Below are 72,089 nucleotides of genomic sequence, written 5' to 3' on the forward strand. Positions count from 1 at the left end.
ATTGAGAGTCCTCAGCTTTCCACCCCGCAGGATTTCCCTCCTGAATATCCAGACCTGGCTCCAGCCAAGGTTTTACCCCCTCATCACAAATGGGATTGTGCAATAGACCTCCTGTTGGGCATCTCTCCAATGCTTGTGGAAAAATTAGCTGTATGTGAAAGGAGAAAAATGCAAATTCCACTGCCAGCATATTACCTTCCTGGGATACATCATAGATGCCAATGGTGTGCACATGAACCCATACAAGGTTAAAGCCTTCACTGAATGGCCCCAATTGCAGACAGTGAAGGCATTACAGAGATTTCTAGACTTCTACCATTGTTTTATTTGGAACTTTAGCTCAGCGGCTTCCTATTTAGCCTGTTTGCTCAGAGGTTCCACTCACACTCTGTCCTGGACTGACACAGCCACAGCATCCTTTGCTGGACTGAAGACTCTTTTCACTACCATTCCTATACTAAAACATCTTGACCCATTTATCCCTTTTGTTTTGGAGGTCGATGCCTTGGTAAAGTGGCATCAGTGCAGTTCTTTCCCAATGACTCTCTGTCACAACTCTATCCCTGTGTCTTTTTCTCTAAGAAACTTACTACCTGTGAATGCAATTATGATACTGGGAACCGGGAGCTTCTAGCAGTTACACTTGTGGCATTGGTTAGAGGGGTCCCAACATCCTTTCCTGGTTCTGACAGATCATAGAAACCTGGAACTTCAATCAGCGAAATGGCTAAATCCACGTCAGGCTCGCTGGGCATTATTTTTTACTCCTTTTGACTTTACACTAACCTACCACCCCAGCTCAAAGAACATTAACGCAGATGCACTCTCCCGGCAATTTGACTCTCATCCTCTCCCTGTCAGCAGTGAAGCTATTCTCCCCTCTTCCTGTATTGCAGCTCCTATTCGATGGGACATTGTGGACCACATCCAGCGAGTGCAAGCTACTGACCCACCACCAATTAAATGCCTGGTTTCTCATGTATATGTTCCTTCTTCCATTCATCCCCAGGTCCTGCATTGGCTCCACTCTTCCACTGCCTCTAGACATCCTAAAGTCCGCCGTACACTCTCCCTGGTTCAACAGAGGTTTTGGTGGTCCACTTTACACCATAATGTCTACTAGAACCTCTCCCCATCTCAAACAGACCCTGGTCTCACATATCAATTGATTTCATTATGGATCTTCCTAATTCAGTTGGCTATAGTAGACATATTTTCTAAAGCCTGCAGACTCACGCCCATGAAAGGTCTTCCCACTGCTCTCAGTACTGCCGAATTATTCTTTTCCCATGTTTTCATATTTTATGGCTTACCTGAGGATATTTTTTCAGACAATTGTTTACTTCCTGGACAAGACTTCTTCCGAACTCTAAACCCTCTCTACAGGGTACCACCCGCAGACCAACAGACAGACCAGAAGGATGAATCAAGAGATTGGACAATTTCTCAAAACTTACTGCAGTGAACACCAGTTGGAGTGGAGCAAGTTTCTTCCATGGGCTGAATACACCCAGAATTATTTCATTCATTCCTCAACAGGACTCATACCATTTCAATGTATTTTAGGTTATCAGCCCACTCTGTTTCCAGGGAATATGGAGAACACCAATGTCCCAGCAGTGAAGGTTTGGGAGACTGCAATCTGTCGTCGGAAGTTGTATGCTGATCGCCACCGTAAACCAGCACCCCAGTTTCAACCAGGACAGAAGGTATGGTTATCCACCTGGGACATACGCTTTGGCTCCCATCTAAGAAGTTAAGCCCAAGTGAATCCTGTGTCCTACTGGTTACAGTTGCCTTCTTACTTTCGTATTGCACCTACATTTCATGTCTCCCTTCTTAAACCTGATATTTCAGATCCCGTTACCCAGTTCACCGGTCCTGACATTTCTCCTCCTATCGACATGGATGATGGCTCAGCCTACAAGGTCAAACTCAGATCTCAACAACAGTGGGGTTGCATCCAGTACCTGGTGGACTGGGAGAGTTATGGTCCAGAGGAACAGTCCTGGATACCATCCTCTGACATTCTTGACCCCTTTTAATTAATGGATTTTCAAAGAGACCACCCACACAATCCTGCACCTCACCCCCCTGGATGTCCCCATTTTTAAGCCATGATGTCTCTGATTTACACCAAACCTTTTAGAGTTTGTAAACCTTAGAGTTATTTCAGCCAACCAAGGCAGAATATACATTTTTTATACTGGTCACCTAATTAATTGTTTCAAATTAATAGTCTTTAGCAGGTACATTGTAATGGTAAAACAAATTACCTTTATAAAGAAATACAGGTCTGCTATTGTCTGAATTGAAAAAAATCACACAACATGGGTCTCACTGTAATTTGAATGTCAAAATCCCAGAATGTGATTCATGCAAATGAGTGAAGAGCAGGAAGTGGCTGTGTACATGCTTTCTGTTCCTTATTAAATTTTTTTCAATATTTTGGCAAAAAATTGTGCAGACATGGAATAGTTATGTAGAGACCCTCAAACACAAATATCCAATGAGCCCTTTAATGTTTGCTGGTCCCGATGTGTGTTGGCCAGTTCTCGATTCAAGAATGCAGGGAAGGCTGACTTTGGGAATCACTGTGTTAGTTTACACAACATTTTATAGGAAACCTTACATCATGCAGTACTGAACTTGTTATTCTGCCTAGCAACAGCACAGAATTGCTGTTGTAATGGGAAAGTACTGATAATTAGATATAAGGTCTTCACACAAGAGTTTCAAGGCTGCAGTAAAGCAGCTCCCTCTGACAGAACTTGTGTGTTTATCATGAGCTGCAGACAAGATATTCCGAAACAGTTCCCCAAGGGAATGTGGGATATTGTGTACCCTCACCGTCGTGAGGGAGGACCGTGCCCAGAGACCTCTAGCATAAGACAGAAAGTGCAGGGAGAGAACTCAGAGCTACTCTGATGGCACAGCAGCTACTCAGAGGATAAGGACCTCTGCTAGGAAATAAAAAATACCCAAATTATTCAGCAAGGCCTTGCTATAAGGCTTTTCATCACATGTTAAAGTTGATGACCCAACTCACATACTCCCTTGGGGAACTGTTTCAGAATTGAAAGATACCCAAGGCTGCAACTCAACATTATATGCTTGTACTTTTGTAATGGATATGATCAAAAATTACTGATTTATAATCAATTGAAAACACCACAAATCCCATTGACAACAACATTCAGTTGATAGCCAATCAAAACTGAGCCATACGTCTGCACAGATGGTCAATCACACTCCATCTCCCTGTCAGTGATGCAGATTTTTGCTGCATTGCTCTGGTTAAGAAGTTTGGTGCCTTCGATACCTCCAATTGAAAATTTTTATAAAATCTAAAATTAATATAATCAATAACAATTTACAACCACCTCCTGTAATGTACCGCGGGGCATGGGAACAGGGGACCCAGTCGCAGTGCATGGTAGAGGTGTTCAGACAGGCGTGGGTCGTATACCAGCAGAACAGGGCAATCAAGGGCAAGGCAAAGACGTTGTCGTGGTCACAGGCAAGGGTCAGGCGATCAGGCAAACCAGCAATCAGGGGTGGATCAAGGTCGTGGTCGGGAAGTCAAGCGGGAGGTCAAGGATTCAATGCAATAACTAGGCACAGATAGACTGCTTGGAGATGTAGTAAATACTGACAAAACGTCACAGTGACTGGGAGTGAGTGAAGGGTTTAAATGTGGAGCAGAGAAACAAGATGAGAGGTACAGGGCGAACGGGAACAAGGGGAAGTGCACAAGGGTTCCAGGAATGTTCATTGAATACACCCTACACCCAGCACATCACCACACTGACACGCACCTGCAGATTCTTTCTGAGCAACATACACCGGATCCGTCCCTTCATCACCGACGACTCGACTCAGCTGCTCGTCCAGTCACTGGTCCTCTCCCACCTGGACTACTGCAACTCCCTCCTGGCCGGCCTGCCTGCAACTACTACCCGCCCGCTCCAGCTCATCCAGAACTGTGCAGCTCATCTGGTATTCTCTCTGCCAGGATTCGCACACGCTACTCCACTGCTCCGCTCCCTCCACTGGCTCCTGATACCGGCATGCATTCAGTCCAAGACATTGACCCTCACCTACCACTATCTTGACCACACTGCACCAAGTTACCTTCAGACACTCGTCTCTCCATACATCCCCTCCAGACCACTGTGCTCCTCCAGTGCCAGAAGACTAACTCTACCTCCTTTCCACTATCCTTCCTCCAGAGCCCGCTCCTTCTCATCCCTGGCCCCTAAATGGTGGAACGACCTGCCCACCGAAGTCAAAACAGCAGAGTCCTTGACCTCCTTCCGGCGCTTACTCCAGACGCATCTTTTCCGACAGTACTTGTAATATTAGTCCTTTATCCCTGTGTGAATGCCGGACACAAAGGGGAGAGAGTGAGTCTCAAATTATGGTAGTGTCTGGGCTTTATTAACGGTCAGGTCTGTTCAGGGGCAGGGGCCGGGGCGGTGACGGACTCGGAAGTTGAAATCCTGCAGGGCGAGCTACCAGCGGGCGATGCGGTTGGAGTCTCTCATGCGGTGCAGCCACTGCAGGGGGGCGTGGTCCGTCTCCAGGTTGATGGGGCAGTAGCGGAATGTCTCCACAGCTATATTTACGCTCCTGGGGCAATAATTTTTTGCTCAGATTGGGTGTTTCTGACCTCCAACACTCTGGGACAGGACCGCGCCCACTCCAACCTCCGAGGTGTCGGTCTGTAGAATGAAAGGGAGAGAGAAGTCAAGACATAATAATACAGGGTATTGGCAGAGGTGGTCCTTAATCACCTGGAAAGCCACCTGGCACTGCTCCATCCACTGGACTGTATCTGGAGTACCTTTTCGTGTCAGTTCGGTCAGGGGGTAAGCCAGGGTGGCAAAGTCTGGTAGAAACCAACGATAATACCCAGCAAACCCCAAGAACTGCCGAACTTCCTTTTTGGACTTAGGAGGCGGACAGGAGGTAATAGCGGTTACTTTGTCAATGACAGGCCGTACCTGCCCCACTCCTAAGAGGTACCCCAGATACTTGGTCTCCCTCCTCCCAACTGCGCACTTGGCCGGGATTGCCATGAGCCCCGCCTGCTGAAGGGACCGGAGCACAGCTGCTACATGGATAAGGTGGCTATTCCAGTCTTGACTGAAAATCACCACATCGACCAGGTAAGCAGAGGCATATTGCTGGTGGGGTTGGAGCACACACACATCAGCCGTTGGAAAGTGGCCGGGGCCCCATGCAGCCCAAAAGGCATAGTGCGGAACTGGTATAAACCCCGAGGACTGGAGAAAGCGGTTTTCTCTCGGGACACTGGACTGAGGGGGATTTGCCAATATCCCTTGGTTAAGTCCAGTGTCGTAAAAAAGTGAGCAGCACCCAGCCGTTCCAGCAACTCGTCCACACGGGTCATCGGATAGGCATCAAACCTAGACACTGGCTCCCTATAATCAACGCAGAATCTAGTGCTGCCTTCAGGCTTTGGCACTAAAACTATAGGGCTACACCATTCTGATTGTGATTTCTCAATGACTCCCAGCTCCAACATCTTCTGCACTTCTTCGTTGACAGCCTGCTTTTTGTAATAGGGGGTGCAATAGGGTTTGATGCGCATGCAGGTGTCTGGTGCTGTGTGGATGTGGTGTTCAATAAGAAGTGTGAGCCCGGGTCGGTGAGAAAAGACAGCGCAATAAACCTGCTGTTTCTGTGTGTTTGTTAAATTGGGTTCAATGCGAACCTCAGAAACAGCGGCTTCAGACTCTTTATTGTGGGAGGAACTAGAAGCACACAATGCTTCCTCCTCTCGCCACTTCTTCAGCATGTTCAGATGGTAGATCTGCTTTTCTCTCCAACGGTCCAGGCGGCACACCTCATAATCGACATCCCCTAAGTGGCGTGTGACCACAAAGGGTCCCTGCCACTTAGCCAGCAGTTTAGATGTTGAAGTTGGGAGTAACACCAGTACCTTGTCCCCCAGGGTGAACAATCGTAACCGGGCTCCCCTGTTGTACAAGCGCTGTTGTCGCTCCTGGGCCTGTAAGAGATGCGACTTCCCCAGTGCCGATAGCTGATTTCTCAGGTCCAGGACGTGTGTACCATAGAGGTCTGGGAGGGGGTGGTAGCCTCCCAGTCCTCCTTTATTAAGTCGAGGATGTCCCTCAGCCGCCTCCCGTATAGCAGCTTGAAGGGAGAGAAGCCGGTGGACGGCTGGGGCACCGCACGTACAGCGAACAGCAGGGGCGGCAATAATTTGTCCCAGTCCCGAGCGTCTGTGCTCACAAACTTACAGATCATGTTTTTGAGCGTTTTATTAAAGCGCTCCACTAGGCCATCTGACAGCGGCCTGTCACACCCCGCTAGATAGCACTTCACAGTTTTATTATGCTTCTTGCGTTCTTAATTGTTTTCCTCCTTTCTCCCTTTCCTGTAGCCCTTGACTGTGACTCTATATCTTGACAGCACTTAGCTTTTACCGTCCAGGATGTAGTACCTCACTTACTGTACATGCCTGTTTTAAATAGTAAATTGGAATTGGTATAATGTATTATTTTGAATTGCTATGTTTTAGTTTAATTGAATTTGTAATGATTGATGCCTTTTACTTAACTGTATTTTTGCACTTTGTTTTACACTTATGTTGTAAGTCGCCCTGGATAAGTGCGTCTGCCAAGAAATAAAAATAATAATAATAATAATAATAATAATAATAATAATAATAATAATAATTATAGGATGAAAGGAGCTGGGAGAAGTGACTCATAAGGAAGGGTGATGGCAACATCTAGTGGGAATAGAGTGTAAGCACTAGATGGTGGCCGTGACACCTCCTTTATTGGAAAGAATCGACAAAATATCCCTCTATAAGAAACCTAATCAAAATTATATAATCTCTTATCCACAAATGATTCAGCAGTATCCTTTCCAATCGGAGAATGGGAAAAAGATCTGGCAATCCACACCGATACCAGCTTCTAGATACAAATCTGCAGGAACACATTCACAATGACTAATACCTCCAAAACATAATACAATACAACGTAATTCACAAGACACACATTACCCAGCACAAATTGTTTAGAATGAGCTTCATAGAATATTATACATGCACACACTGCACTCTGGACACCCCTGATAACTACTTCCATGTATTTTGGCTCTGCCATCATCAACATTTCTGGCAAGAAATCATAAACAAAACATCCTCTTTTTTGGGCTGCACCATCCCACTCTTTCCATCCACATGTCTAATTAACAGAATCCAACTTAAATTCTCATAGCGTTACCTATGGCCAAGAAAACTATACTCTTGAACTAGAAAAGCTAGAGACAAACTTAACATCACACAAGGGCTAAATCTACTAATAGATCACATCACATTGGAAAAAAACACAACCTCTAAAACAAAGCAAGAAAACAGATTTACTGAGACTTGTGCACAAATTCTTAATACTTTGCATTTATCTTGTTAATGAATGCCTCATGCACACACACTCTCACACACATGCACACACACAATTCAAAACACTAGTCTGTAGTACACACAATACTCAATGCCTCACTTTTTATTGCTGAAGAACCCAGTCTTGATGCACAGAGGATAAAGTATTTATTTAACATGCCAGGCCTGAGAGGCTCTGACATGGAAGCTCTCCACCAGAGCAGAGTCTCACTGAACAGCAGAAAAGAACAGCTTTTATACAATCCATGGCATGTGGGTCTGTGGGCAGGGTCAGTCACAGGTTTCCCAAAGAGTTGTCTTGAGGTCAGGTCTCTCGCCCTTGTAATGGTTGTGGTTGTCTTCCAGGGGGGAGGTGTGGGATGTGGAAAGCAAATTGGCTTCCTTTGATGTATTTGCAAAAGGCCCGATATCACGGTCGTCTTTTACAACCGTCCCTCAATCATTATAAAAGACAGTTCCTGCCAATCTGGGAAGTTAAGTAAACAAACAAACTTTTAACAAACAGCTGTGGGCCCTCTCTCTCTCTCCTGTTTGATCCTTTTATTATTGACAGGAATGCCTAGAGTGTATGCCCTGAACAACTGCCTTAGTGGCTGTTGCTAGCTTAATAAATCTACTTTGCTCAGTCTGCATACTATTATTAATATAAAACATTATACAGTTCATATAAAACATTAATACTGGCTCTTCAATTGCCTTGATCCTTTTTTCTTTCTTTAAATGTTCTGCTCCTTTCTTTATATCTTCATACATGAATATGATTATGACATTTCTACTTGAATCATAAAAGTATAAAAATGCAACTTAGGTGTCTGTCTTTTGGTATGTCCAATATGTTCCTTGGTTTTTCTGATTGTCTGTCGGTCTATCTGTCTGCCTGATTGTCTGTCGATTGATATATCGACTTGTCTGTCTGTCTATAAATGATTGTAAGAAGACATATGGAAATATGATGGTGCGGGGTGGGGAGGGAAGAGTTGTTGGGTGAAGGGGTGAACAACTGAAAACAAACAAAAACAATGGTAAGTCACTCTCCAGCAGTTCAGGGGCCCACAGCATTGGTACTTGAGACCCCCATGGATGACCTGGCAGGTGGCGGGTGAGCCGGGGCCCTTGTACCGCATTGTGACCTCCTGGCCCAGGCAGAAGATACCGCCCACAGTGTTGACCCCGGCCATAAACTGGTCACAATCTGCTTCAGCTGCACTGAGAGAGGTCCTGAGGGAGGAGGAGGCAGGGGGAGGGGAAGTGCACAGGGCAGAAGCAGAGAGGGATGTTAAGTAGTAAGCACAAGTAGTGAATACAAAGATTGGTATTCTTTCATCTTCCCCCCCTCTGCCATGCCCCCCCTCCCTCCCACCCCCTACCCCTCTCTCTTTTCCACCCCCTCTCCCAGTACCTCCTTTTCCCTCTCTCTGCTCTCACCTGTCACCTGTACCCAGTTGGCGGCCACAAGCTTCAAGATGGTCCTGGCACTGTTGATGACCCAGACGCCCGAGGCCCGACAGTGCCTCAGGCAGGTGGTTCCAATGATCCCTGTATAGTGTGAAGATCAAGTTTAGAGTCTACATTGGTGCCGAACACCTGCCCCACACTGGCATCTATCTACTGCAGTTGCCCCGCAATCTGTGACTGGATAAATCTGTGATTGATATAGTATTGTTTCATCTTTCAATATAATATTCATTATGTTTTTAATACTGCCGTTAAATGTACAGCTTTTGGTCATTGTAGGTATGCCTAAAACTCAGTTTTAGTGTTAAAGAAGGGTTTTTAAGCCTTGACACAATTGACACATGGATTGTGTATTTGTGCCATTCAGAGGGTAAATGAGCAAGATAAAACATTTAAGTGCCTTTGAATGTTGTATGGTAGTAGGTGCCAGGCGCACTGGTTTGAGTGTTTCATGAACTGTAACGCTGCCTGGTTTTTCACATTGAAGTTTCCCCATCAAGGATGGTCCACCACCCAAAGGACATCCAGACAATGGCAGGCCAGTGGTCGAAAACACCTCATTCATGAAAGAGGCCAAAGGAGGCTGACACAAATTGTTCAGAGCAAAAGACGGGCTACAGTTAATCAACTAACACTGAACACTGGAGGATTGGAAAAACATTGTCTGGTCTGATAAATCCTGTTTCCAGCTATCCACCTGCTAATGGATGTTTTCAACATGATAATGCCCCATGCCAAGTACTGGAGTCAACATGGGCCAGCATCCCTGTGAATCGCTTTCAACACCTTATAGAGTTAATGCCCTGATAAATTGAATCTGTTCTGAGGGGAAGAGGGGGTGTAACTCAATATTAGGAAGTTTTGTTCCCAAAAACCCGAACGTAACCCCTGTGTTAAACATTATTATTTTGGTATGTTGATTTTGACAAAAATGTGGGCTGGTGGACCTGTACATTTACCTTTTTGGTCGCAGTCCACCCCTGATTCTACCTAGAACTGCCAGTAACTGTCAAATTGATGGCCACATAGAAAACAACAGTATTTTACAGTATAACATTCTATTTAGTTGTATTCTATTATTTATTCATCAGTAAGCACCATGTATGTACAATCTGATACAATTATGATTTGAAGTTAGAAAATAATTATGATTACAAATATGATTATCAAATATTCAAATATAAATTATTTGCATAAACTGTCAAAAATCAGAAAAAAGATTAACAAAGAATAAATATGTATTGATGATATAACTAAAATAAAACTAAAACATCATGGCCTAAAATTTAACAGTCAAAATAAGGGCCTTTGTTTATTCTAGATATGAGCACAATGCCTGTGGTTGTGTTAAAAACCGCAAGCAAACTTACCTGATGTGGGGCAGTATCCCTACTTTGGGTCTTGAGCATAAAGTTGTTGCACACCAGGGTCTTTTTGATATCTCATAGTCTGTACTGCAGTAATACTAAGGCCAATCCCTAGACCTGCCCCTATTAGGCTACCTACCTGTAAAAGGGCAGTTAACCCACTTCTTGTCTTTGGGATAATCACTGGTTGTGGAACACCAGAGAATGAGGTTGTTATTGATGGTTGTGCATGCAAAGTATATACTCTTTTCATAAACAAAGAACACACACTCATTTCCAGGATCATTACCACACACCATCACAAAACAAAACCTATGCAAAATAGTAGTGAAAATGAACAGAAGACATTGCTCAATAAAAAGAAGGATATGTTTGTTATTCTCCAAAGAAATTAGATTACACTTTATATTCAAATATAGAATTTTGTTGCACATTGAATGAACAAGGAGTAAAGGCTGACAAACACATATTACAGTGCTGCAAAGTAAAAGATCAATAAAAACAGGAGGATAATAATAAACAAAATAAAGTGCCTGAATACTTACAACATTGCTTGCCTGGAACTGTCTTTTGGGCTTAGTCTATCTACAGCACAACACCAATTATGTTGGGGTGTGCTAAGTGGGTGACATAATCAAGGATAATTCATGACATCACAAACATGCAGTGATATAAATAATTAACAAAATTAAAGCTTAGATTTGGAGGAAAGTTTGCACAGCCTGTGAAGATGAAATCATGCCTGGTGTCAAAGATGGTGATTTGGTCTTGCTTTGGCAGAAGGTAAAAGATTGTAGTCAAATTAAAATAAGTTTTGAACCGTTAAATGTGTAGCTCTGTTCCCCTCAAGAGTCAAGAGTATGTGTCATAGACAGTGAGACTCAAATCTGTATATTTAATTACTTTATATTTAATTTCACTTTAATTATTTCTTTATATTGTGTGATTTTTGCATTTCTTGATTAATTATTTAATTATTGCACAAGGGTTTGTTTTGATTTATCCTGAGTTTCCCCAGCCTAAGGATCATCACCTTCATCTGGTCCCACTTCTATGGAGGCCTTTAAGACTGGGGTTAAAGAGAGACAGGAGCGCTTCAAAATACAGGAACTGATACCAGGGTCTCTTGGAAGTGAGTGAGGCAAGTGAGTTGAGTGAGGCGACACAGCGTTTAGACAGCTGGGGGAATAGGAAGACAGAAATACTCATAAATTTATCCTTGTCACAGCACGGAGCTGTTTGAGCCCATACTGCAACAAATAAGCCTAGACACGTCTTTGGATTTGGAAACGATAGAGCCAGAGGATTTTGGGATTGGGATTTTTCTAGAAACCAAAAGCCTATGAAATCTGGAAGAAGTGAAAAGGCTTAATGTGACACCAGAATTTTACATTGCAGGTGTTATGACAGTCCCTTCCCTTACATGAAAAACCCATCTGCATCTGGCATGCATTAATAGTGCAGGAAGGGAGTTAAATGGAGAAAAGAAAAGTTAAAGTAAATAAACTTGTATACACCTGGGAAGATGTTGCTTGCTTGAAAAGGAAAAGGAAAAGGAAAAGTTAACAAAATATTGTTTATACAATAATTAATATATATCATGTCTGTTCAAATATGAATCATTTTAATAAAATGGTGGACACTTATGGAACAGTGTTAGCATTTTTCTTTAGTGTTACACTTGGTTTAAGTGAGAGGCAGGGTCTCCTTTCAGATGCAACATATTTCAATTATGGTTATTTCCCTGTGTAAACAAATTAGAAGTTTGTTTCAACTTCAGTACAGTGGCTTCTTGTTTCTTCTATAACCTTTGAACCCTCATCATACACAAACATACATACATTTACATTTAATTGCCAGCCACTCTCAATAAAGACAACTAAATATAATGCACTAAACACAATATATAAAGTTTAAAGCACACTGTTGTAACACTAGTCTGTAATTAATCTTATGCAGCTGTAGCTTATGCCCCAATCCTTTAATGGAACCCTCACATAAATGTTTACTGCCTTCTTACTATTACACTGTTTATGTTATACAAGGCCTTAGTGTAACCCCTCCCAAACCGCCCCCCCCACCATTCATTTCACTAAAACTAAATTTGATTAAATGTAATAGTAATCAGTACAGCGGGCATTACCATGACTACACTGCCACCTATGGTGTGGACATATATACAGTGCATCCGGAAAGTATTCACAGTGCTTCACTTTTTCCACATTTTGTTATGTTACAGCCTTATTCCAAAATGGATTAAATTCATTATTTTCCAAAAAATTCTACAAATAATACCCCATAATGACAACGTGAAAGAAGTTTGTTTGAAATCTTCACAAATTTATTAAAAATATAAAAAAACACATGTACATAAGTATTCACAGCCTTTGCTCAATACTTTGTTGAAGCACCTTTGGCACCAATTACAGCCTTAAGTTTTTTTGATTACGATGCTACAAGCTTGGCACAACTATTTTCGGGCTGTTTCTCCCATTCTTTGCAGGACCTCTCTAGCTCCATCAGGTTGTATGGGGAGCGTCGGTGCACAGCCATTTTCAGATCTCTCCAGAGATGTTCAATCGAGTTCAAGTCTGGGCTCTGGCTGGGCCACTCAAGGACATTCACAGAGTTGTCCTGTAGCCACTCCTTTGTTATCTTATCTATGTGCTTAGGGTCATTGTCCTGTTGGAAGATGAGCACTCTGGAGCAGGTTTTCATGAAGGATGTCTCTGTACATTGCTGCATTCATCTTTCCCTCGATTCTGACTAGTCTCCCAGTTCCTGCCGCTGAAAAACATCCCCACAGCATGATGCTGCCACCTGCTGCTTCACTGTAGGGATGGTATTGGCCAGGTGATGGAGGCCACTGTGCTCATTGGGACCTTCAATGCTGCAGAAATTTTTCTGTACCCTTCCCCAGATCTGTGCCTCGATACAATCCTGTCTCGGAGGTCTACAGACAATTCCTTGGACTTCATGGCTTGGTTTGTGCTCTGACAAGCACTGTTAACAAGTTTGCTAAGATTTCAAACAAACTTCTTTCACAATGTCATTATGGGGTATTGTTTGTAGAATTTTGAGGAAAATAATTAATTTAATCCATTTTGGAATAAAGCTGTAACATAACAAAATGTGGAAAAAGTGAAGCACGGTGAATACTTTCCAGATGCATTGTTTGCATATATATACAGTCACCTCCAAAATTACTGGTACCATTGATAAAGATGAGAAAACACGTTGTATAAAGTAAACAAATATGTAATATTTACAAAGTGATTGTCTAAGTTTAATTAAAAACATTCTTTGTTTATAATTCAATTCTGAAACCACGTAGTTGCACCCCACTCAGTCGTGTGGGTATATTTTATATTATAAATATATTATATTTTTTTATATTACAATTCCATACATTTTGCTTTCTAATGTTATATTTTCTCAACTTTATTTTTATCTTTTACAACATTGTTTATTTTGACTTTGTTACTTATTGCACTAATTTGAGCCGAAACTTTTAGGATTCTAGTGCAGGGTTTGTTTGGTTTCAAATTCATTGAATATGCTTTTATACTACTACTACTACTTAGACACATATGGCACTTTGCCTGAGAGTATCATTTTGTATTGTTCGCATTGAACATTTGACCTGTATACCTTTGAATACAAGGTGCCATATATGTCCCTTAAACTGATAAAGGGTTAAAACTAAGTTAATGACACATAAGTAATTCTACCTCAGAACCAAAACATGCTCAATCCATGTTTGATCTTAAAAGAAAGACCATTAGCTAAAACAACCATTGGACCATTTATATATCACATACAATGCAACACTAACTTTTGGTAAGAGAAGTATTCACATATTGTAATTGATCCCCCACTGACATGGGCATCAGCTCAGCCCCCCTGAAATTCCAAGAAGACTCAAATTTAACATTACCAAAAAAGAACACCTGGCTTGTTTGGTATCAACTGTAAGGTCATGCTTTGAGGGACTTGAAAATGTAATTGATAGAACTAAAACATGACAATATAGAGAGTTAGAAACTCTAGGTAACATCTGAACCATTTTCACATTCCTCAAAGCCCTCACACCCCCAATACACATTCTGTAGGAATCAAGGGAGAGGACTGCTTCGATTCGAATTTCAATTTTATTACCCCAAACCTGACCAATCACAAGTTTGTAAGGGAAGAGATTAGAATCCCTTTATCTAAAATGTATAAAAAAAGAAAGCTAAAACTAGCAATTCAGAGTGGCACAATTGGGAGTGGAGTGGAACAACCTGGGAGAAGAAACCAAGGAGACAAAATCCAGAAAGACTGAACGGAACCAGAACCAGAACTTCTCCACCAAAAACCTGAAAGCTTTGCAATCCTCCTCATGTCAAAGCAGTCTGCCAGCCCTCCCCGCTTTCAACTGTATGCATAACTGAATCTCAGTAAACTTCACAGGTAGTATATTTCGTGTACTAGTCAAGAATTACATAAAATTACATAAATTACATACAATTACATAAAACCTAGTTGTGTATGAGATCTAAATTGGAGGAACGGCTAGCGTAATCATAATAGTTGTTTGTTATTTTAAATGTTTTGTGCCTCGAGTCAAAACTCGAGTATTGGATAGATCTCTCACTCTCACTTTTAATATTATCCACCCTGCTTGTCTCTATCGTATCTTTGTAAATACATGTTGTCTATTTACATTTTTGTAAATAAACCTATATCTGTATAAAACAAAACAGCCTCAAGGTTAATTCATGCAGATCAACCTCACCGCTAATCTGAATTCGTATTAGTTAAAGTATTGTGGTAACTTGCGCATCAACACAGTCTTATTTGCAGAGGATTTGACCGCTGTGGGTTGTATGTGTGAGGGTCACTAGATAATAGGACTTCATTCAGCTATTATTATTTCTTCTGATATTTGATACCAGATAAAACGTAAACTCTAGTTTAAAGTCCTAGGTCAATCGAAAGTACTTACTAATAAAACAATAACTGTAATGATAAATTAAAACAATTTCTCCATTGCAACATTTTGGCTGTATCTTATAAGATCAGCATCCTTTCATTTAATTAAACTATTTACAGCTTCCTTCCAATCTCAGGTGCAAAATCAGGGAAGACAAACACCCAAAATCAGAGATGGTTCTGTCAAGCAACTCGGAGAATCTTCTCCTTCACTTCAAACTGATGGACCCATATTATAAAAGGACGTGGCCTCTCTCCCTCTCAGAGTTTAGGTTTGACAGAAGATGACCACTCTGTTGCAACATTCTCCAGGGCTCCAAGACATTTGTCTTGAGCATCAGTGGAAGTTTGCAAAGCAGCAACAGATGAATGCAGCTCCTCACGAACAGCAATAATCTCCTCTCGCAGAGAAGAGGCTAGTGTATCTATTTTTAAATTAAGTCCTTCTTCCATGGATTTTATGGCCACCATAATGGCCGCACCGCTCACGTTGTACAATTCAGCCGAGCCGCCACTCGATCTACGTGTTGATGGGGAGTCAGTAGTAACAGAGGGCAAGGGCGCATGGGCCTCTGCATGAGAGTCTTTTTTGCTGTGTTCTAGCCAGTTCTTTTCAGGGCCTGATTAGCTAATTGACAACAACTGCATCCCATCAGGTGTGGAGATAAAGGTGTCTCTTTGTTTGTGCTGGGTGTGTGTGAGTGGGGAGAATTTGAGAAAGAGGTTATGTGTCTGCACTGTGGAAGAGGGGGAAAGCTGCTGTTGGAGGGAAAATAACAGCCTTTTGTTTTATCCACCTAATTACGGGTTTTTGGTTTGTTGGGCAAGCAGGTTAGCCGTCCCACCAGTAGCTAGGGGAACCTGGGTGAAGGTAGTGCTTGTTACAGAGCTAGGCTTTTATTTTGTTTCATTATTTTGCTTGTTTTGGATGGTGAGAAGACCCTGTGCTTTGTTTACTTTCAAACCTGAAAAGTAATAAATTGAGTCTTTTGTTTTGAAGAACAATCTCTGTCTCCAAATACTTGCTCCATTTTGCATGCAGCCGCATCACTGGGTCACATGGAGATTCAGAAAATAACAAATAATTGTGTTTGCCCCATCAGAGTTAATACAGAAATCAAAAAAGGGAAGAAAACAAAAGCACTTATAAGAAAAAAGTGAATTTATGGTCAATATAACACTTTTTTAGTGCTCCAGGCAGACACTGGACAGTGAAACTTCAAAGTCTTATGAACTTGCACAAGAAACAGAAATTACAGCCATTTATATGAGACTACCAACAGCCGGAATAACTATATACAAGTAAAAAAAGAATACTAAACAGGGAAACAGAATTCCAATGGCCATAACTAGGCTCATTCGAAAGCTAGAAGACAGCACCTGCAGCCAATGTAATATTTTGGTATGTTTGTTGGGGGGAGAGATGAGAAGCAACCAAGGCTGCAGATTTTTGTTTTGAATGGTGTTTCCCTGTTTTGTGAGGAGAGACTGGCTATAATTTGGACCAGTTGTTTTATTTCTTTTTCTTTTTATTTACATTTTTTCTTTTTTGTGTAAACCTCCCCAGCATTTTCCATTGAAAGAACAACTATAAAATAAACCCAGCCACTGTTTCCTTTGCTCTGTTGTCTGCCTCCACTGTGTTCTGCCTGGGAAGCTGTGCATGCAGAAAGTTCACAATATTCTGACTTTGTAATATATACAAAACATTTCATATAACTAAAACATGCTCTTGATTAGAAAGTAAAGAGGAATGGGATAATATATATTTTTTAGCTGTTTTGTAATGTAAATCATGAAAGTAATCTCTTTATTGACTGGAAATGTGATTTAATAGGATTTACACTTTTTTATAATATACTTATTAAGTTATAGCTGTACATCTTTTTAACGGGAATATAATATTTGAAATATTTTCAATATAATTATTGATTTAATACATTTTAGAGAAGTCCAACCTTAGAAGTAACATTAGAACAATTATTTTCCAAAACATTCAATGCATGTATTTGGTAATATTGTTTTGTATATGTTTATGTTGCAAGGGGTGTGGGGCAATGTGGGCGTGTGTAATATGAGGTGTGTGTGTGGGTTTCCTTTTAAAATGATTGATTTAATTTATTGGTTTGGTTTTTATTATTTTGTTTTTTCTTCACTTATTAGTCGCTGTTTTCACTATGATTGTATCTTTAAATGTATTGTATCTTACTTTCTTTTACTTTCATTGAGCATGTTTGTATTCACTGTGCACATTCCACAGTGTGGCATTCGCACATTCCAATACACCTCTCCTCATTGGATGATATCCTCCTGAGCAATCAGTCAAACACATTTCAACCAATCGCCTCCCTGCTCCGGACCATGAACTTGGCTTTAAAAGCAGCCAGTCTGCTTTTTTTTTTTTTTTTTTTTATTATTATTATTATTATTATTATTATTATTATTATTATTATTATTATATATCAGACATCTAGGTGTATACAGGAGAATAGGACCTGGCAGTAAAGCCCAAGTGTGTAGGAGCAGCTGTGTGACTGAAATGATCTGCAGGAGTGGACTGATGAAGAGCATATAAATTAAGTATTCAGATTGATATCATTGATAGCTCTTTTTTTTTAATGATTTCTATGAATTTTGTTTCTATACTTTTAACAATTTTCACAAACTCTTAACGCACCACCACACCTACAACACAAAATTGGCAAAACCGTTAATTTCATGCTCAAAATCACACATTGTAAACTAAACTCCAACAGTAATTTTCAAAATACAATAATACACTAACACAATACACTGTTTACCAAAACACTGCAAACATGTCTCCAAATCAAATCAAAACACTAACACATGTTCTCTTCCAACAGGAATATTTAATCAATCATTGCACAATGTCATAAAACCCACTTACATCAGATGGAATTACAGAAACTGCATTATTTTGTATGTGTCAGGTTTGCCCTTATACAATAGACAGTATATTGTATTGATTGTAGATTGTGTTTTGCACTGCAGTTTCTTTTGAAGCCTCTGCAATACATCTGCCATTTATTATGTGAAAATACAAAATATACAAACAAAAAGCCACATAATAAAATAAAAAATAAAAAAATCTTCTAATCTGTCTCTTCTTCTGCATTTGGCCACATGTTCTCATCCACATCACACCTCATATCTTCTCTGGCAAGGCATCTTGGGGAAAAATCTTTTGGCATGCCTTATCCACCCCTGGCAGTGTTCAGCTGTGATGGGTTGAGGAAAGGGTAGTAAGGGGCAAGGAAATGGGACATCATCCGCAGATGGGTATCAAACCAGGCTGTGACTGCACACATATATTGGCAAGTGGTCTCCCACCTGTACCCTTTCTACCTCTGGTACCAGTCTTTCGTGGAGGTCTTCTAAAAACAGGAGAAGGCGGTTGGTGTTGTAGGGGCCAATCTCACATTTATGCAGCAGTGCACCGTGGTTGGAGATTGCGGCGCACATGGTGGTGTTATCTCCTCTCTGGTACGGCACAGTAACTGTGGCCCTTTTGCCAATTATGTTTCTTCCGCGTCTACGCCTTTTTGCCAACATGAAGCCAGCCTTGTCAACATAGATAATTTAATTTGTGACTTCATTGGCCTCCAAATCCATGACTCTTTGAAAGTAATCAGTCAGTGTGTGTAAATGCTTTGCTGTATACCTACTGTATGTCCTATTGTACTCCAGGTTTATAAAGTAGTTTACTGCAAAACACTGTATAGTACAGTAATGACTGTATTGCATAACCTTACCTGGACGTATTGGCTACGGAGTTCTTTGATGCGCTCACCGTTCCTTTCAAAAGGAACTTTCTATAGTTGTTTCATTTGGACTCAGTGTTTAGCTAGAGTCCAAGAAATGGATGTTATGCTGATCGCTGCAATGTTGCAAAGACAAGGTTGTCCTCTACAACTCTGGACTGAATGTCCTTCAGTTTTATTTCATTGTCCGCAATCGCCATGTTGACAATAGCAAGTTCCTGTTCTTCATTTAGGAGCTTTCCTCTGCCCCCTGAGGGAGGTAGATGTTGAATTCTTAGAGAGACAAAATACAGTTACATATTAGAGACCAGAGGCATACAGTCACTGTAATACATGTTAAAATTATTTACACTTTGCAGTAGGAGAAGCCCTTATACAATATCCTACCTGTTGGTTTCTTGAAAAATCCAGACAACGGATGCCACTGTGTCCCGGCTGAGATTTGGCTGTACTCGTTCACCAGCCTATCTGTATGATAGCGTGTGGTTTATGACATGGTCTATGATAGTAGCTCTTCTTTCATCAGTTAGCCTAGCTCTGGCCCTTCTTTGAGCGCCACCACGCATTCTAACTCCTCTCCCTTGTCCTGGTTCTTGTCTTCTCCCTCGTGCAGGCATTTTTCATACTTTCTTTGTGTTGCTCTATATTGTTCCTTTTCCACACAAGATCAGACCAAAGAGGTCCTCTTTTACTGTATACCATATGGTGATGTGACTGAAAGAACCTCAACACCTGAGTGTGTTTCCTAGATGGGAATCAGCTGTGATTTATTTGCATAACTTCAATCAGCTGTTTCTCAGTAGCAATGGAATAAAATACAGGGGATATTTGTTTCAATTCACAATATGAGCAGCTGTTCACTTTAGCCTATAAGTTAGGTTTAGAACATGATGTTATCTGTTCTGACATACAGTGTGAAAGCATTTGTAAATTTGGCAGTAAAAATCCATTGTTTTGGTCTTGGTTGAGCTTGTGTGTAAAAGAAGTTAATACAAATTTAAAATGCTTGAACTGTATGTGTCAAAGCAACAAGAAATGTGTTAATTGTATAGCCTACACAGACGGATGTTGTGCTAACTGTTAAGAGTTTAGGAAAATTGTTAAAAGTATTGAAAAAATTGTCATAGTGATCGTAAAAAAAACTGTAATAATAATCAGAAGTTTAGTAAAAATAGCAGTGTAAATGCCAATAGCTATAAATATACAAATAATAACAGTTAAAATAACATCTCATCTGTGATAGATATACCCAATGCGATTGACTCCATAAACACTGCCATCACTACCCACTTCCAGCATGGACAGTGAGCTAATCACCTCTGGCCAAACACCTTTTCCCTGTGGAGTCACCCCCAACAAAACATGGACCTTGTTAATATTGTTTACCCCCCAGCAGCCCACGGGCCCACAGATGCAGTACTTGAGACCCCCTGTAATGTCCTGCCAGATAGTGAAGAAGCTGGGGCCCTTGTACCGCACTGTGGCCTCCTGTTCCAGGCAGTAGATGCTGTCCGCAGTGTTGACCCCAGCAACGAACTGGACACTCCTGGCGTCAATTTCTTTCATCTGACCTGAGGGAGGAGAGGGCAGGGGCAGGGGCAGGGGAAGGGGAGAGAGAGAGAGATGCACTTATCCAGGGTGACTTACAAAATATAAGCACAATACAAAGTGCAAAAATACAGTGCAGTACAAGGCATAACATATTCCATTTCACATAATACAGTGCAATTCAAAGCAGAATACATTTTACAAATTCCACTTTACACAATATATGAAGTCTTGCATCGTGGACTGTAAAAGCTGATAAGTGCATACAAGATGTTATGTCACAGTCAAGGGCCTGGGGGAAGGGAGCATAGGGGAAAATTAGTACTTTCTGAAAATATATGTTTTGATTAAGCACCGGAAGGAGGTCAAGGACTCGCAGTGGTCTGGAGGGGATGTATGGGGAGTCAAGGGTCTGAAGGTAGCTTGGTGCAGTTGAGGGTCAATGTCTTGAACTGAATGCGTGCCGGTATTCGGAGCCAGTGGAGGGAGCGTAGCAGTGGAGTAGCGTGTACGAATTGAGCCATAGAGAATACCAGACTAGCCGCAGAGAAGAAGGAGAGAGTGTTGCAGATTCCAAGGGGATTGAAATGGAGAAATCAGTAGAAGGTGAGGATTTGGGGGGGGAAAGAGGAGACCCAATTTGGAGAGGTTGAGCTTGAGGTGGTGTGAGTGTATCCAGGCGGAGATAGCGGACAAACGGGAAGAGATGTGAGAGGGGATGAGAGGGTCAGAAGAGGGAAAAGATCTGGGCATCATCTGCGTAGAAGTGGTAGGAGGAAACCTACCCAGGGAATGAGTGTAGAGAGAGAACAGGAGGGGGCCCAGGACAGAGCCTTAGAGTATGCCTGTAAGGAGAGGTTGGGGGGTGGATGAGGAACCTCGCCATGTCACTTGATAGGTCTGGTCGTTGAGGTAGGAGAACTAGGTAAGAACAGTCCCAGAGATTCCAAGGTCAGCGAGGCAGGAGAGGAGGATGGAGTGATCGACAGTGTCAAATGCTGCAGATAATAATAATAATGTATTTTAATGCCAAAATGAAATCTAATAGTAATGTTTATAATCAATCCTTTATCAATGTTTTTGTCTGGAAATCTTAAAATTGCTTAAAGCAATGCAATGGTAGAGACTGAATTAAATGTAATGCACACATTGCATTGAAATGTGTTTTGTTTTATGTGGTAGCTCGGCATCGCATTGAAGAGGCCCCAAATTTCTCACCCGTACATGAGGTTACCAAAGAACACATAATAAAACCAGCTTCTACTGGTTTGTACCAGATGCATCTCTCTGCAGACACACAATACAAATTTAGTACAGAACATACGTTCTAGTAAAACCACAAGAAGATGGGGAAGTGGGCACACAACCCCCCTTTGCCTATCTAGACATGTGTTAGATACATGTGGAATATAAATAATGAAATGGTCACATACATCTCCATATTTGGGCATAAAATAGAAAACATTGTGTTTAAGCTTAATCAGGAAGATAGTGAGGATATCATAAGATAGGGAGTTGTCTCCCCCTGTTGGTTCAAACTCACCCTGTCCAGGATATCCCAGTATGTATATAACATCATGTAAGCTCTATGATTTTAGGGAAGTAAGGACAGAGACCTGCGTGTCTGTATGTATTACTTTTCTCCAAGTGGCTTGAATAAAGACTCTGTTTGATTCAATCTACTCTACAGTCTGATTTTCAATTAAAAGGGGAGTCTTCAGCATTATGATACACATACCAAACTTCATACAGTGCTTCACCACTATACCTACTTATCTTTCAATTCTGAAACAGTTCCCCAAGGAAGTGTGCGTCATCACTTTTGACACGGAAACACATGGCAAAGCTGCCGATGGGGCCTTTGGCCCTCCCCCTATTATATCCAAAGAACACCACACACAGGTGGAACTGACTCTTTTTCTCCAGCAGTATGGACCTGTTGGGAACCTCAAAAGTCAGGGAACTGTTCCTCCATTTCAGATAACCAAGCTTTTGTGAATTAAATTGTGAATCACTTCCCCAAGGTTACACAACTGTATAACCATGCTGTTGTGAGGGAGAACTGATTGTAAGAGACACCCACAAGAAAACTCAATCCCTGCTAACACACAATGTGGCTACAACATTCTAGCAACGTAATTTACTTCGTCACAACATTGTACAACATTTGCATCTTATTTTAGTATTAATATTTCATCATGTTGGGGATATTAATTTCATAAATGATACCTGTACTTTGATTTAATATTTTTAAAATATTTTGAGTGTGTGATTGCTTTATAATTATTTCTTGTGTGTGTACACTGCAGGCAGACACACACACACACACACACACACACACACTAAATAAATGCAGATATGCAGATGCACACACACTGGCACACAACACACGTGCACAAACCCACACACACAGAGACAGATATGCACACACACACCACACACACAAAGACTCCAGGACACTGCTGTATTTCTGAGTGCTTTATTGAAGCTCAGAGTGAAAGACTGAAAGAAGTTAAAAGAATATTGGGTCAATTGCAATGAACTCACACAGTTAGTATGGATTGACCCCAGCTGCGTACTAAAGTTAGTAACCATTGGAACGAAAAAAGATACAAAGCAAAGTTGGAGACTAGTTGATCCCCAGCTTTAGTCCGGTACTAAGGATTAAGTTTGTTGTGCTACTAAGCAGGAAGTTAAAATGTGAATGCCATTTAGGCCCACATATTGTCACGTTGCATGCAGGGCTTGGGAACTGGGGACCCAAGTACAGTGCTGGTCATGGTATCGTCAGATAGGCGTGGGTCAGATAACGACAAAGCAGGCAATACAGGCAAGGCAGGGACGTGGTCGAAGTCACAGGCAAGGGTCGTGGGGTTGTGGTCCTGAAGTCAGGCAGGAGGTCAAGGGAACAAGACAGATGCAGTGCTCGAGGAAACACGGCTAGAACAGGCACTGGGACAAGGTTAGGGATTGCAGTGTGAACTGGCAAAACTTCGCCACGACTGAGGGAAGTGAGGGGATTATATCGGGAGCAGGAAACCAGGCTTGGGAGGTGCAGGGTGAATGGGAACAGAGGGTGGAAGCAAGAGTGCACAAGGGTGTCCGGAATGTTAATAGACTGAGTGACAGATGAGAGCAGGGAGAAGTCAAGGAAAAGGCAGGGAAACAGTGCCCTCTAGCGGAGATGGAGGGTGATTGCTAGGGGACCATGACAGATATAATGCAAAATGTATTTTAGTACCATAGTTGATACAAAATACATAACCAAGGCTATATTACATTTTTCATTACACTTTTCCTGCAAACAAGACCCATACATATTATCTAGACTAAACATTAAATATGACATTTGTTAGAGTTATTTTAAAGAAAATTATCAGGGTTCCCATGGTCATGGAATATTCTGGAAAAGTCATGGAAAGTCATGGAAAAGTCATGGAAAATGACCAAAATATAAAAAATTACCAAAAAAGTTTATGTCATGGGAAATAGCTACACATAGTCAAACCAATTTACAACATACATGGGATATAATGTACAGTTTTATGGTGCAGAATATGAAGCACATATATGCTAAGCACAACTCCTGTAACCATATAGCAACACAAAGAAGCTTGGTGCGTTCACAACACGCAGACTTTTGTGATTCTGCACAAATTCTCAAGATAATTGGTTGTGTTCTTGTACTACAAATTTACATAATTCTGAACAGAATCTGACCATTCATCCAGTAAATTCACAGTATTTGTGTGGTTTCTGAGCAGAATGACATAAATCCGTGTATGTGATCTGCCAGACTGATGATCGCCCTTTTATGTGAAATAAAGTTAATAGTAAAAGTAAATCACATGCACATCTAACTTACTTAGTAGGTGCAGGGTACAAAAAAAGATCTTTATCAGGATGTGGATTCTGATGAAGATATCTTGTACATTGAAATGTTTTTGTGAAATAAAGTTGAAATGCTGTTTTAATTGTTGTTTTCTCATTATCATACACATAGTGTTCCAGAAAAAACAAATCAAAAAACAAAACAAACACTAAAACCGGGTGAAAATCAGTGCAAAATAAAAAATATCGGGTTTAATAAGGTTAACAAAAAATTTTTTTACTATAGCCTACATTCAGTGGTTTTGAAATAATCAAATTTAATTTGTTGAATGGAACTATATGTATTGTTATTATTTACTTGATTTGAAATAAAAATGCATATCATACATTTGGCTTGATTTGGATTGAACATTTAATGTAGACAGTGTTTCTCAACCCAGGTCTTGACAAACCACTGTCTCTTCTAATGTTCACTCACCTGCCCTATCAGCTCTCAGTTATTTAAGCAATGTAATTGAACAAATTAAGTGATTAAACATTTCCTGTTATTTTCAGCTCTCGTGTTGGTTGATAATACCATTTAAGGTTTCAATTAAACAAGTGAGCGCTCTGTTAGAACAAAAAACAGCAGACACAGGGGTTCGCCAAGATCATTGTTGAGAACCCCTGCCTACATTAAATGCTCAAACTTCTTGAAATGTCTGTTGCATTTAAATTAAGTAGCCAAATGTGTGATATGCATATTTCATTCGTTGCAATGGGGTATTTAACTTGTGTGCTAGTTTAGTACAAAGCTATGTACTAACCACGGGATCAGCTCCAGTTAGTACGCTCTTTCAGTTTGTTGCAATTGACCGATTGAATCTTTATTTATATTTATTGAAATCCAAACAAAGCAGTGGGGTCTCTGCTTGCTGTGAGCTCTCAGCTGCAGTCCAGGATTCGGTTGTCTTGGGTGATGACCCACAGATGACCCAGGTCAAAGGACACATGCTTGCACTTCCCACACTCGCTCATCTCTGTCCAGCCAGTGCCTGCAGGGTTACTGCTGGTGATCCCATCCCTGAGAGAGGGTACAGGATGAGGGGGGGAGAGAGGTAGAGACATGGAGAAGGAGAAAGTTAGAATTGTAATAATTAATGTAAACTGCAGTAACATCCCAATAGTTGTAATAATAGCAGTAATAACATCAATGACAATAATAATATGAATGAGATATTTAATTCAACATTAGTGTGACAATAACCCCTATTACCAGTATTAAATAAAATAATAGTAATAACATCAAGGACAATACAAAAATGAATTAAACATAATGCAAAAATAATGTGACTAATTATGATAATTAAGGCAGCAGTAGTTTAATAACAATAATAATATACATATAAATATTTATTACTAATGTTAAGTCACCCTGGATAAGGAATAATAAGAAATATACAAATAATAATAATATTTAAATTAACATCTCACCTGGTATAGACAGTACCAGCAGTGATGACCCCATACACACTGCCATCGCTGCCCACCTCCAGCATGGACAGTGTGCCATACACCTGCATCCACCCTGTCCCCTGGCACTGCTGTGGAGATACCACTGGACACACATAGACATTGCCATTGTAGTTCACCCCCCAGCAGCCCAGGGGCCCACAGCTTTGGTACTTGAGAGATCCTGCCCTGCCCTCCCAGGGGGCAGGAGAGCCAGGGCCCTTGTAACCCACTGTGGCCTGCAGGCCCAGGCAGTAGATGCCATCTGCAGTGCTGACCCCAGCCACGAACTGGTCACCACCAGCGTCAATCTGCTTCATTTGACCTGAGAGAGGACCTGGGGGAGAAGGGGGCAGGGGAAGGGGGAGAGGGAGAGCGAGAGAGAGAGAGAGAGAGAGGGAGAAAGAGGGGGGGCACAGGGAAGAAGCAGTGAGGGAGGTTAATTAACAAGAGCAAATAGTGAATTAAAAATTGGTATCCCTTCATCTTTCCCCTCTCTCCCATGCCCTCCCTCCCACCACCTACCCCTCTCCTTTCCACACCCTCCCCCAGCATCTCCATCTCCCTCTCCCTGCCTCTCACCTGGCACCTGTACCCAGTTGGCGCCCACGAGTTTCAAGACGGCGTTGGTGCTATTGATGCCCCAGATGCCTGAGGGCCCGACCGTGATGTGTTTCAGTGACCCAGGCAGGTGGTTCCAGCGATCCCCGTACAATGTGAAAATCAAGTTGTCTTCATTGGTGCCGAACACCTGCCCCATGCTGGCATCGATTTGCCGCAGTTGCCCTGCTACCTCCCTGCACTTCATGGCTGAGCAGAGAGGGAAGGAGGGTGATTGGGGGTTGAGAGGGATAGGGTGAGAGAGGTGATTGGGGGAGATAAAAATAATCACAGAGAGAGACTAAGAAGCAGATACACACACACACACACACACACACACACACACACACACACAGAGATAGAGTACAAATACGATCTCACCCCCATGTCCAGTGAAACACAGAGACAATGCTGGACACAGTCACACAAACAGTCACCCCACAAACGCCCCAAGAACAAGCAGGAACCAGTACAAGCCTGGCAGAGCATCACCAGGGAAGAAACCAAGCATCTTGTGATGTCTATGGGTTCCAGACTTCAGGAAGTCATTAATTGCAAAGGATTTGCAACCAAGTATTGAAACTCACAATTAAATTCATGATTATGTTAGTTTATCCAATTACTTTTGACCCCCTAAAATTGGGGGGGGGCACATATACAATTGGTGTTATTCCTACACTGTTCACACAATTTGGATGTTACTACCCTCAAATTAAAGATGAAAGTCTACACTTAATGATCATCTTCATTGTTTCCTTTCAAATCCATTGTGGTGGCGTACAGAGCCAAAATGATGACCATTGTGTCACTGTACAAATATATATGGACGTAACAGTAAATAAAATAATAATAATCTAAATAAGATCACAGGTTAACTGACAATTGCAGTTATCTGAGATGGTTACATGAGAACTTAAAAAAACATATAACATGAGTTGTGCAAAGTTGTGCAATCAAACTACAGGCACAACCGACTCACAGCTAAATAAATAATGCTAATCAGATAATAGTGTATTCTATGCCAAGATTATTTTTTAGCATTCATTCTCTCTCGGCTATTGCTTCTTCTAATTATCCGGCATACTAAACTGTATTATTATTATTATTATTATTATTATTTGTATTTTTATTGTTGTAGTTGTTTTTGTTGTCGGAGCGTCTTACCCTGAGTGCCAGACAGCAGGAGCTGCAGCAGCACTGTAATCACACAGGCTCTCATCACTGCTCTGTCTCTGCGTCTCCGTGTCTCTGTGTCCCTGCGTCCTTGTGTCTCCCTCTGTGCTGGAACCCCAGCCTGTGAACAGTTGACTATTATATAGAATCCCTTGGTAAAGCATACAGTGAGGGGAAAAAAGTATTTGATCCCCTGCTGATTTTGTACGTTTGCCCACTGACAAAGAAATGATCAGTCTATAATTTTAATGGTAGGTGTATTGTAACAGTGAGAGACAGAATAACAACAAAAAAATCCAGAAAAACGCATTTCAAAAAAGTTATAAATTGATTTGCATGTTAATGAGGGAAATAAGTATTTGATCCCCTATCAATCAGCAAGATTTATGGCTCCCAGGTGTCTTTTATACAGGTAACGAGCTGAGATTAGGAGCACTCTCTTAAAGGGAGTGCTCCTAATCTCAGCTCGTTACCTGTATAAAAGACACCTGTCCACAGAAGCAATCAATCAATCAGATTCCAAACTCTCCACCATGGCCAAGACCAAAGAGCTGTCCAAGGATGTCAGGGACAAGATTGTAGACCTACACAAGGCTGGAATGGGCTACAAGGCCATCGCCACACAGCTTGGTGAGAAGGTGACAACAGTTGGTGCGATTATTCACAAATGGAAGAAACACAAAATAACTGTCAGTCTCCCTCGGTCTGGGGCTCCATGCAAGATCTCACCTCGTGGAGTTTCAATGATCATGAGAAAAGTGAGGTATCAGCCCAGAACTACACGGGAGGATCTTGTTAATGATCTCAAGGCAGCTGGGACCATAGTCAACAAGAAAACAATTGGTGACACACTACGCCGTGAAGGACTGAAATCCTGCAGTGCCCGCAAGGTCCCCCTGCTCAAGAAAGCACATGTACAGGCCCATCTGAAGTTTGCCAATGAACATCTGAATGATTCAGAGGAGAACTGGGTGAAAGTGTTGTGGTCAGATGAGACCAAAATCAAGCTCTTTGGCATCAACTCAACTCGCCGTGTTTGGAGGAGGAGGAATGACCCCAAGAACAACATCTCCACCGTCAAACATGGAGGTGGAAACATTATGCTTTGAGGGTGATTTTCTGCTAAGGGGACAGGATAACTGCACCGCATCAAAGGGACAATGGACAGGGCCATGTACCATCAAATCTTGGGTGAGAACCTCCTTCCCTCAGCCAGGGTATTGAAAATGGGTCATGGATGGGTATTCCAGCATGACAATGACCCAAAACACACAGCCAAGGCAACAAAGGAGTGGCTCAAGAAGAAGCACATTAAGGTCCTGGAGTGGCCTAGCCAGTCTCCAGACCTTAATCCCATAGAAAATCTGTGGAGGGAGCTGAAGGTTTGAGTTGCCAAACATCAGCCTCGAAACCTTAATGACTTGGAGAGGATCTGCAAAGAGGAGTGGGACAAAATCCCTCCTGAGATGTGTGCAAACCTGGTGGCCAACTACAAGAAATGTCTGACCTCTGTGATTGCCAACAAGGGTTTTGCCACCAAGTACTAAGTCGAAGGGGTCAAATACTTATTTCCCTCATTAACATGCAAATCAATTTATAACTTTTTTGAAATGCATTTTTCTGGACTTTTTTGTTGTTATTCTGTCTCTCACTGTTAAAATACACCTACCATTAAAATTATAGACTGATCATTTCTTTGTCAGTGGGCAAACATACAAAATCAGCAGGGGATCAAATTATTTTTTCCCTCGCTGTAGTTTTACTACTTCTTACAACTATTTGGTTTTACATAGCCTAGAATGTATAAAACAAAAGCAGCGTTTTTTATAGTAGTGATTTTATCTGACAGTGGTCGTAGGGGGTTAGGGTTAGTAACTCTGAACCCCCCCGGAATTTCAAAACTCGACGCCTATACATACATACATACATACATAGGAAATGTAGTTCGTAGCATGCAGTGTGTCTGTGGACATTTGGACAGTAATGCTGCACTGTACACCCTGACATAGGCAAAGATATGCTGCAGGGTGACGGTCCTCACACAGACACAATTCACCCCCACATACGTTCTCCACATGATAACATGATTTGCGATGCTATATTCCAATGTTGCACAAAGATATGAGCCATGTTTGAATATCTCTCCTTTTTTGGCCAAGTCTGTGCAGGACACATTTTGTGTGGAAATTGCACAAAGTTTGAATATTGGGCCCAATGTGCTTTAACCATTACTTTTCAAAGACAAGCATCTTCCAAACACAACAGGCAACAATAGGGGGGCTTTATGATATTTTAAGAACAAGCAGGAACTAAAGACAGCTGAATTACAGGCCTGGCAGAGCATCACCAGGGAAAAAACCCAGAATCTGGTGATGTCTATGGGTTCCAAACTTCATTGACTGCAAAGGATTTGCAACCGAGTATTGAAACTCACAATTTAATTCATGATTATGTTAGTTTGTCCAATTACTTTTGAGCCCCTAAAATTGGGGGGGGCACATTGGTGTTATTCCTACACTGTTCACACAATTTGGATGTTACTTCCCTCAAATTAAAGATGAAAGTCTACACTTAATGATCATCTTCATTGTTTCCTTTCAAATCCATTGTGGTGGCGTACAGAGCCAAAATGATGACAATTGTGTCACTGTCCAAATATTTATGGACCTAACTGTATATTTTTTACCTTAGTGCCCCCCGTGCACTCCTACCAAATTACGACCCACATTTTTAAAGCATACATATAGGCTATTTAATAGAACTCTTAAATCCTCAGCAAACGGGCCTGCCCAGTGTTGCCTACTTTACTTATGTTACTAACTGTGCTCAAAATCCTGTTCAGAACATGGATGAAGTTGAAGATGCTGAACTGATATTTGGGGGGCTTTTTTAGCTCTTACTTTCAGTAATTTCCCTAATAATAACAACAGAATATTTTTGTGCATGTTTACAAACTATGTCTTTGGGAGACAAAATAGTACCAGAACTCACTTTTTCCCTATGATGATTCAGTACTCTTTAGCAATGTTATCACCTAAAAAACAACATATTACTAATTAGACAACATACAAACAGCATTTAAATTGTGATATGGGAATGTTGAAGTGTTATATTTGACAATTTCTAAGCTAAAGTAAGTTCCTTTTGTTAAAAAGACCCATTGGCAGTTTCTTAAGATTCAGACCTAAAAATAGGTCATTATATTTAATGTAACTAGTTGAATAATCATGAAACTAATGTGCTTTAGAAGTGGACCTTTTCTTCTATACATAGGAGCTAAAATTATTTTGGGGACTATCTTTTAAATAATAGAAAGCAAGCCTCGGAACGCTAACAATGCAATTAAAAATACGACATTATCCCATAGGGGACACCAGTTTGGGTGTCTATTCCCAGTTCCCCAGGACTAAACTACTGTACTTTAGAAGGGGACCATTTCTGCTATCAATAGGACTTAAAATTATTTTGGGGACATTCTTTTAAACATTATAAAGCAGGCCATGGAATGCTAACATCTGTCTTTTATAGATCAAATTGAAACAATAGTTACACCCAGTTCCAGAAGTAGTTCCCAAGCATGAAACTATTCAGCTGTGTGCTTCTATTAGTTTTAAATATTCTTTTCAGTTTAACAAATTCTAGAAAATGTGTAAAGATGATGATAATAATAATTATTCTCCTTCTTCATCTTCTTCCAAGTATTATTATTTTAATTGTTTAGTAAGTATAATTAATTAATTATTCATAATTATTAATATTTAAATTATGTATTGACATTTTTTATTTTAAAACAGAAGTTGCTGAAAGACAAAGAAAAAGTATTTTTCTGTTTTGGAAATTTTTCCACTGTTCCGGCATTCCGGGATTCACCCAGTCCCGGTCTGCCCATTTCTACAGTTATTTGAATAGGATCCATTCAGGAAACAGGCGAGACAGCTCAAGAGATGGTCAGATTGGGACTCCTTATACTTGCTGCCGTGTGACTCCTAACTTTATCAATCACTTTTATACTTGCATAAGTTCTCTTCCTAGTTTGTTGCCAAATCCTTCTCACTCTTCCTACTCTCTACAGTTACAATATCTTGCCTTCTCTCCCTTCTATAACTCTCTTCTGCTACAGGGACACTGCAATTGTAGCGATTGCGTGACACTTCGTCTCTTTGTTCCTGGTCGACATCAGTATGTGTTTTCTGGGGATTTAAATTTTTCCATCTCCTGCATTAAAAACACCCTCTGAGGTCACCCTCAGACAGATGAACTTCTCCCCTCCCCCAACCACCCCACTCCCCAACCCTCACAGACTCCTCTATACTACTGTTTAAATTCAAATTCTAGTTCATGTTCACCCCCCTGTAGAGATCTGCGGTAATCATGCCCCCACAAGTTTTTTGTTTTGTTTTAACAAACCCGTAATTTCTAAATAATTAAAATAAGCTGTGTCTTGCACCCCCTAAGAGCTCACATTCATCCCCAATCTAGTTCTTAGCTCGTCAAGGTTGAGAATAATTCCTGTTTTCCTTGCCTTGCTATATAGTGCTTTCATATAATATAAATTTTGTTTCTAGTGATCTGTGCTCTCTGAATTCTCTGCAGCTTAAAGCAGTACATACTTATTTTACCTGTTTTGTTTTCAGTGTGAGCACATCAATTTGTCCCCAACAATTGGTCCCTACGACAATTTGCCCCCATCATACATTCTCATTTGTAACCATGAATGTATGAAGTAATTGTAGATCCATAGAATATATAGTCCTTGAAGAGCTGAGTATAGTCTTTGAAGAGCTGAGTATTTTTGCAGGTATTATATATATTACTATAAAATAATTTCTACTTAAAATACACCAGAGATCTTTTGAAAAGCAATAATTTAGGAATTCTATTTTAAGTTTCTTCAAACAGTGTAGCATAAACTAACATGGATTTAAATCTGTCATATTTTTTATTGAATATCTGTGAACTTGAATACAGATTAAAGCTACACTATTTTAAAGCCCTTTTTAATGTATAATGCAAAATAAGAAAAAGTTACACAATCTAAATAACATACAACTGTAACTTAATATATTACGTGAGTTTGATATGTCTGCTTACCTGTGAATCTCAAATCCAAATGAATATACATTTGTCTGGCTAGTGATTTAAACTATGTGGGTGTGTTCTTATTTTAAATTCATTATAGGTAGGGCATTGCGTTTTTCCTGATTGGCTTTGTAACCTGTATTTTAAGTGTTATCATCTATGTGTCACTGTAGTCGCTAAAGTTAAAATATTAATAATTAAATATCTGTTTGAAAATCATCATAGAAGCTTTTTTGGTGCAATTTGAATAATTGATGTGTTTAAGGAAAAGCTCTGAGACACCTAAACATAGACATAAAGACTACAAAAGAAGCATGTCTTTTTATAAATGCATGCAGCACCTGCCACCTGTGTGCTGGAAATAACTAATGTTGCACAACTTACACATGATCTTGGTATCTCAATGGAAATGCAATAGGAGGCTGTAATTTAACATCATGAAAGCACATTTAGTCTGTGCTCATTATTCATCATTAGCATTAAAATGCTAACATGTCAGGTGTTGTATATCCACCTAACAATACAAAGGTCACTTTGGAAATCAGGATTTAAAGGAAATGTCTTTTCAGAAAGTAACAAGACTAAAAGTTTTAACAATTGCATTTTCCACAACTAAATAGACATAGGACATCTGAGGGACCCTTGTAGTGTATTATATGCAGAGTAATGTTATTTGTGTGGATAGAGAATGCATCTCTTATTCTGTTTATCTGCCTGTGTTTGCATGAAACCAAATTAAGTTTCCAGTTCCTATTCAAACAGCTCCTTTTTTGCAAATGAAATATATTTAAATCATGAGCAATCAAAGAATATTTGAGAAAGTACAAAATTATATGGATGCAGAGTTTAGAGTCTGCAACACACAATGTTATTTGATCTTGCTTCCAGTACTGTTTGACTGTATAGAATACACCTGTGTCCACAGTGCGGATCTAGGATCAATTGTAATTTTAACCATGCAATCTATATATATTTATACAAATATAAATAATTGGCATTAATCTCCCTCTGCTCACCTCCCCACTGAGTTGCTGATGTGAGGTAAGTGTATTGGCACACTTTGGCTGTCGTTGCATCATCCAGATGGACGCTGTACATTGGTGGTGGTGGAGGTGGGACCCCATAACATGAATGTGGTCATCCAGATCGGAGCCTTGCACTTCCATCACTTCACTCATGGCCACGTCGTTCTCCTGGTTGAGCTGAGCTGGAGTCTTGGATGTGCTGTAATCTATGCTCTGAGCAAGTAGGCACTACATATGTGTAGTCAGGTCGTGAATCTGTTAATAGTGTTATTTTATTTGGAGAAACAGTGTTGTATTTAAGTTGAATTCATTTCTGTATAAACAAGTTACACAAATATCTACAGTTTGAATCTTTCGTTTAGTTTGTAATAGAGAAAGACAGAAAAGGAAATAAGAGTTGAAACTAATTTGTGAACCGAAGAGAAACAAATGTAAAAATTAATCTAAATCTCTGATAGCGCTTTTCCACCAACATGGTGCCAGTGCTGGAACCGGAGCCGGTGCTCGGCCTGGGAACCAGCTGAACTTTTTGCGAACCGGTTTGGGAACCGAACACTGACGTCACTGGATGTGGGCGTTCCCAAGCGCGAAGTAGAAGTGGAGAATCACACCGCAGTAATAATCAGCACCAAGGCGGACTATGTCTTTGAAACCGTATTTAACCATCAAAATTAAACTCATTCCACGTCTACACACAACACAAATGCATTGTAAAAAACAAAACAAAATAATGCAAGAACACATGTAGACAAGCAGAAATGAAAATACGAATATGCAAAGATAACAGCCTTTTATTTTTATTTATTTTTATTTAAGGAATTTACACCGATTCGCTATTTCAGACACTTTTACTGTATTGAATAAAATACAAGATGCATTAACATGCATTCGTCACCGTGCATACAGTTCATTATGAATATACTTTGTATGAGTGGGTACATTTTCATTCATTTTGTGGCGTATTTTTACTTTTAATTTTGTTTAGAAAACAATGACTATAGGCTAGCCTATTGATTATGAATGCGGCTTGTTTTGCGGGTATTTGTGGCGCAGTCGTGGGCAAATCATTAAACTGTCAGACGATCTCAGGTGATATTAATGGTTTGATGGGAAATTCTGCTTATTTAAGAAGTCTGGGATGATGGTCCCAAATCATTGTTGCATTGTCCCTGTTGCTAGACACCACAACAATGCTCCTATGTTTTGAAAGTCGCTCTGGATAAGAGCGTCTGCTAAGAAATACATAATAATAATAATACATTGTCAGCACTCTGCTGACGTGTGATCGCAAAGCACTGTAACAGCGCTTATTGTGTATTTGATCTTCTCTTACTGTAGAATATGTATGTTTTGTGTAATTCGTCCTGTCCTAAGAAAATGAATTTATTCATTAATTATTAATCATGTGCAAACCAACCATGGACACGTGATTCGTAGGGGAACTGAATTCGGCGTAACACCGAATTTCTGCCAGTGGCGGTTGAGGGTTGATCTGAAAGGGGGAGACAGACGCAAGGTGGATACTGTGGTGCAAAAGTGCTAATCTTTGGTAAATCTCTCATTTAGTTCTGACATCTTGTTGATATATAAATTAATACAAGTTAATATGTAGCTATATTCAGAAACATGCAGAGCCATTTGGGGTGGCAGTGGCTGAAATTAAAAAAGGGACACTGCAGTCCGGGAATTATATATACACCGATCAGCCATAACATTATGACCACTGACAGGTAAAGTGAATAACATGGCACCTGTCAGCGGGTGGGATATATTAGGCAGTAAGTGAACATTTTGTCCTCAAAGTTGATGTGTTAGAAGCAGGAAAAATGGGCAAGCGTAAGGATCTGAGCGACTTTGACAAGGACCAAATTGTGATCGCTAGAAAACTGGGTCAGAGCATCTCCAAAACTGCAGCTCTTGTGGGGTGTTCCCAGTCTGCAGTGGTCAGTACCTATCAAAAGTGGTCCAAGGAAGAAAAAGCGGTGAACCGGCAACAGGGTCATGGGCGGCCAAGGCTCATTGATGCACGTGGAGAGCGAAGGCTGGCCCGTGTGGTCCGATCCAACAGACCACCTACTGTAGCTCAAATTGCTGAAAAGGTTCATGCTGGTTCTGATAAAAAGGTGTCAGAACACACAGTGCATTGCAGTTTGTTGCGCATCGGGCTGTGTAGCTGCAGACCAGTCAGGGTGCCCATGCTGACCCCTGTCCACTGCCGAAAGCGCCTACAATGGGCATGTGAGCATCAGAACTGGACCGCGGAGCAATGGAAGAAGGTGGCCTGGTCTGATGAATCACGAGTTCAAGGTGTTGACCTGGCCTCCAAATTTTCCAGATCTCTGTCCAATCGAGCATCTGATCCATGGAGGCCCCACCTGGCAACTTACAGGACTTAAAGGATCTGCTTCTAACATCTTGGTGCCAGATACCACAGCACAGACCTTCAGAGGTCTAGTGGAGTCCATGCCACAACAGATCAGGCCTGTTTATAATCCATAACATAGCATCTGTATCTGCTTGTGTTTTGTAACAGATAACCTCTTTTAGATTTACTCTCTCTTACTTTCTGTTCTACAACATTCTTTCAATTTTAAATCAACATATCTTTCTCTTAATAAGGAAATAAGGTTCCTTGTTTAAAATAATACAACTGTCTACTGTCTTACTTACAGCATCATGTCTTTATAATAAAGCATTTCAGAATTTACATTTCTCCTAACTTAAATTTACATTTACAAAAGTAAACAAAAATATACATGTGTTTCTCTTACATGAAATACAGCACTTTGTATGAATAGTATAGCCTTTATTAATAACATAAATCATATGGACAATGTAAATCCATATTACCAATATAAATGCTACTAGTGGAAATGTGCTTTGTTAACTGTGTGCGTTTCATGAGTGTAAAATACTGTCAGCTACTCCGTTTTAACATGATAGGAAAAATAACTAAATTATAAAAACATAATAATAAGTATATGTGTAGAATTAAGGCAGTTCTGAAGGCGAAAGGGGGTCAAACACAGTATTAGTATGGTGTTCCTAATAATCCTTTAGGTGAGTGTGTATATATATATATATATATATATATATATATAATGATTCTTATTTTATTACTATATATATATAAAAATATATTAATTAAAAAAAAAAAGGAAATCGGTCTCAGTATCTTAAAAATACAACAACTACAAAGGAGTTAGGGGCTTCCAGTTTTCAAAATACAAAATAAAGGGTTGCCAAGCAGTGGAGAACCTTTCAACAGATCCCATTATGGATTTCTTTAGTATTTCGTGCTACCCCAAAAATAGGAAATAATGTCATTAAAAAATCTAGTACTTTCATATATGTCTCATAGATGGCTGACAGGGATGCCCGGGAGTGTGGGCACATGTCGTATTGCAGGATACACATATCCCAAATAGCAGCAACCAATTGAAATTTACAGGGAGATTCCAATAAGCTCTGAGGCCACAAATCCAGTATGTTCCATTGGTGGATGGCATTAGGGTATTATAGGTGAAGTTATGATAGAGCATATGTTGGTATTTTATTTCCGTTATGTTACGTGAGCCGAGAACTCCAACTCCCTCGCTGGAGGGAGGCGTTTTGACATATATATTTCAGAGCCCAATTTCAGAGAATACATTCTCCCTCTTGTTACATTAAGTTGGCCAAATCCCCATCCCCCCACCGGTCGACTATACCATGTTTGATTAGGGTAATGAGTACAGAGGGAGTTGCTACAATTGTTCTTTTGTCACCATCGTGTGAGATTGGAAGTGATGCCTCACTCTACGGGTTCTGCCCCTAGCAGGGCACCACTGTCAACCCCTGCAAGTACATGCATACATATCCAACATTTTGATACATTTAATGCTTTCCCAAAAGCTGCAATAAATTGGTGAAAGGTGTTCCGTTCTTCTCCAGCGTGATGCATATGGTGGGGATCCTTTGTTGTGGAAGTGTTCTGCACCAACCACAAGCTGCAGAGGAATAGTATGAAGAATCCTGAGGGAAGAAGCAGAAGTTACTTTACCGACTGTAAAAGACATATTGTAGGACAATTGCAGCTGCCACCCTGGGAAGGTAAAGGGATTAGTTATTAGTCTTATCATACAACTTTACTTGTGACCAGTGTTTCCACCGAGAACCGCCCACCTGTCCATCAACACAGACCGAGGAGTCTGTGGCGAGAAAGACAACATGCAGGCTAGACCAATGAGGGTGTAGGCCCGCACGAGGTGGGAGATGGCGAACCATGACATGGGAGCCAATAAGGGGAAGGGAGGGCGGGGCAGAAGATCCAGAGAGATGTGTGCAAAGGGCCTGCACATAGGACAGAAGGTTGTCCTTGAAGGGTGCCGAGGGGTCCGTTGGGCCCCAAAGGTCACTAGGCAATTGCATAGCCCATCCAGTCATGAGCTCATAGGGAGAAAGTGAGGTTTGACGGGACGGGGCAGCACGCAGCTTATATAAGACAGCGGGTAGAGCCACCGTCCAGCCTTTTCCTGAAGAAAGGAGGGCCTTCGTGAGGCTCTTCTTAAGCGTTCCACATGACCATTGCTTTGTGGGTGGTAATGTAAAAGCGTTGTCTGACATCCAAGAGAAGGCAGGCCAATTTCATAACCTTCCCCGTAAAGTATCAGATTGACATCAGGGATGCGGGAAGAGTCAGAAAGAGAGGAGACGGGAGCAGCGTGTGAAGAAGCCGCTGTCTTCGCAGCGTGGTCCACTAAAGAGTTCCCCCGAACATGGGGATCCGAGGAGTCATGGCTGTGAGCCTTAATCTTGACCACCGCCAAGGAGCGGGGGAGGCAGATGGCCTGGGCGAGGGCTTGGATGTAAAAAAAATGTTTTTATAGGGAGCCCAGCTGTAGTGACAAAACCCCAGCGTTGACACATGGCCATATAATCATGCGCAACACCCCAGGCATAGCGGCTGTCAGTGAAAATATTCACAGCTTGGCCAGATGCAAGGTCCAGATGCTTCTGTTAAGGCCACCAGTTCTTCCACTTGAGCAGAGCAATGACCCGGGAGAGAGACAGACTCCATAACCTGACCGTTTTGAGAGACCACAGCCCAAACGGTGCGCGGCACACCATCAGAATAGAAACAGGAACCATCCACGTATAGCTCGCTGTCCGGGAAAGCTAGAGGTTGTTCAGAGAACTGTGAGTAATCGTTGTGGCAGAGGACATCAGGACATGAGTGTGGTGGCCCCTCGGTTAGGAGGCCTGAAGCGGGATTACAAGTGTCTTTGACAATGTGGATGGACTTATCCCGAGGGAGCAAAACAGCCTCCCAGCGAGCACGGCAGGAATCAGAGACTGTGCGCAACTTACCCGTGTGTAAGAGGGCGACAATGGTATGTTGAGTATGAAGTATTAAATCGGAGCAGAGAACCAAAGGCTCGCTGGCAGACACCGCCCAAGCCACACAGTCGACAGCGGACATACAGGGGTGCATGCCTGCTGTGGCGGCAGGCTGTTTAGAGGAGAAGTAGGCCACAGGGCGATTGCGAACACCATGGTCCTGCGTCAGAACTGCCGTGTAAAAAGGGCCATCAGCATGAAAGTGTAAATGAAAGGGGGAAGTATGGTCTGGCAATCCAAGAGCAGGAGTGGACGCCAAGGCCTGTTTGAGAAGACTGTAGGCTTCATTTTGAGGAGGTCCCCAGCAGATGGAGTCCAGCAGCCCAGGACTGCCGTGCAGCAGGTCCTGGATGGGTTGTGAGACCTGTGTGAAATTGGGAATAAAAGAGCGGCAATAGTTTAATAATCCCATTACTTTGCGTACTGCATGGACATTGTGTGGAACAGGCATCTGAAGAATGGCTTGTTTACGGTCCACGGTCATAGACTTGTGTCCTACAGACAGGAGATGGCCCAGATATTGGACTTCAGGTTTGGCTATCTGAGCTTTGCATGGATTGACTTTAAACCCTGCTGTGGACAGTGTGGACAGAACGAGAGATAGAGACCCCATGTGGGAGGTCGTATCTGGAGAAGCGATTAGAATGTCATCAACATATTGGATGCATGAGGAGCCCCAAGGAGTAAGATCAAGGAATTCTAGAAAATAAGCTAGAGCTTGATTGAACAGTGTGGGGCTATTGTGAAACCCCTGTGGTAGGCGTGTCCAGGTGAATTGTTGTGAACCTAGTGTGAAAGCAAACTTGTCTTGTGAATCGGGGTGCAGAGGAAGGCTCCAAAACCATTGGATATATCCAAAACTGAAAATATAGCATGAGATGCTTCAACAGCATTAAAGATTTTTGAGGGGTTAGCAACTATGGGATGCAGATGTGGTGTAACCTTATTCAAGTGTGTATAGTCTATTGTAAGACGTCAAGAGCCGTCTGATTTGGCAACTGGCCAGATAGGTGAGTTAGTAGTTGAGTGTGCGTGTCTTAGTTGGAACAATGTTCCGTACAGCAGCTAAAGCTTGCGGTTTAATCGGATATTGCTTGTGTGCTGGGTACACTTCACCAGGGACAGAAATACAGTGAGGGAAAAATGTATTTGATCCCCTGCTGATTTTGTACGTTTGCCCACTGACAAAGAAATGATCAGTCTATAATTTTAATGGTAGGTGTATTTTAGACAGAGAGAGAGAGACAGAAAATTGATTTGCATGTTAATGAGGGAAATTTGACCCCTTCGACTTTGCACACATCTCGGGAGGGATTTTGTCCCACTCCTCTTTTGCAGATCCTCTCCAAGTCATTAAGGTTTCGAGGCTGACATTTGGCAACTCGAACCTTCAGCTCCCTCCACAGATTTTCTATGGGATTAAGGTCTGGAGACTGGCTAGGCCACTCCAGGACCTTAATGTGCTTCTTCTTGAGCCACTCCTTTGATGCCTTGGCTGTGTGTTTTGGGTCATTGTCATGCTGGAATACCCATCCACGACCCATTTTCAATGCCCTGGCTGAGGGAAGGAGGTTCTCACCCAAGATTTGACGGTACATGGCCCCGTCCATCGTCCCTTTGATGAGGTGCAGTTCTCCTGTCCCCTTAGCAGAAAAACACCCCCAAAGCATAATGTTTCCATCTCCTTGTTTGACGGTGGGGATGGTGTTCTTGGGGTCATTCCTCCTCCTCCAAACACAGCGAGTTGTGTTGATGCCAAAGAGCTTGATTTTGGTCTCATCTGACCACAACACTTTCACCCAGTTCTCCTCTGAATCATTCAGATGTTCATTGGCAAACTTCAGATGGGCCTGTACATGTGCTTTCTTGAGTAGGGGGACCTTGCGGGCACTGCAGGATTTCAGTCCTTCACGGCGTAGTGTGTTACCAATTGTTTTCTTGGTGACTATGGTCCCGGCTGCCTTGAGATCATTAACCAGATCTTCTCGTGTAGTTCTGGGCTGATTCCTCACCGAAACTCCACGAGGTGAGATCTTGCATGGAGCCCCAGACCGAGGGAGACTGACAGTTATTTTGTGTTTCTTCCATTTGCGAATAATTGCACCAACTGTTGTCACCTTCTCACCAAGCTGCTTGGCGATGGTCTTGTAGCCCATTCCAGCCTTGCGTAGGTCTACAATCTTGTCCCTGACATCCTTGGACAGCTCTTTGGTCTTGGCCATGGTGGAGAGTTTGGAATCTGATTGATTGATTGCTTCTGTGGACAGGTGTCAGACACCTAGGAGCCAGAAATCTTGCTGATTGTTAGGGGATGAAATACTTATTTCCCTCATTAACATGCAAATCAATTTATAACTTTTTTGAAATGCGTTTTTGTGGATTTTTTTGTTGTTATTCTGTCTCTCACTGTTAAAATACACCTACCATTAAAATTGTAGACTGATAATTTCCTTGTCAGTGGGCAAACGTACAAAATCAGCAGGGGATCAAATACTTGTTTCCCTCACTGTATGCTATGATATGTGCAAGAGATAGAGAATTTGTTATCTATAAAAAAATTATCTATTCGTGAGAAGGTATGGTGGACATTGGATACAAAAAGTGCCATGGGTCAGATACACCATGATCAAAAAAGAAGGATTTTATCCCTAGAGCTGATTTGGAGGGTGAAGCAGGTTTTAAAGAGGAGCGAACTAAAGGGGGGTCTAACCAGCAGTTAAAGTCCCCCCCCCAAATTAAATTGTGTGTGTTTAAATTAGGAGAATTAAATTAGAGAGGAGAATTTTTTTGAAAAAAAAACTACTGTCATCCCAATTAGGACCATAGAGATTAGCCAAAACCACTGGAGTGTTAAATAGTTTGCCTATAACCACAATGAAATGACCATTTTATCTGTGATTACTTCCGAATGAGTAAATGGTACATTTTCATGAACCAGAATTGCTGCCCCCCTGGCCTTAGCATAAAACGTTGAATAAAAAAGCTGCCCAACCCAACCCTTGTGGTCAGACACACAAAAATGGGTTTCCTGCAAAAAAGCAATCCCCACCTTTAATTGCTGAAGGTGTGTTAGAACCTTGTTACATTTCATGGGATGGTTGAGCTCCTTGACACTCCAACTAATAAAATTAACAGAACTCCCTCTATTCGCATTCATATTTGAAGTATATTAAAAATAAATGAAATTAGGGAAGAAAACACTCCCACAATTAAAGTGTGAAAGCCCTGCTGAAAGCTAAACATGGACTGAGACCAAAAAACAAACAAAAAACGAAAAGAAAGGAAAGTTAAAAGCAAACAGATAAATAGTCTTTAGAAAAGCCACTGTGGTGGAGGAAAGTTTTGGAGTCGGGAGTTTATTTATTTATTACGTGCACCGGAGGAACAGCGCAACACAGAACTCAAAGGATTTTAGGCTAGCATGACTGTTGCCCAGAATTGTTATGACAGAACAAAGCTTTTATACCCCCTCTGGGACATACGCCCAAGGGGCCTTAACATTTTACAAACAGTGTCTGAATGGTCATTTCTAATAACTAGCAGTGATTTCATTGTCATTCTAAACTAAGCCTTCCCATCTCATCAATATTAAAATCAAAACTCATGAATTATAATCATTAACCTCTACATTGCCAGTTGCATTGGAAGGTACTTTGCAGTTAATAGGTTGCAAGAAAGGAATGTGAGCTGCTGATAACCAAGTGAGGAGTAACAGCACACCAAGGACAAAGGCAGAATAGGATTTCTATATTTTTCCCCCACACCACTTTCCCCTCCCCACGCCCTCAACAGCAACTCCCCAATTGAGTTGCATGCCTACCGAGTATTTTACAATACAGGAGTTCCGGCTTTATCCTGTGCATCGCTCCCGCAGAACCATACTGTTAATCAACATGAACTGACCCTCAAATTACAATGAGAGAAAATTAACAATGAAAGTACAATTCAATGAAAAAGAAATAAAGGGGAAACTACACCCCGATTATACATTATCAGTTACTTAGCAGACGCCCGATTGACTAGCAAGAAATGAGTAAAGCACTTCAGTACATTACTAACAAAAACACATATAGCCTACAAAGATACATAAATACACATACATGCACACACATACACACAAGTACCTACGTACATACTCATCTTATTTAAGGATGTGTCCTGCTGTTAACCCATAACGTGAAAAACTCACAGTTTAGCAGGAAACAGCAGGCTAAATTTAATCCCCTTCTTGAAGAGCTTGTTTTTGATTTCCTTAAACGCAGCTCGTTGTCGGGCGACATCTGCGCTGAAGTCTTGAAAGATGAAGACATTATGGCCACGAAACTTGAGAGCCCCTCTCTCCCTCGCCGCCCGAAAGACCAGCTCCTTGGTCTGATACAGTTGAAAGCGCACGATCACTGGCCTGGGGCGCTGGTGAGGACCCAGCTTAGGAGTAAGAGAGCGGTGGGCCCTGTCCAGCACAGGGGTTGAAGAAAGCACCTCACCACCCAGCAGCTCCTCACAAAAATCTGCAAAAATAGAAGTGGGCTGCGACCCCTCAATTTGTTCAGGCAACCCAATGATACAAAGATTTTGCCTCTTCGAGCACCCTTCAAGGTCAGACAGCTTTTCCTTAAAAGCTTTATTATCTGCAGTTAAGGTGGCACAACGTGCCTCCAATTCAGCAAGATGATCTCCGGTATCTTCCGCACAGTGTTCAAGGCTGTCGATATGCTGACCTTGGGAAGTCACCTTGGATTGAACAGCATACAGCTTGGACCCCAGGGCAGCAAAGGAGCTGTGAAAATCTCCAGCCACAGCTGCACGCAGCTTCTCCCGGGCACCACAGCAGTCATCACGGCGGCCACAATATCTGCCTTCAAAAACAGCGCCGGTGGTATAGCATCAGCCGCAGCTACCAATGTATCAGAAACAAATTTGGCATCCGAAGGGGTCCCACATTTATTTTTTGCTTTAAATTTAAAATAAATGTTGAAAAAAATAACTTTTAGAGTCAAATAATCAAACAAAATGCGGGAGCAAGCAAGGCACACATCTACTCCATTTCCTGATCCACCGGATGTCCAAATGCCCTGTTTTAACATACAGGTCAGTTTTTTTTTTGGGAGATGGAACTTTTCCGCACACGGAATGGCGAGCCACCCAGCATCAAGGATTTTAATTGCATGCAGAAGATCTGATTCTACACTGGACTCAATGGAATAACACTTTCAAGACTAGCCCTCTCACTAACTCCGAGTGGTAGGATGACGACTGTAATTGAAACATAGCTTCAGGACTGTGACAAAAGAGATCACTATTGTGGTTTCTTGTTTTCTTATTTTCTTTATTTTTAAAAGCTGGCTAATAATTAAATATAATTAAATAATTAAAGTTATTAATATTAGCCTATGTTTCCCTAAATTCCTTGGTCTCATTTTTTATTCCACCTCTCGCCAAACCTAGACCTTGTAAAAGCATAACACATGCTACATAATGTAATTTAATTTTGTTTTGGAATATGTACTGTGCAATAGGCTATAGTATTTTCAGTACTGAGTATTCTTGGTGTGGGTGTTTTTTACCTAAAATGTTTATTAGTTATTGCTATTATTTCATTGTGTTTAGTAGACTATTTACATTTGTATTTATTACTACACATATTTCTTCAACATGTACAGTGTATTTTAAAGTGCAATAAATGTTGTGTGATGTGCACTATTTAAATGTTTATGTCTCTTTTAATTATACCTAAAAAAATGGTCTCCAGCATTAAGATGGGCACCACTAAAATGTTTTGTTGCAAGTTGGGGGGCCCCACAATCAAATCTTGCCTATGGCCCCCATGGTTTGCATTACTAGTACTCGTATAGTTTGATTTGATTTCCCCTATGCCCCCTTTCCCTTAGTTCTTAACAATTCACATATTAGCTTTTACAATCTAGGATGTAGGACTTGTATTGTTTATATATTTCCTATACACTTGTTATAAGTTGGAATTTGTAAATGAGAAGACAAGGAGCGAGGAGACAAGCCTTAGAATTGTAGACAAGGCTGACAAGACTTCACCCCTAGTGAAGGCAGTGAGGGGTTTAAGAAGAGGAGTAGATACTGGGAAGGCAGGTGCAGGGCCAATGGAAGCAGAGGTAGAGTGAACAAGTGCACATGGGAGACCAGAATGTTAATAGGGTGATTGACAGATTAGAAGAGAACAATGAGGGGAAAGGAAAGATGGAGATAGCGGACTCTAGTGGAGAGAGAGGGTGCGTACTGGGGAACTGTGACATCTGTACTCTATTATTGCACTTTGTATTGCTCTTATATTTTGTAAGTCGCCCTGGATAAGGCCATCAGCCTTAATCCTTAATTTAACTAACAAAACGATTATACTGTTAAATTAAGAAATTAAGGCCTCGGTTGGAACACAAACCAGTAGGGCAGGGGTTACTCCAGGACCGGTTTGAAAACCACTGTATTAACCTATGCTTAGGAAATTATCTTGCATGAAGATTTCATTTTTTGTAAATGAAACTCAAAGTTGCAGGATTACTCCCTGAAGACCACAGCACTTTGAATGTACCAGTACATTCTTACCAGTACATCCTTACTTAACAGTAACACGAGACATTGATCAATACATAGTTATTTGGTTACTGACTGTAGCTTACACACAATAGAATATAATGATAGACTGAGAATGCAACCCTGAGATACCTGAAAAAGAGAATATTACCCAAAGGGTGATGCGACATTGCACGTTGCAGTGGGAACTCATGAACAGAGGCTGGCATACAGGGGACCTCCAATAGACAGGAAGTCCACTGCTGTGTCAGACAGGGCAGGAAGGTGAACAGATTTGACTAAGCTGGGCTGTGGACAGAAAAGCCATGTGACTGAGCGTGTGTGACCACAGATTGCCCTGTCTGTTATAGTAGATCACAATGAAGGCATTGTCTGTCCAAATCAGCACCTGTCTGTCTCATAGGGCTGGCAGGAAGTGCTGGAGGCCCAAGAACACAGCCTGCTCCCCAGAGCGATCACATGCCTTGATGAAGGGCTGATTTTGGCTGGCATGTCCTGTGTCTGGGGAAGGGCCTGGCTCATATCTCAAGGTCTCCATAAAGAAATCTTCCATAGCAGCCAAATCACCAAGGTCGAGCCTTGCGCTTCAGTAATGCTTGCGGGGTATGAGGTTAGCATGCTTCTGGTGTTGAGCAGATGTGCTGCCTGAGCCATCATCTTAGCCATAAAAGCCTGTAGCTCTTGTAAAGTTACCATTTGTCTCTTAGTATCCTCTCTGATTAGTCTCCTCCTTGCTCCAATATCTAGTTTGTAGGGACAACCTGATCTAGGCAGGATCTTGGTGGTGCTATACACTTTCCACTCTAGACCGTGCTCCAATGGATATTGGATATAAGGCCTTTGAAATATGTTCATACCTATACCCTGATCTTTGCCAGAGTTCTTTTGCTTTTATTTGCTTTAAATATCTACAAGAACTGCTGAATTGATCCAGATTTTTGTATTGTGTAGTGTCTTCATGAAAGATGCTTCATAAATTCAAGGTTACACAGTTTCATTGGATCTGTATTAATCTCTCCAATAATCTCTCCAATAACAAGGATAACAGGAAAACTGAGTTGCTTTACACTGGGTGACTCAGAAAAATAAATATTTGCACATTGCAAATTTTAAACCAACACAAACAAATAAGGTTTGTCATTTGTTAAATTTGTTAAATTTAAATCTTATCCACAGAGCTAAGCCTGAGACATGGCATCAATTTCACTTTTGACCCTGCTAGCAATGTGTTACCACCCCTATGAAATACGAACCCTACCTTGCATATGTTATTATTGTAGTGTAAGGTACACTTATACATTTCAGTTCAAAGAAGTGAATTTAAGTATCACCTTATCTAGAATCCTAGAATCTTGTAGAACTCAATTTCTGCAATAATTGTACGCAGACACCAATTCCAAAGATATAAATTCTCAAATTTATAAAAAACACTAGTTATACAAAAAGGGAAAAACTAAATAAAATTCACTCAAGATCAACAAATCAAAGACAAATCACTTCTGTGACCAAATCAAAGACCATGGAATGGCATATGATAACACAAAACGTTACACAGAATTACAAACACATTGACTACAATACCAGTTAGTAAGACGAAGGTGAGTCTCATTAGTATTGTTAGTCAGACTTTAAATAACGAATGTAGATTAGTATTTATGTCAAATAACTTCTCGTTTGATATATATATATATATATATATATATATATGTCTCATTTACGTTTGGGTGCCGAGAAAGTTTCTATCATTTCTTGTAACCACAATTCTCCTAATTGATTACTGTTCAATGATTAAGGATAGGCAGCGTCACCTATAATCTAGTGTGTATTAACATGTGTCAATTTCAGACTAAACAGTTAAACAGGAATGAGAAGATATTTCTCGGCATTGACAGATTTTATTTCTAAAATTGTCAAACAAAACAGTTTAATGCAGCACTCATTTATATTTAAGAAAATTCTAAATGATATTACACTGAATAACATTTCTAATTGATTTCTCAAATGACATGAATAATAAACTCCAAACTGTTAAACTTATCTGAACTTCATCGCAGAGAGGCCTCTCTGTCTTCGGGCTCAAATAAAAACACACGGCACGAGGTCCATGTGATTTGGCACAAAGGCAGTCCGGTTCGGTTTTGTCCAATAACTTCCACTTAGTCGATGCACCTCGAAGTTGGGGTTACGCGAAAGAGTAGAGTAGAGTCTTTTCCAAACAGATTTTCCACTGGTTTGAAGGCTCCAAGGTTGTGCACAAAATCTTCTTTGCAAGCAGGGTTTCCACCGTAGTTACTTGAAGACAAGTCTTTGAGGAAAGCAGGGCCCTGTTTGTTCCAAGGGTCAAGTTTCTTTAGACAATTTAAATGAGCTATTTAAATGACTTTCGTATTGCAGTCGACTTAGTCAATTGTCCAGCTGTAAAACTCCACTGATCAGATGGGTACAGGCGGGCAGGCGCAGTTTCTAAAGTTCTTTAACTAAATAAAGTTCTTTAAAGAATTCTTCGTACGGTTCAATCTCCTTCTCCCAGTTTAACTCTTCTGTTGCCGGCAAAGACTTGGTTGGTTTCTGGTTCCGGTTCTGGCAACAGAGCTACAGGTTGAGCTGTGGCAGCGAGTTTCTGGTTCAGGTGAGAGATAGATGCCATGCACTACCCTTTATACGCCTGTCAGATCAATAGATGATTGGTTCTTGAGTTTGTGAGATTGGATTTCGGTTTCAGCCCCCAGTGTTCTATTGGAGGATGCTTGATTTATGACTGATGTCAATCCATGCCATCTTTCGGAAATGCCGGTTGGCCTGGGTTCGTAGCTCTGTGTCAGGATTTCGGCTCTCGTCCACTTCAAAACTTTTTTATTACCTCTAGGCCCTATTCCCCAGACATTTCACTGCAGGAATTCCAAGCCATTTGGCCCATTCTCGGTGCCATCCTCCCAAGACTGCCACTTTGATATAGAACAGTTCACGTGCCGATGAGCTAAGGAAATCTGATAACTTTGGGGGAGAGGTCTTCTTTAGATCAGAGCTTCAGCTTGGAGCTAAAATGCTCTATCAAAATACACCCCCCCCTCTTAACGCTACATTATTATTGCCATTATTACTATTTTAAGTTCTATCTTTATCCAATTTAGTTATGATTGTTTAAATATACATTTCAAATATCTTACATTGACTATAGGCTGATTAAAATTAAATGCTTGACCGACCTGCTAATATCAACCAACAAAACTGTTGTATTAGACATTATATTTGAGTAGAAGAAGCATCTGCCAAAAGAATAAGGCTACCACTGCAATCAGATGTGTAGTTTTCTATTAGTAAGTGGGCTAAAGTTGTTTTAATCCATTCCTGTATCCAAAACAATTAATAAGAAATCACACAGACTCACACACACACACCACACATGCACAGACCCACACAGAGAGACACAGACACTCAGACACACACACACAGACTCCAGGATGCTACTATATTTTTCAATGCTTTATTGCAGCTCAGAGTGAAAGACAGGTATCTTGAGTGGTTGTATATATATATATATATATATATATATATATATATATATATATATATATATATATGTGTATATATAGATAGATCATTTTTTAATATATTCATATTTATATTAATTGAAATCCCAGAACAAGTTTTGAGGTCTCTGCTGTCTGTGAGCTCTCAGCTGCAGTCCAGGATCCGGTTGTCTTGGGTGATGACCCACAGATGACCCAGGTCAAAGGAAACGTGCTTGCTCTTCCCGCACTCGCTCAGCTTGGTCCAGCCAGTGCCCACAAGGTTACTTCTGGTGATACCATCCCTGAGAGGGGGTGTGGGGTAGAGACAGCATGAGGGAGAAAGTGAGAGAGATTAAACACAAACATACACATTAATAGTGTCAGAAACACCAGATACATCTAATCAACACTTTATCTTGTCTTTTTTGACTCCTAACACCATAATGCTCCAGCACCATATTCCATTATATAAATAAAGAAATTAAATAAAAATAACCTAAATATATGCAAGAAGACAAATGCACTGTTAATTGTAGTTATTTGGTTATTTGGACATGGTTGCATGAGAAATTAATAAACACGTAAATAGAAGAAAAAATACAATAATTCCATAATGCCATTTTTAGTTTCTAAAATTCTTAAAAGACTATATGCATATCAGAGAAATAATACTAATCAGATAATAGCGTACTATAGAGGAGCCAGGATTTGTGTTTTTAGCATCACTTCTCTCCCAGCTACTGCTGCTGTTACTGTTACTGCTGCACATTCCCTTGCATACTAATTTGTAATTATTAGTATTATAGTTGTTGTTGTTGTTGTTGTTATTATTGAAGCCTCTTACCCTAACTGCCAGACAGCAGGAGCTGCAGCAGCACTGCAATCACACAGGCTCTCATCACTGCTCTGACCCTGTGTCCTTGTGTCTCCCTCTGCACTGGGACCCCAGCCTGTGTACGACACACACACACACACACACACACACACACACACACACACAAACACACGCACACACACATACACTCTCCATAAATATACAACACTGGCACATGGCATATATGGCAACTCCCTTACCAAACACAAGAATTGGATGATACAAATGAGAAATTAACATCCTATCATGTTCTGTGGCATGTATAAAAATGCTGAAAACAAGGCCCAGTTGACCTAGATTTCGGATCAAGATGGCAGTGCATAAACCCTTCATTACAAAGACAAATGCACATTTGAGAGGCACTGGTCTACAGAGATGTGGAAAAAGTGATATGGTCAGATGAGTCATCCTTCACCATATTCAATTGTACCATATTCCATACTTCACCACCAGAGAGCGCTCTCCATCACCATCATCATAACACCAAATGAGGGAATATCTTTTGAAAGAATGGTGTTCCATCCCTCCAGTAGAGTTACGGAGGCTCCTAGAATCTATGCCAAGGCACATTGAAGCTGTTCTGGTGGCTCGTGGTGCCCCAACACCTTACTGAGACACTATATGCTGAAATCTGATTAGATTCAAGGCTATGTCTAGATCTAGTTGATCATTCATGCCCATCATCTGATCAGAGGCATGATTCTGCTGGATGGAATAATCTTGTTGTTTCTGTAGAGATGGGAGGTGATGAAGTAAAGTGTATTTTAGACTCTAGTTATATCACCACAATTACTGAAAGTTGTTTTAAAGAGCATTTTGAGCCAATGGGAATGGACATACTGCAAAATTGTAATTGGCTAGTACTTAAAACTGCCAATAGGTTTGAGATCCCATATATAGTCTATTTGTAGCTAGATGTGGTCACTTTGGGTAGAAATATTCTTAAAGAGGGAGATATTGTTTAATAAAGATACTATGGATTCGGTAACTAGTGATAGAAAAATGGTTATTATTAGGCATTGTCGTGAGCTCTTGATACAGCAGCATGGTTCATCCTCCTTTCAAGTCCCCCTAATGCATTAGTGTGAGGTTTAAGGGACACAGGTTTTAAAGGCTGGTCAGACTCATTTAACTGCAGAACAGAAAGAGCTGGGTGGTTTGGCTCAGATGTTAGCCCCATCCCTAATATGAACTCCAGCAGGTACAGGGCAGTTTGTTGTGGTAACAGACCCACAGTTAGAATGGTGTTGGGATCAAGCTGTTCTAGTGGAGCCATTGGAAGCTGGGGAGGGAATTTTTCCACCAAATGTGGTGGTGGCTAGTGTTTATACAGTTATTCAGAAAAGATAGTTACAGTGTTAAATATTAGCACAACCGATGTGTGGATTCTGCCCCATGCACACTCGATAAGCATCACTTCAGGGGGCTAAAGTAGTGTCAGGATCTGATGAATCACAGATTTTTTTCAGTGAGGTGGTGAGGGGACTCTTGCAGTATATGTTAGTTTTGAGGGTTAACTTGGTACAACTGACAGCCAGGAGCTACAAGTTAAAGAGCTGCTGCAAAAGTATAGAACTGTTTATTCATCTGGAAAAGAAAAATTAGGATATACAGATCTGATTTGAAAATTACATCCCCTTGGTAGATAATATACCAGTGAGACAACACTGTCTCCCCCAAGTCTCTACCCAAGACAAAGAGGTTAATGCATATATTAAGCAATTGCCAGAGCAAAAATCCGAGAGCTGCAGCCCCTTTTCCTCCCCTGTAGTAATAGTGACAAATAAGGATGGAGCTCTTAGGATGACAGTTGAATTTCAAGACAAGATTTGTTATTCTTTTTAATCTTCCTTCTTTGCTCAATGATTCTGTTTAAAATACTATAGTAAGAACTACTAACAGCTTCTTTATTGAATTATAAAAGGTGAACACTACACTTCTTGTACTGAGGCAGGTAGCGGGACTTTATGAATATGTAACACATGAGGAGGACTGTGTTTTCCTGTGGAAGACCAAACGGGCTCCTCTTTCCACTAACACAGATGGACTGTTGATTACAGAAGTCTCCCGCTACAGCCAACACTAGGAATGGGTTTGAACTTTAATTTCATGACCCTACGGACTGTGTAGTAGTTTACTACTAACTGTGGATGATCTCTTACTTAGTACACAGCTTAGTACCCATTACAAGAAATTTGGTGGCTGAAGTTTGTCCCCAGCCAGAGGCGATTCTAGGGTATGTGGGGGCCCCAGGCAAAATAAATCCTGACGGTGATGCCACGGTGGGGGGGGCGGAGTTTTCTCCCGTGACAGCGGGGGGGGGGGGAGGTTGCGGCGGAGTTTTGTGAGAGCGGGGGGGGGCGGTAGAGTTTTCTCCTGTGAGAGCCGGGGGGGGTTGGTTGGTGCGGCGGAGTTTTGTGAGGCCTAGGATGCCTACCCCCTTGCGACGCCCCTGTCCCCTGCTGTGGACTAAAGGAGGTCTCCATTGCAACAAACTCCAAAATAACTGCTGCTGCCCTCTAGAGGAGAATAAGTACTGGACTAATTTTGTCCTACTCCAGCTATGGACTAACTATGAATACTAAGTGGAACAAAATGCGAAAAATCGCAATGAATTGACAACTTTTGTAACACCATAAACACCAATACTTTTTTAGATTTTGAGTGCCCCCAAGTATGAAAATTAGAGAATTTCTGAGACAATTGAACCACACATTTGTTTATGGATTATTGACCTGAACTCTTCTATTAGATGGATCAAAGTCAGATATTTGCAGTGTATCGAACAAATAAAGAGAAAAACCATGGTACAAGGAACAGTATACATTTCCCATCCTGTACTTTTGGAAGGAAATAATAAATACATCATAATGGAATGCTTTCATGCCTTCTAGGCTGGTGGTGGCTTCTCCATTCTGGTATATGCATGACATTTTTGCCCAATTGTTGAATAACATTAACGTGAATGAATATGAATGAAATCAAAACCAGTCACCACCATCTTGTTTGTCTCTATTCCAGGTCATATTTCCACACAGGATATACAGATTTCCTCCATATTCCAGGCAATCTTTCCTGACAAGAATTTTCCCCAAGTGGCAACACCATGTCATTACTGAAACTGAGCTTAATAAACTGGATAGAGAAAACTTGAACTTTACACTATGCTGTAGTAGTAGTGTAGTAGAGGCCCTGGATAAGGGTGTCTGCCAAGAAATAAAACAAATAAAATAAAAATAAATAAATAATAATATGTAAAAGCCAGACACAAAGAGGGAGAGAGTCTCGGGTTCCAGTGGTGTCCGGGCTTTATTATAGTTCTGGGGAAAAACGGGTAAAACGGGGTAAAACAACCAAACCAAACCAAGCAGTCAGGGTTCGGAGTGTCAATCCTCCGTCTCGGCGGTTAGCTGCCCCGTCGCAGAAGGAGAGGGATTAAATAGGGAAGCTGCCGCTGACGTCACAATCGCCTCAGTGCTCATTGCCCACAGCCCTGAGTCCGCAGCCCATTAGCGAGGGAGCGGACAACACAGCTGCGGCACATGAGCACCTCATCAGCGGACGTCAGCAGCAGCTGTGCCGTGACAGACAGCGGGCTGTCACATAATAATAGAGGCATACATTTTGTTTCAAGCCTCCTGAGACCACCCCCGCCCCCCAGATCTGCCCCTGAATATAGTATACCATGCTCAGGGGAAGGGCTGTGGTTCAACGCTGAGAACTCTAGCATGGGACCGCAGCTCCTTGTAAAGCGGACCGGTGTTCTCTTTTTCTTGGTTGGGTTACTCACTTCCTGGCACCCTTATGGCACCGTTACAAGCTACTTAATTATTAAACATTTAATGTTGTAATTTGTTAGATCACACAGTGTGTTCTAGTGATAAGGAGACCTGCATGGTATCTTGCCTGCCTGGTGCTCAGGTTGCAGATCTCCCTAAACCAGTAGACGGGTTACTGGCCAAAGCCAGGGGGAATCCACTGGTCATGGTCCACATTGGAGCCAATGACATAGGAAAAGGTAGGGCAGAGGTTCTGCAAGACAAATTTAAAGAGTTAGGAACAAAACTAAAGAGCAGAACTTCCGTGGCAGTTTTCTCTGAAATACCATGTGCGTGGCCAGGGAGGCTGAGATTAGAAAGTTTAACACATGGTTGAAATCTTGGTGTACAGTAGAGGGTTTTAGGTTTATGGTGCATTGGTCTTTCTTCTGGGATAGATGGGACCTGTACAAACCGGACGGTCTACATCTAAACAGAAGGGGGGCTAATGGATTGGGAGAGCATATGTGCAGAGTATTTGAGAATCTTTTAAACTAGGGACCAGGGGGGCAGGGAGTTCTGACAGTATGGGAGAAAATCGAAGAGGTTTGGGATAGCATTATATGTCAAAATTGACATTGAAGCAGAAGAAATCAAATTAGATCCCAGATACGAAACAGAATCTTTGTGGGTGAAACTTTTGGACAAGATGTGGAGGATTAGTGGTAGCAGTGTGTTACAGACCACCCAACTCAGATATTCAGCAAGATGTTGCATTGTACAGTGTAATCAGGACTGCATGTAGCAAGAACGTGGCTGTTATAATGGGGGATTTCAATTTCCCAAACATAGACTGGGAAAGCCCAGTCTACGGGACTACAGAAGCAGAAATAGAAATGGTTGAGATGGTTAATGGCTAATGATTGCTTTTTAACTCAATTTGTCAGGCAACCAATCAGGCAGAGTGCATGCATTGACTTAATATTTTCAAATTACCAAGATAGAGTCAGAGGGACACTAGATAGAGAACCAATGGCAAACTGTGATCACAATATGGTTAGCTTTGAGACATTCTTTCAAAAAACAAGGAGCATGTCTAAAACAATGGTCTACAATTTTAGAAAAGCAAACCTTGAAGGTATGAGTTGGCATTTAGAGTTAGACTGGGGCACACTGGATACAGATTCAGTCGAAAGTGGATGGTTATATTTTAAGAATATACTACTAGAGGCTCAGGAGAAATTTTTACCAAAACGTAGCAAATTGAGGACCAAAAAACATTGGCCAAAATGGTTTAATAGAAGTATGCAAAAAAATATAAAGAAAAAGAAAATCTTGTATAGTGCATACAAAAGGGATAGAGATTAAACAAAATACAAAGAATATGTTGAACTGCAAAGAGATCTTAAGAAAGAAATCAGGAAAGCAAAGAGGGAAATGGAAAGAAACATAGCTCTTGGAGCTAAAACTAATGCAAATGGCTTTTTTCAATACTACAACAGCAAGAGGTCGATAAAGGAGGAAGTGAAACAGATAAAGGGCAAAAATTGAAGTATCAGATAACATGCCACAGGTTAACAACCAGCCCAGTCTAATCCTAAGAGAGATCAGGATAAATGAGGAGGAGGTACTAGAAGGACTACCAGAATTAAAAACAAACAAATCGCCTGGGCAGATAGAATATTTCCTACAGTACTTAAAGAAATGAGGGAAATCATGTATAGGCCGCAAACTCAAATATTCCAAATGACACTTAGAACAGGGGATGTGCCAACTGACTGGAAGACGGCAAATGTCCTACCAATCCACAAGAAAAAGGACAAAACTGAGCCAGGAAATTACAGACCAATCAGTCACACCTGAATTACTTGTAAAATGTAGGAAAACATTATTAGACAGAAAATAGAGGAGCATCTTAATGAAAACCATATTCTTGGAGATAGTCAGCATGGGTTTAGATGAGGCAGATCATGTCTTACTAATTTATTAGAGTTCTTAGAACATGTAACTGCAGCTGTAGATCATGTGAAAGCATATTATATGATATACTTAGATTTTCAAAAAGCTTTTAATAAGGTTCCACATGAAAGACTGATCCTCAAATTGGAAGCTGTAGGCATTCATATAAGTAGATGGATTATTAACTGGTTGATGTATAGGAAACAGAGGTTGTCAATAAGAGGATTTGCTTCTAACTGGAGTGAGGTTGTTAGTGGAGTTCCACAGGGATCAGTATTAGGGTATTTGCTATTTATAATCTATATTAATGATCTGGACTCAGGGATAGTTAGCAAACTTGTCAACTTTGCAGATGATACTAAAATAGGTGGCTCAGCAGATACAATCTCGGCAGCACAGGCTATTCAAAGGGACTTGGATAAAATTCAGTTGTGGGCCGACACCTGGCAGATGAAATTAAATGTGTACAAGTGCAAGGTATTATAAGCAAGTAACAAAAATGTCCTCTATAATTACACTACGGGAGGAATAGAAATAGATGAAGTAATGCATGAGAAAGACCTACGAGTCTATGTGGACTCCTCACTTTCTCAATCCAAACATTGTGGGGAAGCAATAAAAAAGGCAACCAGAATGTTAGGGTATATTGTCAAAAGTGTAGAATTTAAAACAAGGGAAGTAATGTTAAGACTGTACAATGTGCTAGTTAGACCTCATCTGGAATACTGTGTACAGTTCTGGGCACCACACTTCAAGAAAGATATTGCTGCTCTAGAGGCAGTTCAGAGGAGAGCAACCAGACTTATTCCATGTCCTACTCGGAGAGAGTGAAGGAACTGAACCTTTTCACCCTGGAACAGGGGAGATTATTTGGGGACTTGATTCAATTCTTCAAAATCATTAAAGGCATCAATCACATCAAACCAGAGGAGCTTTTCCAGATCAGCAGGGACACACGGACCCGGGGACACAAATGGAAATTGGGCTTCAAGGCATGTAAGACAGAAAACAGGAGACAGTTCTTCACACAGAGAGTTGTCACAATCTGGAACAAACTCCCCAGTGATGTGGTTGAAGCTAAAAATTTGGGAACATTTAAAAATAGACGGGACAGTATCCTTGGATCACTTAGTTATTAATGTGGAGGGACTTGCTCCATTTAGTCCCATTTAGTACAGATTATCATGTGGGACAATCTGTATTATATTTGTAAATTGAGACATTTCCTTTCTGTGTTGTTGCAGTTTCACACTTGATTCAACTAAACGTCATGAATTATATCAATGTGTCTTGTGGAGTTATTGAATGAGTGTTTAGCCATTTTGGATAGCTGGATACACTTTGCTACATATAGTGAGATGAATTACACTATTACCATTACAGGTGTTGTTGAAACATTTTAAAAAACATTTGATGGTATATCTCATTAGTAGTGTTATTTTCAATGGCTGTTGGCCAATACATTTTTGTATTATTGCGTAGGAATGTATGATTACTTCTGTATGTCATCTGGGCTGTACATATACATTCCCCATGCATGAGAGATGTGATTTGTTTTATGGAGATCTAGTTTTGTGTAATTAAATAAAAACACAATTTTTTAATTGTACCATTGTGTCATTGCTCTTTTGCTGCTGAAGTGGGAACCAATAACTTAGACCTTGCAGGGAATTGATTGAGGTCCCTCACCTCGGAGAAGGTGACATAGTCATTTGGAAAATTGTTAGTGGAACTGTTTCTTATACACCTCACCCCTCTCTTTACACAGACATATCACTTCCAGGTGTTATCCAGCATTACAGACATTTCACTTCCAGATAGTATCCAACGTTACATACATAATTTTCAGTGTAGCGGACATTTCATTCTACTAGATGGAACTGCTGAGGTGTGGAGTGCTGCGAGGAGCACCACTGCATCACAGTTTGAATACTGAGCGGGTAGCGCCAACTCACACCAGCTACAGAAGAAGAACCTCAACAGAACCTGATTTGGGGGGACCTATTTAACAATGTATTAGAGAATGGCATGATTATATAAATTATGTATGGATTAATTTTATTCTGATCATATGTGTGATTAAAATATTACTTTTGTTATTGCAGTTGTGTGACAGATGGTACTATGCACAGAGTCCTACCAGTGAGACAGGATGTTGGCCCATCTCCTCTGTACAGGGAGATGCCCCAAGAGGCCATCAGCCTCAGGATCTGATTACTATTTAATTTTCTGTTAAATTAAATTGATTTAGCAAAACTGACACTCATACACACTCTTTCTCACACACAATCCCACCCACACTCACTCACGCAAACACATACACACACACTGACATACACACAGGCATTCGTGTGTGTGTGCAAGTGTGTGTGAGTTGCACAACCTAATTAATTATGAAAGAAGAGTGGAGGAGGAAAGGAGGGAACTGAAAGCGCTGAGAGGCTCTGTGCGGTGTGCCACTGCTGACAGACACAGAGACGATCCCCTCAACCACTACCCACCCCAACTAACAGCAGCTTCTCAAAAACAACAAACAGTTTCGTATAGCATAGTATACTACATTATAGTATAGTATGCTACAGTACAGTATACTACAGTATAGCACAGTATAGTATAGTATATTATAGTCGAAATCCACAATTTCTAGGATTGCGTCTGAACTCTATGTTCATAACAGGGTCCCTCACAGCTGTTCGAGTTGCTACCACACAGACCTGTCTCTTACAATTCAGACTGGAGTACAGGGCTTCAATAGGGGTGGGTGCCAGAGACTGCTGGGGTTACTAGTAGTGACTTCCCAAGCCTTGCCACTGGGCTTGCTTCCTCTCAGGCCGCTTCAGACATCCACAGTGTGATCCCCGTCAGCGGGTTCTGGTGACACCAGCCTGTTGGAAGGTATTTTAATGGTAAAGCTGGCTTTCATCCAGCACTACATCAAGGCGCAGTGCAGGCAGTGAAGAGGTGTGAGGAGGCCGCAGCCTTCAAGCTCCCCTTTAGAAACTGCACAGCCAAGAAATGAGACCCAGGGCGCTCACCATCAATTCGAACAAGGCAACGTAATGATGGCCAACAGATACACTTTGAGCATGGATGGGGACTTGCCCTGGTCCAACAGCTCTTGTTGAAATTGTAATATGACTCCAATGGGGCAATTAATTGGGTCTTGACCGCCGTCTTGGCACCAGGTGCTAAACATCCACCAGCGGTAGGAATACTGCGCCCTCGTACTGTCGCTCGTTCTCTCCTGACCTTCTCTAGTACCACCAGGAGAAGGGGGAATGGTGGGAATGCGTAAAGGAGACAAGCGCGGCCATGTGTGGGCTAGCGTGTCGATCCCTTGGGTTCTTGAGCAGTCTCGGATGGAGAACCATAGTGGGCAGTGTGTGGACTCTGCCGAGGCAAAGATATCCACTTCCGCCCTGCTGAACCGGCTCCACAATTGCTGTATCACAAGCAGATGGAGGCATCATTGATGTAGGCAACCACCGCTGTGTAGTCCGTCCAAACCAGCACATGTTTATCCCGTAGGACTGGCAGGAAATGACACAGAGAGCTCGAAGAGCAGCAATTTCAACACAAAGTGCCAGACACTGCAACAGGTCCCTCACTCGCATCCACACCACACCTCATAAGGGGGGTGGACGGGCCTAAAACTACAGGGAGTAGCCAACTGTTACAGTTAGTTTGAAGTTGCTGGGAGATGTATGGGTGGGCCACAGACTGTTGGAATGTCACAGGGTCAAAGGGCAAGAAGGAAGGGGGCAGAGGTCTGCCAGCTGTCGACCTGACGCATGCCATGCCATATCGCCGGGGGCCAGAACGTAAGGCCTGGCGCCGGGCTGCTGCAGGGGGTGCCTGTCTGCCAGTTCAAAGATCAGCAGGGGGCAGGACTGCTGCCTGGACTGCTGCCTGGGAGCCTAGGTCGGAAGACATCTAGCTCCTGAAAGCTGCCTGCAAGGCTGGGCTGAGGGTGTAACAGGGTGGGTAGACCCTGGCTAGCTGCAGAGACTGTTCTGTCTCCTGGGGAGTGCGCGTCAGCAGCTCCTCCATGGAGGGGCCAAAAGTAAAGCCCGGCAGTATGGGCTCATCTATGAGCTGGGTCCTGTGCCTGTGACAGCCAGAGCTGGCGGCACGCTGCCACAAACATCAAAACATGTCTTTGTTTATGTTCTGCTGGATTCAGGGTCAACAGGGAACTTCATCAACAGGATAATGGTGAACAAATATCACATTCCTCTCTCACCGTGTGTTCCTCCTCTTTGTGTCCATGCTGTCAATCACCAGCCCATTGGTTTGGGTCCGGTGTCCCAAACGACAAGCCCCATCACCATGTCCATCAGTCTGCTACAATCCAAACAACTGCCCTTTCTGGTGATCGACTCTCCTGGAGCATACATCATTCTCGGCCTGCCATGGCTTGCTTACCAAAACCCAGTCATATCCTGGACTGAGGGGGACATAACCTCTTTGGGGCAGAATTGTTTCAATAAATGTCTGTCTCCTCCCTGCAGGGCTATGCACATAGAGAGCCCCCTTCTCTCTGCTCTGACACAAATTCCCACAGAATACACTGACCTAGCAGTTGTTTTCAGCAAAACTCAGGCTTCCCGCTTACCTCCACACCGATCCAGGGACTGTGTCTCATTGACCTCCTTTCACACACCTCTCCTCCCACAGGTCTCATTTACCCTCTCTCCCTCCCAGAATCTCAGGTCATGGAGGACATCAAGGAATCTCTGGACCTGGGAATCATCCATCTTTCCACGTCACCGGTTGCTGCCAGCTGCTTTTTTGTATCCAAAAAGGATGGAGGGCTTTGGCTATGCATTGATTACAGGGGACTTGTAAAGTATTGCTATCCACTGCAGTGCCAGCCACCCTGGAGCAAATAAGAGGAGCCCATTATTTTACAAAATTGGACCTGTGCAGCACCTACAACCTCATCCAGATACGAAAGGGGGATGAATGGAAGATGGCATTATGAATACCTGGTCATGCCATTCGGTCTTGCCAATGCTCCCTCAGTCTTCCAGGCTTTTATGAACGAGGCACTGAGGTCCTTTCTGCATCGCTTCATCGTAGTGTATATAGACAATATCTTTATATTTCTTCTTCTTCCTTTTCTGAGCATGTTTCCAGATGCAACAGGTGCTCCAGTATTTGCTGTTGAACAGGCTCTACGTCAAAGCAGAAAAATGTGAGCTTCACCGCTGGCGCATGGGTTTCCTAGGTTACATCATTGATGCCAACGGTGTACATATGGACCTGGAAAAGGTGGGCGCTGTCACAGACTGGCCTCAGCCCCACACTGTGAAGGAACTGCAATGTTTCCTGGGCTTTGTTAACTTTTACCGACGTATTATCCACAATTTCAGCTCTGTTGCCTCTCCACTAACCTCTTTGTTAAAGGGACCTGCATGCACTTTCACCTGGACTGACTGCCACATTTGCCCAGCTCAAGACACTGTTTACTGCTGCAATCCTGAAACACCCGGACCTCTCTCTTCCATTCATCGTGGAGGTTGATGCTTCAGAATCAGGAGTGGGGGCTGTGCTTTTGCAGCGACACGGAGAGCCACCTAAGCTTCACCCCTGTGCTTTTTTATCCAGAAAGCTGTCACTGGCGGAGCACAATTACGACATCGGCAACTGTAAGCTCCTCGCCGTCAAACTGGCATTCGAAGAGTGGAGACACTGGCTGGAGAGCTGCAAGCATCCCTTCCTGGTTCTAACTGATCACTGGAATTTGGAATATATCCAGTCAGCCAAACAACTCAACATCCGAAAGGCATGCTGGCCGCTCTTCTTCACCAGCTTCCTCGTCACACTGACATACCACCCGGGATCAAAGAACGTCAAGGAGGACTCACTCTCTCACCAGTTTGACTCCTCTCCTGCTCCTCAGTCAGCGGAATCTATTCTGTCTCCCTCCTGCATTCTGGCTCCCATTTATTCAGCAAGGACTCGCCTCTTGTCCTGCCAACCAGACCTATGTTCCATCTTCTGTACGCTCCCACATTCTCCACTGGATCCACTCGACTCCCCCCCCTGCTCACCCTGGTGTCAATCACACTGTAGCCTTGGTCTGGGGGAAATTCTGGTGGACCGCTTTGGTACGTGACATCACCAGATTCGTCGGTGCCTGCACAGTCCAAAGCCTCCCAACACCTCCCCGCAGGTCTACTTAAACCTCTTCCAGTTCCTCACCATCTATGGTCCCACATTGCCATGGATTTCATCACCGATCTCCCCAAGAGTCTCCCCACTGCTTTTGAGATGAAATAAGTACTCTTCAATCAAGTCTTCCACTTCTACAGGCTGCCAGAGGAAATTGTTTCCAACAGAGGTCCCCAATGTATACTGAGGGAAACAAGTATTTGATCCCCTGCTGATTTTGTACGTTTGCCCACAGACAAAGAAATGATCAGTCTATCATTTTAATGGTAGGTGTATTTTAACAGTGAGAGACAGAATAACAACAAAAAAATCCAGAAAAATGCATTTCAAAAAAGTTATAAATTGATTTGCATGTTAATGAGGGAAATAAGTATTTGACCCCTTCGACTTAGTACTTGGTGGCAAAACCCTTGTTGGCAATCACAGAGGTCAGACGTTTCTTGTAGTTGGCCACCAGGTTTGCACACATCTCAGGAGGGATTTTGTCCCACTCCTCTTTGCAGATCCTCTCCAAGTCATTAAGGTTTCGAGGCTGAACTTTGGCAACTCGAACCTTCTGCCCCCTCCATAGATTTTCTATGGGATTAAGATCTGGAGACTGGCTAGGCCACTCCAGGACTTAATGTGCTTCTTCTTGAGCCACTCCTTTGTTGCCTTGGCTGTGTGTTTTGGGTCATTGTCATGCTGGAATACCCATCCACGACCCATTTTCAATGCCCTGGTTGAGGGAAGGAGGTTCTCACCCAAGATTTGACGGTATATGGCTCCGTCCATTGTCCCTTTGATGAGGTGCAGTTGTCCTGTCCCCTTAGCATAAAAACTCCCCCAAAGCATAATGTTTCCACCTCCATGTTTGACGGTGGGGATGGTGTTCTTGGGGTCATTCCTCCTCCTCCAAACACGGCAAGTTGAGTTGATGCCAAAGAGCTCGATTTTGGTCTCATCTGACCACAAAACTTTCACCCAGTTCTCCTCTGAATCATTCAGATGTTCATTGGCAAACTTCAGACGGGCCTGTACATGTGCTTTCTTGAGCAGGGGGACCTTGCAGGCGCTGCAGGATTTCAGTCCTTCACGGCGTAGTGTGTTACCAATTGTTTTCTTGGTGACAATGGTCCCAGCTGCCTTGAGATCATTAACACGATCCTCCCTCCCTGATTCCTCACCATTTTCATGATCATTGAAACTCCACGAGGTGAGATCTTGCATGGAGCCCCAGACCGAGGGAGACTGAAAGTTATTTTGTGTTTCTTCCATTTGCGAATAATCGCACCAACTGTTGTCACCTTCTCACCAAGCTGCTTGACGATGGTCTTGTAGTCCATTCCAGCCTTGTGTAGGTCTACAATCTTGTCCCTGACATCCTTGGACAGCTCTTTGGTCTTGGCCATGGTGGAGAGTTTGGAATCTGATTGATTGATTGCTTCTGTGGACAGGTGTCTTTTATACAGGTAACAAGCTGAGATTAGGAGCACTCCCTCTAAAAGACACCTGGAAGCCAGAAATCTTGCTGATTGATAGGGGATCAAATACTTATTTCACTCATTAGCATGCAAATGAATTTATAACTTTTTTGCAATGTGTTTTTCTGGATATTTTTTGTTGTTATTCTGTCTCTCACTGTTAAAATACACCTACCATTAAAATTATAGACTGATCATTTCTTTGTCAGTGGGCAAATGTACACAATCAGCAGGGGATCAAATATTTTTTCCCCTCACTGTACCTCCCAATCTGGTCTGCCTTGTCAAGGCACTCAACATAAATGTCAGCCTCACTTCAGGCTATCACCGCCAGTCAAATGGACAAACCGAGTGCCTGAACCAGAAAATCAGTAGGTTTCTGCGCTCCTACTGCTGTACGTCTCAAACTGAGTGGAGTCAATTCTTACCCTGGGCACAGTACGTGCAGAACTCCCTCACCAGCTCTTCCTCTGTCCTCACTCAATTCCAGTGTACACTCGGTTTCCAGCCTACAATGTTTCCCTGGGACAAAGAATCCACAGACATCCCGGTGCTTGATGACTGATTTCGCCTTAGCGTTGAGGTCTGGCAAGCAGCACACCCGACTACAACATGTAATTCACAAACAGAAGACAAAAGCGGAAGTCATCACCATTCAGCATCGCAGTATCGCATACCTCACAAGAGGTATGGCTGTCCACCTGGGACATCAATATGAAGCTCTGTTTGAAAAGCTCAGTCCCCGATACATTGGTCTTTTTTGCATCCTACACCAAATTAATCAGAAAATCATTCCTAAGACACTCTGGAGCAGGGGTGTCAAACTCAAGGCCCGCGGGCCGAATAAGGCCCCCCAATGGTTTTAATCCAGCCCCCGTAAAGGTGGTGTATCATTAAGTAATTAGGCCCGTGACAGTTTGTGAATGCGGAAATTGCGTGTGAAAACTACAATTCCCATCAGCCACTGCAAATGAGGTAGGGTTTTAACAGCCAATCATAGGCTGAGTTACTGTCTGCACTCCTGTTCTTTCAGTAATCTGCAATAAATTCAACTCAAAATGTCCAAGACAACAAAAATCAACAAGGAAGGTAGAGTGTTTCTGGAAAGGTGCGAAAATCTGTTTGTGGAGCAGAGTTTAAAACCTGTATGCCTCGTTTGTAAGGAGAGTTTAGCCATGATTAAAGAATTCAATATACGGCGACACTACGAGACTACACACAAAGCGAAGTCACAACGACATCTACACTGCATACTGAACCTGCTTTCAGCACAACACATTACAATGGACATTGACAAGATAGTCTCATGAAAAAGGTGTGAGGTCTCCTCAACAAATGAACCCCCTCAGAGCAGTGATTATTTCAGATGTATGTTTTGAATAATCGTAAATGTTATAATTCTAACTATTTAAATTTAGTGTTGCCAAGTTCTCTCAATTGACAGTGAATTATAAATAGGCATGAGCAAATATTTATGCGGCCCTCGAATGAAACTTGAAATGATCATATGGCCGTGGTAAAATTGAGTTTGACACCCCTGCTCTGGAGGAACGTTTTTCTAATTTCAGATAACCAAGGTTTGTTGGTTTGCTTGTTGGCTTGATTTAGGCTTTCATATACTAGTGTGTGAGTTTGAGTGTTTTTAGGACTGATACACCGAGAAGCCCCCCAGCCTCCCCATGTTGACTATCTCCAAGAATATGGTTTTCATTAAGATGTTCCTCTATTTTCTGTCTAATTATTTTCTCCAACATTTTACAGGTGTATGATGCAGGTGAGACTGATTGGTTTGTAATTTCCTGGCTCAGTTTTGTCCCCTTTTGCTGTCTTCCAGTCAGTTGGCACATCCACTGTTCTAAGTGTCTTTTAGAATATTTTAGTTAGCAGCCTATAAATAATTTCCCTAATTTCTTTAAGTACTGTTGGAAATGTACTATCTGGCCCAGGTGATTTGTTTGTTTTTATTTCTGCTAATCCCTTTAGTACTTCCTCCTGATTTATCCTGATCTCTCTTAGGATTTGACTGGACTGATTGTTAACCTGTGGCATGTTATCCATTTTTTCTTTTGTCACCTCCTAGTGGGTACTCAGGGAAAACAGAGTGACTACGCCACCTCTTTTGATTAAGAGAGGACCTCATTAAACCCACTCACTATCTCCCACGGCAGGTTTGACGAGACCCCAAGAAACCACCACACAGATGGGTAAGATTCAACAATGTTTATTTACAAGTATGTACCAGGACATGGCACAGACTGTTATGTGGCAATTGACAATATTTGGGGAAGGAATATTTGTAAACTGATCAAAAAACTTGCCTTTAATAATAATAATGGGTGTCTAAAAATACTAAAAACCCTACCCAAATAAAACACAAAAAAATAAAGGAACTAAGTAAAATGTAAAACCCAATCTCCCTGTATAACTAACTGTATACATGGAGCCAAGAGTAATAACTTTTTTGTTTATCTTTCAGTTGAAACAGCATGACCAACCACCACAAGTAGGTGCAGTTCACAAAGACTCTCACTTGGAGGCTTCCTAATCTTTGTAGCATTCTCTTCCAGGCAACTCTGACCAGCGCCCCATCGCCAAACCGGACTCCATCAAGGCAGCGGGTAAGGGTAGTACAGTTATACAGCTCCTCATACAACTCCGTTATAATTTCTAGAACTTCCCTTTTACACTCCTCAGCCAGGACTATTACAATTATTGAACTAATACTTACTTGGTTTTGTTCCCTTTTTTTGCTCGGTGGGAACTCTCTGGAAGTACAGAAATGATATGCTTAGTACATATATTAGAAGTCAGTCTTTAAAATACAAATGGTTAATTTCACTTACCTGTGGTTTATGAGAGCTGCCTGGAGCCGGTGAAGACCTGCATAGAGGAAAATAGTTTGTTTTTTCATATCCATTTTTGCCAGTTGTTATTAAAGGCATTTTAGCTTCCATTTTACTCTTATTGGAAATTCTTAGTTATTTTTATTAGTGTATTATAAAATGCAGCAGTGCAACTGTCTTTCCTTTTCCAAGTGCTGTGACTAGGCATATGAAGCAGTCTCTCACAAGCAACACTGTCCCGTGCAGTTCTTTCACCACCGTAATGATGAATCCACTTCTCCTGTGCATACCCAGAAGGTTGCAAACACCAGACTCACTGTGTCGGGGAGTAGACATTACAAGACATGTAAAAAACTCTGGTGGGTGTATAGAACTGCTCTCACTGGAAATGCTCTAATTCTCATTATTCTTTCCAGTTTCATGATACTGGGGAAATCCAAAGTCAGGGAGAAAGACTCAAGGGAAGATAACAGACCTCCACTGCTGGACATTCAATAAAGATAATATTAACTCTTTTTCACTAGTACTCTCAATTAATACATGTCTGTACCTTCCAAAAATATCCTCAACATACCAGCATATTCAACTCTATAACTGTCTGTCTTTATCCCCATATCCTAGCCATTATGGGGACCTGGTGAAGTCTTTCCTGTGCGACACCTCTGGAACTTCTCAATCTAAAAGTCTGTGTACTCTCTCCCAAATGCTGGTGGCTATTTCGGTCTCTCTTTTAGTCCAGCCTCTGCCCGCTCAGCGCTGCTTGCTCTTTTCCCTGGTTTGTGCCTTCATTACTGAAGCTATGGAACATAAAATGTGATCTAGCCCTTGGGGGCTCTGTTAAGAAGTAGCAGGTATAATTGGGCAGCTGTCCAGGCAAGGGGAACACAGGGTGCGGGGACAGGGTGTGGCAACGTTCAACCCAGCTCCACTTCTCCGTACCCATGTCTTACCCCCGCGAGCAGTCAGGGGCACAACCGATGGTGTATCCCTCTCGTCCACTCACCGGGGCCAGGTGGGCCAGGTTTCGAGTCTATTGCTATATCTGTGTGTCTCTCTAATGAAAGAGACTCACAGTTTATATAGTCAGGCAGTCAGGGGTCCAGGTGGAGGTAATTAGAGGAGAGAATGCAGGTAAGTCCAGGTGAGAAAACAAGTGGGAGTCCACCACCACCACCACTCACAGAAACTGAAGAGATGGCCCTCAGTCAAAACAGAGAGTGACCTATTGCTGAAGGTATCTCTGGAGGAAGCTCATCTGACCCAACAACCCCCCAGGACACAAGGGCCTACATAAGAGGTTAGTTATTCAAATGAATGATATACAGCTCTGGAAAAAATTAAGAGATCACTTAACATTGATTTCTGAACTTGTGTTCAGAGTGGTCTCTTATTTTTTTCCAGAGCTGTGTGTACATTCATCCTTTTGCCAGTGTTAGCTCACCTACCCATCCATCTTAGACACAACTTGGCACACTGATTTTCTTGTAGTGGTACAATTCTTTGTAAGTGACTGCTGTTACTTTTTCAGATTCTTAGTTGTCCTTCAGACATCATAATCTATTTTAAGGTGACTCAGAGTTATATATTTGAAAAATGGTGATGTGGCCTGCACACTGTTGTAAAACCAAAATTCAAATTAGGTGGAGCACTTTTCTGGGTAAAGTCTAATCTTCTTCATCTTCTACCAGTTAATTATGGTGTAATCTGTCTGGTGGAGTCATCTGCCATAACAGACCTCCATGCAGTTGTAAGTACTCTTAATACTCCACAGATTTTTCATAATGGGTTAGAGTAGAATGCAAAAATTGTTAATTTTAATTACAGGAGGATGATGAAGACACCTTGTCAGCTGCCACAGAGAGGGAAGATACAGAGAGGCCTATTGAGGTTCACACCTTAAAAATAACATCTGACAGTTGATGATAGTGTTGTACCATAATAAAACTTGCACCTTCTTTTTCTCTAACAGCAATGCTGGAAATTACAATGCGGAAGAGGGTCCATCCACCTCCACAGCACAACTTACCTCAGTAAGATGTTGTTCAGCATTGACCCATGACTTACAATGAAACTAAGTAGACCTGGCACTGTCAAATCCAATGTCATTTTTTTGTGTTCCTATAGCTCCCTGTGAAACAGCTGTACAAAGATGTACTAGAGAAAACAATTGAAAAATGTAATTTAGAAATGGACCACATAAGGCTGCAGAAGCAAAAGACAAAAATAGAAATACAACTGCTGGAACATCAGTTAAAGGTGGGTGAGGTGCACACAGGTGGATGATTTTACTTGTTTGAACAACACAAAAAATATGAACTACTGTATTGCATTTGTACTTGCAGGAAATAAAGAAGACTTCATAAAAAGAAAGGCATATTGTCTTTATTTGACACTGGGGAGGTGATGGGTCAATCAGAAATTATGGTAGCACATTGTGTCTGACTGCTCTTCCATCTCGTGCATCAGCCGGGTGGTCAGGATCGTTATCAGGATCGTTCACTGGTTCAGTAGGACATTGTTCTCCTCTAATTGTAGCAATGTTGTGGAGAATCACACATGCCACAAATAATGTCACATGCCCCTTTCTGGGGTGACCCTGAGCCTATGAAGGCATTGGAACCGGGCCTTGAGCATCCCAATGGTCATCAATACCCTGGCTTGTGTCCTGCAGTGAGCCAAGTTATAACATTGCTGCAGGCCGGGCTCAGGATCAGGGTAAGGGGGAGCAAATAGGGCTGGCAGGGGTACCCTCTGTCACCGAGCAGGTAACCATTGAACTCTCCTATGATAATACAAGGATACAGTTTAAATTTTCAGTTGCAATTGGAGGAAACAAAATATTGATTATAATAGGATATAGTTATATATATATAAACTCACCACGGGCAAATCTAGCGCTCAGTGTACATTCACGATATATTCGCGAGTCATGCACAGACCCAGGCCACTTTGTTTCCACGTTGCTGATGATGTGGGCTGCATCACATATGATCTTCACAGTGCAGAACAGTAATTAGCTGCAGTAGCTGTATTGTGAAGTATATTTAATTGGAATGCTAAAGGCTACTATTTAGGCCTACCTGCACATTAATGCTGTGGAAAGACTTCCTATTCACATAATCCTCTTCATTTACTGAAGGAGCTGTGATAGGAATATGCCATCTATGCAGCTAATCACACCTGGAAACCCTAAAATATATCAAATTAACTGATTAGTGCTTGAAGTCTCAAAGCTTCAAACTTAATAAATTAATTATTGCTTAGACTGATACCTGCAATTCTGTGGAGTTCTTCTTTGATGAGTTTTGTGAGTCTGTGACTTGGCAACAAAAGTGTACAGTACACGTTTCAGTGCAAGAGTCACATTTCTGACAGCCCAACAGACTTGGTTGCCTTGGAAATATGCTCAGCGTCGCCGATGCTATATAGAAACTCCCGCTGGCAACACACAAAGAATCTGTCCCGAACTGACGTTGACGTTAGCATTGTCTGTAGTTCCCCTAAATTTAAGTCAATTCATTTCAGCTGCTGAGTTGGTGAAAGTAAACAGGTTGTAGAAGGGAGATTTTGTCTAGGACTAGCAGGAATTCTGTTACAGGAGGAGTCAGGTTGGGCCAGTTAGGTGTGAATTGGTGGCAGGTAGACAAAAGCTACTTAAAGCAGCTGTTGAGAAAGAGCTGTGCTGTTTCTCGCTGACAAAAGTTAGGCAGTTGCCTAGCAGCAGGAACCAAGAGACGTGTTAAAAAAAAAAAAACTAACATTTAGAAGAATGTGGCCACTACAGTGTCAGGTTTGCAGAATGATTGCCTTCCTGGATGAACTCATCCAAGAAGGCTTCATTTGTGGACAGGTTGAAATCCTAGAGATCAAGGTTCATGATCTTGAGGCTCAGCTTGTCGATTTGCGCTGTATTAAGGATATAGAAGAATTGGTCAATCAGCCCATGAGAGATATGGTGTGCATACCAAAACCTAGGAGAGTTGAGACCTTAGAGCAGGACAGAGTAGAGAACTGTTGGGTTACAGTAGGTCGTAACCACAGAAAAGGGTGTGCGCAACCCCTAGAGACACCCCAAGAGCTAGAATTGCCCAACAGGTTCCAACTGCTGGACACCGAGTTGGACAGTGACAGCTCAGAGGGTGATGGGGGGGCAGTTGAACACCAGAGCACCATGGTGAACACTCTCTCCCAGAAGAAGGAGGTAGTTATAGTAGGAGACTCAATTCTTAGAGGTGTAGATCACACAGTGTGTTCTAGTGACAAGGAGACCCGCATGGTATCTCGCCTGCCTGGTGCTCAGGTTGCAGATCTCCCTAAACTAGTAGACGGGCTACTTGCCAAAGCCGGGGGGAATCCACTGGTCATGGTTCACATTGGAACCAATGACATAGGAAAAGGTAGGACAGAGGTTCTGCAAGACAAATTTAAAGAGTTAGGAACAAAACTAAAGAGCAGAACCTCCACGGTAGTTTTCTCTGAAATACTTCCGGTACCACGTGCCAGGCCAGGGAGACAGGCAGAGATTAGAAAATTTAACATGTGGTTGAAAGCTTGGTGTATGGAAGAGGGGTTTAGGTTTATGGAGCATTGGTCTTTCTTCTGGGATAAATGGGACCTGTGCAAACCGGACGGTCTACATCTAAACAGAAGGGGGGCTAATGCATTGGGAGAGCATATGTGCAGTGAAATTGAGAATCATTTAAACTAGGAACCAGGGGGGCAGGGAGCTCTGACAATGGGAGATGTTCCTCTAAGGAAAGAAAACCAAGGGAAACTACTAGTAGGAAAGTCCTGAAATGTTTGTACCTCAATGCCAGGAGTATAAGGAACAAGATGTTAGACTTGGAAGCCTCAGTGCTGGCGTGTGACTATGATGTTGTAGGAGTGACAGAAACATGGCTTACAGAAAATTATGGGGATGAATACAAGTTGGAAGGATACACACAGTTTAGGAGAGACGAGGGGGTGGGGTAGCATTATATGTGAAAAATGACATGGAGGCAGAAGAACTCGTATTAGATCCCAGTAACGGTACAGAATCTTTGTGGGTGAAACTTTTGAACAAGAGACCTGGAGGATTAGTGGTAGGAGTGTGTTACAGGCCACCAAACTCAGATATTCAGAAAGATGCTGCATTGTACAGTGTAATCAGGACTGCATGTAGCAAGGATGTGGCTGTTATAATGGGGGATTTCAATTTCCCAAACTTAGATTGGGAAAGCCCAGTGGGGACTACAGAAGCAGAAATAGAAATGGTTGAGATGGTAAATGACTGCTTTATAACTCAATTTGTCAGGAAACCAACCAGAGAGAGTGCATGTATTGACTTGATCTTTTCAAATGACCAAGTCAGGGGGACAGTAGTTAGAGAACCAATGGCAAATTGTGATCACAATATGGTTACCTTTGAGGCATTCTTTCAAAAAACAAGGTCCAAGTCTAAAACAATGGTCTACAATTTTAGAAAATCAAACCTTGAAGATATGAGGCGGTACTTAGAAGAGGTAGACTGGAGCACATTGGATACAGAGTCAGTTGAAAATGGATGGGTATATTTTAAGAATATACTACTTGAGGCTCAGGAGCAATTTGTACCAAAACTTAGCAAATTGAGGACCAAAAAACACTGGCCAAAATGGTTTAATAGAGTTATGCTAAAAATATAAAGAGAAAGAAAATGTTGTATAGTGCATACAAAAGGGATGGTGACGAAACAAAATACGTAGAATATGTTGAGCTGCAAAGAGATCTTAAGAAAGGGATCAGGAATTAAAGA

At 41.8% G+C, this 72,089-nt stretch overlaps 1 protein-coding gene across 1 annotated transcript; it reads right to left on the reverse strand.

Moving 5' to 3' along the window:
* Window positions 1-25,323: 25,323 nt before the first annotated feature.
* Window positions 25,324-26,699, reverse strand: LOC136764145 (fish-egg lectin-like). The gene is made up of 3 exons (XM_066717957.1): window positions 26,493-26,699; window positions 25,893-26,235; window positions 25,324-25,482 (listed from the first exon to the last, which is right to left on the reverse strand). Exons 1-3 carry the CDS (start codon window positions 26,668-26,670, stop codon window positions 25,344-25,346), a joined length of 660 nt encoding a protein of 219 aa, XP_066574054.1. The 5' UTR covers window positions 26,671-26,699; the 3' UTR covers window positions 25,324-25,343.
* Window positions 26,700-72,089: the final 45,390 nt, after the last annotated feature.

The sequence above is a fragment of the Amia ocellicauda genome, chromosome 12 (assembly GCF_036373705.1).
Source record: "Amia ocellicauda isolate fAmiCal2 chromosome 12, fAmiCal2.hap1, whole genome shotgun sequence".
In the NCBI taxonomy this organism is placed as follows: domain Eukaryota; kingdom Metazoa; phylum Chordata; class Actinopteri; order Amiiformes; family Amiidae; genus Amia; species Amia ocellicauda.

Excerpts from the sequence above, each read along its gene's own strand:
- LOC136764145 (XM_066717957.1), bottom strand. The coding sequence starts at position 26,670 with ATGGGGCAGGTGTTCGGCACCAATGAAGACAACTTGATTTTCACATTG. Across the intron at positions 26,236-26,492 it reads CAACTGGGTACAGGTGCCAG|GTCAAATGAAGCAGATTGAC; the intron begins GTGAGAGGCAGG and ends GTCCTCTCTCAG. Across the intron at positions 25,483-25,892 it reads GCTGGTACTGTCTATACCAG|GGATGGGATCACCAGCAGTA; the intron begins GTGAGATGTTAA and ends ACCCTCTCTCAG.